General features: G+C 41.7%; 1 protein-coding gene and 4 long non-coding RNA genes across 7 annotated transcripts; 2 read left to right on the plus strand and 3 right to left on the minus strand.

The window, feature by feature from the left end:
• Window positions 1-19700: 19700 nt before the first annotated feature.
• On the plus strand, window positions 19701-22415 carry LOC311012535. Of its 2 annotated transcripts, XR_014597048.1 has the most exons (4): window positions 19701-19890; window positions 21024-21153; window positions 21454-22127; window positions 22374-22415. It is a non-coding gene; the product is annotated as an uncharacterized lncRNA (long non-coding RNA). The 2 variants fall into 2 exon arrangements; XR_014597049.1 differs by having other exon boundaries at window positions 21454-22409.
• A 108-nt stretch (window positions 22416-22523) lies between these two features.
• Window positions 22524-24204, plus strand: LOC311012161 (uncharacterized protein). The gene is made up of 4 exons (XM_084007498.1): window positions 22524-22597; window positions 22689-22799; window positions 23049-23325; window positions 23502-24204. The coding sequence occupies exons 1-4, from the start codon at window positions 22563-22565 to the stop codon at window positions 23700-23702; spliced, it is 624 nt and encodes a 207-aa protein (XP_083863624.1). The 5' UTR covers window positions 22524-22562; the 3' UTR covers window positions 23703-24204.
• Window positions 24205-27978: 3774 nt separating this feature from the next.
• Window positions 27979-28832, minus strand: LOC311012319. The gene is made up of 3 exons (XR_014597029.1): window positions 28636-28832; window positions 28430-28529; window positions 27979-28051 (listed from the first exon to the last, which is right to left on the minus strand). It is a non-coding gene; the product is annotated as an uncharacterized lncRNA (long non-coding RNA).
• A 114-nt stretch (window positions 28833-28946) lies between these two features.
• LOC311012348 lies at window positions 28947-30010 on the minus strand. The gene is made up of 3 exons (XR_014597033.1): window positions 29919-30010; window positions 29752-29831; window positions 28947-29017 (listed from the first exon to the last, which is right to left on the minus strand). It is a non-coding gene; the product is annotated as an uncharacterized lncRNA (long non-coding RNA).
• A 391-nt stretch (window positions 30011-30401) lies between these two features.
• LOC311011902 lies at window positions 30402-32915 on the minus strand. 2 transcript variants are annotated; one of them, XR_014596950.1, is made up of 5 exons: window positions 32500-32915; window positions 31622-31788; window positions 31304-31526; window positions 30729-30801; window positions 30402-30638 (listed from the first exon to the last, which is right to left on the minus strand). It is a non-coding gene; the product is annotated as an uncharacterized lncRNA (long non-coding RNA). The 2 variants fall into 2 exon arrangements; XR_014596951.1 differs by having other exon boundaries at window positions 31304-31788.
• Between the last annotated feature and the right edge of the window lie 39174 nt (window positions 32916-72089).

Raw genomic sequence — 72089 nt, forward strand, 5'->3', positions numbered from 1 at the left:
ATATCAGGAGTTGCCATCATGGTACCAGGAACAGAACCTCTTTCCCAGGAGTATACAACCTTCTATACTCTACTGATAACATGTCTGCTATGAGCACAATAATCACAAATATACCAATAATAAGGAAAAAGAAATGGATAATTATAAAAAAAGAACCCTCCAACCCTGCTTTCTCTTTCTGATACAGACCACCCTTCCCTCAAACATACAGGTCATGTGTAGTGACCTGGTGCTTTGAAACCTTCACCTTACAGGGAAAATGATGCACAAAGTATGATTAGCAGGTGGAGTGAGGATATAACATACATGTATCTGAACGAATTTCTACCTCAGGGCCCCATAACCTACCATCGTAGCTCAGCTGCTTTCTAAAATCTACAGCCCCCTGACAAAGTCGTTTGCCATTCTTCACCGGGTTGAGACGAAGGGCTTCTAAACCACCCTCCCCCTTTGTAGCGGACTGGTTGAGCTGTAGAAGGTAAAGGAACTAAGTTCGGACAGGTAGACAGGCGGTTCCTGAGTGAGACAATTCGCACACAATTACATTTCAAGGTTCACACAAAAAGGGTTTTATTATTAAGCATGAAGTTGTAGTGTGATCCCCTTCTAACATCTATGTGTGAGTTAACATATCAGATTGACTCAATATCTGAATCCAAAAAGGGCGGTACCCACAGATCTTCATCTGGAACAATGGTGATTTTCGGGTACTGTCCTACGGCAGAGCTCACCGCCGAACCCACGAGAGCTCGGCAGCAGGGCAGTATGCAACAAACGACCAGCAACATTACAACCAGAACCATCAACACAGGTGATAGGAATCTGATGGTGGTGGCTTTCCAGTCTTTGGAAAGGCGGAGTCTTTGCTTTTCTCTCTGTGTAACAGTTCGTTCAGGTGGGCAACAACATGGGTCATGTTGTCATCTATTGCAGGCACGAAGGTACAGCATTTTGTCCCTATGACATGGCACACGCCTCCCTGTGAGGCTAGGGTCAAGTCGAGGGCGACTCTAATTTGCAGAGCCACGTTTCTGATGCCCTGGACAACAGGGGACAATGCTGCAAAGCCGGCAGCTGTGAGTTCAGTCAGATTTTCGAGTTCCAGGGATATTTCATCAATCTTATGTGCATTGTTGACAGTCCCCCACCAGGGGAGGATTCCCGAGAGCCCCTTCTCGGGTTGTGAAACACGTGTTGCCGTGGGCCTGGCCCTGTGCGGTCTGTAGTAGTGACTGTAATGAGTGTGAAAATATTCCAGAAGGCAAGAGTCTGGCGAGATAGCAAGACCCACACCAGCCTGGTCTCAAGGACTGATAGACGTGCTGTCCACACACCCACACATGCTGTCTCAATGCACCAAACCCATCGCTAGAGGGCATGGTTACCACGGGGTTGTCCTCCCCCTCTCTGCCTAGACTGTGTGTATGTGTGAGGTTCAATCTGCCAAGGTAAGGGTTCACGCCCCTGCACTCAGGTTTGGTGTATGCAGAGTTCCATGCGCTGCCACACGTGGCCTTGACTGTCTGGTTACAAAAGGACGTGCCCAGGTTGTGGTCAAGCGATGTCCGGCACTCTCTCACAAAGCACACAGCTCCTCGTTGCCGTGTGGGATTTGTTGTCATTATTGAATGGTGCACCTCACTCAGAGCAGTTGTAACATTTCTGATCTCACCGCGGATCCTTCGTAGCTGACGACGCTGATGTTCAAATCCTCCAACCAAGGAGCAAGGTTTGTGATGATTCGTTCTGGTGATTCCACAGGCTTGGTGAAGGCCACCATGACCCCCATGGTCTCAGAGATGTTCAGTGGCCAGGGTGCCACAGGCAGTGCTGTGCCCACGCCATTGGGGAGTTGGGCGCAGACATAACAACTCTCATTCATCACCAATCTGGCGGCCAGAGCGACGGCTCGGTACCAGGCGTTCTGTTCCGGCCGGGTGACCGGGGCGACGTCCACCGTGGGTAGTTCTGGTCGGTCCAGGCCTGCGAGGCCGAAGTAGGGCTCAATCTGCAGCAGGAGAAGCAGGAGGAGATGCGTAGTCAGCAGGTGCAGCTGACGTCGCCCCCCCCCGTTCTGGAGTGGCGGGCTGCTGAAGGTCGATGCCATCTTGCTCTCTCTGATCGGCCTGTGTAGGAGCGTCGGCTGATGGCTCTGGGATCCTTCTGCAGTGGCTGGCGTGGATCCAGGTGGCTCTCTCTGCGATCTTTACTGCAGTTTCTGTGACGAGCAGCACCTGGTAGGGCCCGTTCCACCTTCGTGATCGCCAAGTTTTCCTTCTCAGATCTCGGACCACGACCCAGTCACCTGGCTCCAGGTTATGCAGTTTTTCAATATTTATACCACTACCAGCTTTATTTTTTCACGAAATACAGCAAGAAAGTGTTAGAGCCAGGCAGCCAGATGACGGTTAAAAAAAGAAAAAGAAAAATCTCCGACAGGCAGAGACGCAACGCGAGTCGGCACCACGTCTGAACGAAGTACCAGAACTCTACTAGTTCATAAGTAATTACCAACCTAAGTAATAACAAACCTGAAGCTGAAGAAAGAAACCCTAAACATTAACGGAAAACGACCCGCGAACCTGAGTGACTGAGGGAGAGACAGAGAGCTGTTCTGTGTGTGAGTGATCAGAGCGGACACAACAACACATCTGCGAGTGTGTAGGGGAGGGGCTGTAGCATATCACAGGACGCAGACACAGTCAGCTACCCAATGAGGATTTTTATTTAATCCGAGCACAGATATTGACTCGTATTACTCGTATAATACTCGTACTCGGCAAAAGTGCTTTATCCGTACCGGATACTCGTTTCAGCCGAGTATCCGGCTCAACTCTAATAATTAGACTTGATAGAAACAGATACGGGGGAGGAGTAGCCTTTTATGTACAAGACCACATTCCAATACAACGAAGAGGAGATCTTGACTTGAAAGATGTAGAAGCAATCTGGATCCAGGTTCACCTGCCACATCTAAAGCCATTACTAATCTGCTGCTGCTATAGACCACCTTCCTCTGATGCAGCATATCTTGAAAAAATCTGTGCAATGCTTCAGAATGTTTCTGACACAGACAGAGAAATTAATTTCTTAGGAGACTTAAATATAGACTGGCTCTCAAAAAACTGCCCTATGAAAAGAAAGCTTAATGACACTGCCACCGTATGTAACCTAGCTCAAATGATAAATCTACCAACCAGAATAAATATGAACAATTCAGTTGTATTGTCTTCAACTTGCATAGATCATCTTTTTACTAATTCAGTAGATAAATGCTCAAAGGTCGTTTCAGTGCCAATTGGATTTAGTGATCATAACATGATTGCTATGGCAAGAAAAGTGAAAGTCCCCAAAGTTGGACCTAAAATTATATATAAGAGACTCTACAAACATTTCTGTGATAATGCCTTGATTGAAGACGTACAGAACATACAGTGGGACAGTGTATTTGAGTCAAAGCATACTGAAGCAGCTCTGCATGAATTCATGAAGTCATTTTCCTCTGTCTGTGATAAGCATGCACCCATCAAGAAGCTCACCGTCAGATCTGTCAAAGCCCCTTGGCTTGACTCTGACCTGAGAAGCTCGATGAAAGATAGAGATAAACGGAAAAGAGTTGCTGTAGATTCAGGTTGCTCAGAGGACTGGCTAGCATATCGCTCTTTAAGAAACAAAGTGACCAAATTAAATAAACAGAAAAAAAGGGTGTACTACCAATCTAGAATTGAAGAAATTAAACATGATGGCAAAAAATTCTGGAGTACTCTCAATCAAATCATGGGTAGAGATAAAATGGGCAAAACACCAACATTTATTGAGTCAGGTGAAGGCTTTATCACCAAGCCCAAAGAAATTGCTGATTATTTCAACAATTATTTCATAAGTAAAGTTGATACTATAAGAAATGGCATGTTGCCTGTAAATGGTATTCTATCTGAATCACTTATTAAAAATGATATCATGCAGGACAAAGAATGCAAATTGGAATTTTCAGTCACTAATACTGTATATTGGAAATTGAAAATCTATTGTCTGAATTGAAATCTGACAAACCCTGTGGTCATGATAATCTAGACAGTAGACTCTTAAAGTTGTCAGCTGGAATAATAGCCAGTCCTATATGCTATATTTTTAACTTAAGTTTTAAAGAAGGAATCTATCCTCAAGTATGGAAGGTTGCTAGAGTAACTCCTCTACCAAAAAATAGGAAAGAAGCATTCACTGGATCGAATAGTAGACCAATTAGCATTTTACCGGTATTAGGAAAATTAATGGAAACAATCATATTTAAGCAAATTCAAAATTATTTCTCTATGAATAACATTAATTCAGACTTTCAACATGCATATAAAACTGGCTATTCAACATGCACAGCTCTCACACAATTAACAGATTGACAGTAAATTATTAGTTGGCACAGTGCTATTAGATTTTAGTGCAGCTTTTGATATTATTGACCACAAACTACTACTTGTAAAACTGTCTGCTTATGGTTTTAAACTCTCAGCTATTAACTGGATGAAAAGCTACCTAGTCAACAGACAGCAATGTGTCATGTTCAATGGAACCCTTTCAAGTATTAAAACATTATATTGTGGTATTCCCCAGGGAAGTTGCCTGGGACCTTTTATTATACTCAATATTTGTAAATGATATGCCATGTATTTTAAAGAATGGTTGCTGTGCAGTTTATGCGGATGACACAACAATATATGCTTATGCAGATAATTGCACAGACCTGAGCAGTATACTACAAGACGAGGTCATGCGGATTTCTAAATTGGTTACTGAAAATAAGATGAAACTTAATATTTCCAAAACAAAATGTCTTGTTATTTGCTCAAATCATGCTCAGAGAAAGGAACGCATATTAAGTGTTTCTTTGAATGGAGTTCATATTGAACAAGTTAAAGAGGCCAGATTGCTGGGAGTTACAATAGATGAAAGACTATCTTGGGCCACTCACATTAATAACATAGTAACAAAAATGAGCAGAGGCATTTCAATCATAAGAAGAAGTGCCTATTTTTTAACTAACACAACTACTAAGCAAGTTATACAATCCCTTGTATTGTCACATCTTGACTACTGCCCAGCAATCTGGTCTAATGCATCTAAACAAGAACTAAATAAAATCCAGCTTACCCAAAACAGAGCTGCGAGACTAGCTCTCCATTGCTCATTTAGGACCGGCATTGAGATAATGCATAATGAATTGTCATGGATGAGAGTTGGTGAAAGATTAGCTTGTAGTTTGATTCTATTTTTTAAAAACATCTATACATACCATAAACCTGCTTATCTGTATTCTCAGCTGTTGCATGCTAGTGACAGTCACAACTATGGTACCAGGCTAGCCCTGAGAGGTGCTCTTACCCAACTTAAACCCAAAACTGATGTTTTGAAAAAGACTGTTATGTATAGGGCAATCACTTATTGGAATCGACTTCCACAATATCTGGTATCAATCACCAGTAGAGTGGGTTTAAGAAGTTTTGCGGAAAGAGATTATTCTAGATTGTACCTAATGTCATGACTGGTTCATTTATCTTCTTTTGACTTATTTTTTGCTTAAATTTATTTTTGTTTCTGGTTATCTAACCCGTTTTTATATTGGTATCTATCTTGATTTTGTATGTACTTTGTCATATTTGATTCATTATGGTACTTTTTCGTCACTTAGAATATTGTTTGTCTTTGGTACACTAATGTGTATATTGTAGGCCATTGGTTCTTTGTTTTATTTTTGCAAAAAAAAAAAATATATATATTTATATTGCGCTTTATCTTTGGTATGAACATTATTATGTAAACTCTAAGTTATTGTTTTTTTTGTTTTTTGTTGTTGCTATTTTTGTATTACAAAATTGTATTATTGATCATGCTGTCCTGCATTGTAATCTTTTGTTTTGTGATTGTGTGATGTTTTTTGCCTGGACCCCAGGAAGAATAGTCTCCACTGCGGTGTAGACTAATGGGGATCCTTAATAAACTAAACTAAACTAAACTATATACACACATATTTAGGGCAGGGAGAGGAAAGGACCATTGCTGGCAAAAAAAATGCCCATGGACACTACCCAAATGAATATCCATATTTCAGAGACAAAAGCAGCTAGAAGCTTCAAATAACTTCTAGAACAATCCAAACAAGTGTGTTAAACTTTCTATGTTGAGCTTTTCTTTCCTTACAATGGTTTGCAGTCCTTTTTTTAATAAAATGTGTAAAGATTTAAGGTGCGTTTTTATTTATTTTTAATATATGGGCTAAAATCCCCTATTATAGTGTATATAAGTATTTATTGAGTGATACACACAGTTAGCTGAGGTTGGCTGATTCTTGGGATTTGTATAACTTGATGATACTCTAAAAAATGACAATTTTATAGGCAATACACAAAAGTATGACAAGACGGAAAGTTCTCTATGTGGGTCTCAGAGGGTTAAAGGATTCAGCACATGCCTAAGCCTTACTGCAAATTGCTTAAACAACCTATTAGGCTTAGCCTACAGGACGAAAATGAAATATATTCCAGGCTGCAGAAAGGGTGAGCAATAACACACGTTACGAAATCCAACATAGTTTACTAGTATTTGCAAATTTTTAAAAACTCACCTTCTCTGGCCGAGATACCCCTCTTGAAAAAGCACCGATAGTTCCATCATTTCGTCTGCAACTAAGAACGCAAATGCCGCGAGAGCCGACATAGTCACGTTGACTTTGTTGTTCGACTCGACACCGTTTGGCTACAGTCTCTTTTATAGCCCACCCCCTCTGACACCTGCAGCTCTCGTCAGCGTGATAAGTCAAGTCAAATCTAAGCCAAGACCATCCTGAACAAGGCCACTGCATGGGCAGGGTTGGGTCTGATTATGCCAATTAGACCATTGAGTGCACCTGTAGCATGAGAGTGGCTATATAGGATGTTTCCTCGCTCTCTCAGAGTACCTTGAAGGGTGGAGGATGACTCAGCTGTGCTGGGGCCCGTTCCAGAAAGCAGGTTTTCCTGAAACTCTGAGTTTGTTAACCCTGAGAAGAGGGATACTCTGAGTTTTCCGTTCCAGAAAGAGAGGTAACTCAACCTTTAGGTTAGTTACCATAGTAACTGACCTAGAGGTAGCTCAACCTTTAGGTCAGTTACCATAGTAACTGACTCTGAACCTAACCTGCTCGCTGGCAGGTTTGCTTCAACAAACTCTGAGTTTCTCCTACATGTCTCCGCCTTTTTCCGGAATCTGAACTAAAAGGAAATAAAAGTGATTCCAGCAGCTTTACGTCGGGAGAGGATTTTGATTAATTAGAAGTAAATTACCGTTTCTCCTACCGATCGCATCTAAACAATAATCTCCGGCATTTTCAACATTTCATATCGCGGACATAACCATTTTTAAAGATATGACATACACTCACCAGCCACTTTATTAGGTACACCTGTCCAACTGCTCGTTAACACAAATTTCTTATCAGCCAATCACATGGCAGCAACTCAATGCATTTAGGCATGTAGACATTTTCAAGACCCCGCGACCCTGAATACAGGATAAGCGGTAGACAATGGATGGATGGACATTTTCAAGACGATCTGCTGCAGTTCAAACGGAGCATCAGAATGGGGAAGAAAGGTGATTTAAGTGACTTTGAACGTGGCATGGTTGTTGGTGCCTGATGGGCTGGTCTGAGTATTTCAGAAACTGCTGATCTACTGGGATTTTTACGCACAACCATCTCTAGGGTTTACAGAGAATGGTCTGAAAAAGAGAAAATATCCAGTGAGCGGCAGTTCTGTGGGCGCAAATGCCTTGTTGATGCCAGAGGTCAGAGGAGAATGGCCAGACTGGTTCGAGCTGATAGAAAGGCAACAGTAACTCAAATAACCACTCGTTACAACCGAGGTATTCAGAAGAGCATCTCTGAACGCACAACACGTCAAACCTTGAGGCGGATGGACTACAGCATAGTGCTGGGTGGTATACTGGTTCATACCGAATACCGGTGGGGTTTTTTTTATGATATGAATTTTTCATATACCCCAATACCGGTGAGTGTGTAGCGTAGGGACGTTGGGAACACAGAGTGGCGGAACGTCGCGCCACCGGACATTGTTTGAGAGGGGGCTGTTTAGCAGCTGCACCAAACAAGCAGCATGTGAGAGCACAGTCTATGTTGAGCGTACGGACGTCATTGAGCAGTGAAAAAATGGATAAACACGGCGAAAGTTTCAGAACGAGCAAGCAATGAAACAAAAGAACTTGTGCCGAAAAGAGGAGCGGTGTCTGTTGTTTGGAAATTCTTCGGCTTTAAAAATCCGACGTCGAACAAACAACAATATTCTGCAAATGCTGTCGGGCTAAAGTTGTAGCCGCAGTTGGCACTGCGGGAGAAAAGATGAGTCAAATGTCACTCAAAGACGCATTTGCTAGGGGGACTGCCTACGACAAGAAAAGCAAACGGTGGAACTATTTATTTTTTCTATTTATTTGTTTCAATATTATTTATGGATGTTGCCTTAATTTATGTTCAGTGGATAAAGAAGTCTTCATTTTGCAGTTACAGGAGACGTATTGTTTACATTTTGTAGCCAGTTGGTTTACAAAAGTTGCAAAACTTGCACAATAAAGGGTTCTGTATTTTGACTGCAACAGTCATGCATTCTGATTCCTTCACATCATTAATACTAGTGTGGACATTAATGTTTTTCTCATGACAGTAAAATATGTCATTCCAAGCCAATTTGCTGCAGTAATTATTCTCTAAATTATTAGAAAATGAGGTTAACACCCAGTCGTGCTTGAAAAAAAAAAAATACCGTGAAACCGATGTAATTTTGAAAAATACCGTGATATACATTTTTGGTCATACCGCCCAGCACTACTACAGCAGCAGAAGACCACACCGGGTGCCACTACTGTCAGCTAAGAACAGGAAACTGAGGCTAGAAATTCGCACAGGCTCACCAAAATTGGACAATAGAAGATTGGAAAAACGTTGCCTGGTCTGATGAGTCTCGATTTCTGCTGTGACATTCGGATGGTAGGGTCAGAATTTGGCGTCAACAACATGAAAGCATGGATCCATCCTGCCTTGTATCAACGGTTCAGGCTGGTGGTGGTGGTGTAATGGTGTGGGGACATTTTCTTGGCACACTTTGGGCCCATTAGTACCAATTGAGCATCCTGTCAACGCCACAGCCTCACTTTTGTTTGTAATGTTCAAATTCTGTTGCTTGTTTTGCATTTGATTGTGTTTCGCTCTCAGCTCATCATATATTTTCTGAAGAACTCCTATATCCTCATCAGTGGGTGCAGTCGAATAGTCAAAAAATAAGGTCCTAACTCCTATTCCTAACTCCTATTCCTTGACCTCTGGGGAAAACGTCACGGGGGTAAGGAAAGGCGATAGGAGAACTCAAAAGGACTTAGGAAAAGTCGACCGCGGTGCTCAGAGAATCCGACCGGACTCTCACTAAGCTACGTCATTAAAACGCGGCGGCTGATGATTGACAGCTGATGATCGGCACCGGCGATTGACGTGCATCTGCGCTGGATAAACTACAATAATGGACTACAAAAAGCGCATCGTCCACTTCTCCACATGTTGGTTTTATCAACAGCTGGTTCACTGACCGGCTTCAGGTCCAGGAGCTCCTCCTTCCTGTTTGACCGGTTGCTTTATTTACGTTTCATTTGTGGTTTTAGTTTCGTTTTTGTCAAACATTTGTAACATGATTGAAATAATAATAAAAAATACCATTCAATTATCACTATCCACACACATTTATCATCACTATTCCAATTACTATATGTCTGCTTGAAAGTAATTGTTAAATATGCAAATAGGCATATTGTTTGTTTTCATGAACGGCCGAGGTGTGCGGCACTTTAAATGTTGCTCTCGCAAAGAATTGTGGGTCGGCATGATCTCCTTTCCTATCGCATAGGAAGGTCCGTTGCATCCTATGCTAAAGGAGCTCTGAAAGGAAGCATTGGAGCTCCTTTCCTTTGCATTTAGAGAATTCGAACGGCTCTTATCATGGCGGCCACTTGTTTACTTCCAGGTCACTTCTTCAGTTAGGAACCTTCCTAAGCAAAAAAGACTATTCGACTGCACCCATTGTCTGATGAGAGAGTCTCCTCCCTCTTTCTCTTCTTGCTTGTGAAAAGAGGATTGTTTTTTTTCTGCCAAAATTTCCATGAGGCTTTTTCTTTTCCCCCCCTCCTTTTGCTTCTTTGGTGGATTTCTATAAAAATGAAATGAAATAACAAACAAGCAAGTGAGACTGCAACGTGAAGGGATTATGGTACAAATGGTACATTACAAGATAAAATAATACAAATTACAAATCAATAATACAAACATCAGTGACATAGACGTATCACACTTAATAGGAGGCAAATTCAGAAATATTGCCCTTTTCTTTTGTGTAAAACATACACATGTTAGTTTTGCGCTGTTAGACTATTAAATACACTGTAGTATATGCTTTAATTGCTTATTATCATTTGTCAAAGGACAAATGTTTTTCATCTGAGCTCCCTGGTTCTTTAAAAGATGCTATAAAACCTAAAAAACTTGCAGAGACTTGTAATTGGTTGGGGGGGGGGAACTATTTTTATTTATTTATTTATTTATTTGTTTATTTCGGGCATGTACATTTAGTCATCATCACACATCTTGCTCACACAGTAAACATGAATACACATGGCCGAAAGGGAAAGCGGGAGAAGCCGAGGCTTATCTAGTGCCGCCCCCATTACCCACAGGGGGGAAAAGAAAGAAAAAATAAAAAAAATAAAATAATAATAATAAAATTTAAAAAAAAAAAAATAAAAAAAAAAATAGAAAGTAAAAAGAACAAAGAATAAAAAAATGTAAAAAAAAATCAACATCATAGTCTTTTCTTGTCAATTGCTTTTTAACATTTTCTTACACTTGTGACATTTGACATACTATGTTACAGCAGTAGGTGGTACAGAGAGGTGAAGTCCAGTGCATACAGATTACGTGTGTGTCTGCACACGTGTCCATATTTGTTCATCACGAGTGAACAGCAGTCTCATCATGTAACAAAGTCTGGAGGGGGTCCAATCGACAGAGAACAGAAAAAGAAAAAAAAAGAAAGTCCAGTGTAGCTACTATTTGATGGGATGGTGTGGGAGCCCCTTATATTTTTTTTTCTTTTTTAATTTATTAATCATCACTGTCCTCTGCAGCTTTCGCTTTATATATGTTGTTTGCATTTGATTTGTAGCAAATTTAGATGTAAGAATTTTAGTAAATACACCACGAAACTGTCCAACCTACCCATTTTGAAATGAATTTGGATACTGTATTAAAAAAAAACTGTAAGTTTGACAGTAAAGAATGATCAAAATGTGGTTCCCAGCAGGTCTCATAAGTTTAATGTCAAACAATAACATTAGCGACTAATGGCTGACTAAATTATAAGCTGCAAAATTAGTTTTCAAATGTATTATTCTGAAAGACTAATTTAATATTTTATATTAATTTGTTGTCTGACGCTCTGCAATTTATTAGAGTTACAGTTTTTGCAGTTATTTAAGGTCATTTGTTAAAACATGCAAAACACTGCCATTTCTCTCCTTTCCACTAACATTAGGTCTATATGGTACAGCATCAACGTCATATCCAGGGCTGAAACGATTACTCGAGTTATACGAGTAACTCGATTCTAAAAAATGCATGAAGCAAAAAAACTGCCTCGAAGCTTTGTTAAATTCCTATCTCGGCATTATGCTAAGCAGGAATCATTGTTCCACACGGACCGTTTAAGAGGAAGCCAGGGCTCCAGAGTGCGACAGAGTTGCTTTTACTGTTAGAGCGTCGTCATTCAGAATCGTTAGAAAAGCACCAGAAACACAAACGTACCGGGACGGGTGTGTGGTGGGCCGAGCAACCCCCCTACCAAACAAACAAGTCTGAAATGTGACAACAGAGTCTATTATTTATTAAAAATGTATTAAAACGTTTTGGCACACAGGCAGTAGAATCCTGCCTTCTGCAAGTAGTGCAACTGCAAATACAATCTGATAAATTAAGAAACAAGAAAAATAAATAAAAGTTCACTGAAAATGAAATCCAATCAGTGACGACTGATGAAAAAATATGTACGTAGAAATTACCAGTGGCTGGAACATGCCACAAATACTAGTGCAAGTTTTCACATACCTAACACTTCACTCAGACATATAATGTACAAATGTTATAAGAAAATGCAACAACCATTTCTTCTGTTGCGTTACAAAATAGTGCAAATGACGACATGATAAATTAAAAAACAAACAAAAAAAACAAAATTTCAATGAACATGTCAACACTGAAATACTCTGGTGTGCAAGAATGTGGAGAACGAGGCTGACAGGAATATCTGTATGCATGTACTTCTTTCAAAAAAGAGGACATGGTTAACACCTTGAGATTTTTGGACTAGCATATTAACTGTGGCTGGTTTCAGAAGAGACCGGTGACAGGTTACCACATTCCCTCCAGTACTGAAGACCCTCTCTGAGGCTGTACTTGTTGCAGGGATGCACAGGTACTTCTTCGCTAAACGACCAATCACAGAGAAATTCTTCTCATGTACTTTCCACCATGTAAGTGGATTGCTCTCACTGTCTGCCAGTTGGCCAAGTAAGTAACTGCTTAATTCAGCCTCAATTTTCTCAGTGTAAGAAACACTGATGGTGATGGAGACCTCAGCAGCAGCAGCTGCTTGTTTGAAAAAGCTTCCAAGACTCTTCCTCTGTTTCTTCTTGTGATGTTTGTCCTCCGTTTCTTGATCCTGGCCTTTTTCAGCAGATTGGGGTGATGTTTCAGAGGTAGCAGCAGCAGGGCCACTTGGCATGGCAGACACAGATTCTCCCTCTGTGACTATTCTGGCTTTGATGACCAGGATCTCTTCCTGACTGATGCCATGTTGATCAGTTCCGCAACATCTGGATTGCTGTATTTGGTCATCATATAGTCCAGCAGTACTGATGTTTTTATGGTCTTGGTGAGATCTGAATCTTCATCCTTCTCCTGCAGAAGCTCACTGCTGAAAAGGTGGAAGAATAGGCTTCAGGCATAACATTGTGACATAATTCTCTGAGGAGAGGGCATCTGTGAATTCCAGGAGAGGTCCTAATGTCTTGCTGACAGCCTCAAGGACGTCAATGTCCTGCCACTTCAGCACCAGATGCCTGGTTGACCGTTCAGCAGCCAAGACTTGTGTGATGGCCTTTTCTTGCTCAAGAAGCCCTGAATCATCATCCGTCTCGATCCCCATTGTGTAGGGGATTCAGTCACCAGTTTACGCTGAGGAAGTCCGAGCTCCTCTTGTGCAGCACTGAGAGCCCGTTGCCTTTTCTAGCTGTGCGAAAACAAGCTGACAATCTTCTTGCAGACTCCCACAGCTCTGCCAATCCTGCTGTCCCTCATGCTTCTCTCTGCAACACAAAACAAACAATGAATGAAAATTCAGACACTTGTTTCCAGAATTGTTTTATATCAATTAACCCTCTGAGACCCACATAGAGAGCTTTCTATCTTGTCATGCTTTTGTGTATTGCCCTATAAAATTGTCATTTTTTACAGTATCATCAAGTAATACACATCCCCAGAATCAGCACAACCTTGGCTAACTGTGACCGTCCTTTTCTCTGATTTGAACTCCTCCGTGTCTCCCGTTTGGGCAAACACAATAACTCATGGCCAAGCATAAATCAGGCTTTCCGATTGGCTGTAAAAGCCGCTACGGGAGCCAATACGAGCGTCCGATGCATAAACCTAACTCTATTCGTCACTAGCAAGATGGCGGATGAGAAGTTGATCGATATACATAAACAAAACGGAGAAATGCGCCACGGAGACGAGGAGACATCTATTTTTCCATCTGGCCCATTCACCTTCATCTCAATGAGCTGCCACCAAACATGAGATTCAGACATGTGATGTTGGCTGGGTTGTGGTTTGGATTTTTCTTAAGCCTTTTGTAGATCAGGCAAAAGTGCTTGCAACCAACGATGTATCATGGAGAAAGGATGGGAAAGTTGTCATCAGCAAAGTTGGGGGTGTCTGTTGTGTTGATTCCAAGGCCAGACCAACAATGCAGAACTGTACACAGTTCAACAGGTATTTTGGCTGTGGTTTCTGCCTATACCCAGGCACACTTGTAAATGGACAAGTCAAATACAGTACACTGTCACAGACACAGATTACCCTGACAGAGATGCAGAGGGCATGTTAAATGACATGGAGGAAGCTCTCATCCTACAGAAAAATGTAAGAGGAATTAAAGGGCAATCTCCATTGATTAATATTCCATGCTTTGACATTGTGTGGGGCTTTGTACCTGATTATATGCATGCTGTCTTGTTGGGTGTTTCAAGGCAGCATGCAGCCCTTCTACTTGAGAGCACGGGTGAGCCATATTACATTGGTGACCCAAGTACATTAAGAGTATTAAATGAGAGACTCCAAAGTATTAAACCCCCACACCTTATGACTCGACTTCCCAGATCCATCTCAGATTTCAGATACAGGAAAGCATCAGAGTGGAGGTCCTGACTGTTGTTTTATAGTTTGCCTTTTCTGGAAGACGTGAAATACACAAAGCATCTTTCACTTCTTGTTTCCGCAATCTACCTCCTTTTGCAAGAGGAAGTTAGTTTTGAGGAGGTCAACAAAGCCGATGAGATGCTGTTAGAATTTGTAATTCCATTTCAAGCACTTTTTGGGGAGGCTGCCATAACCTCAAATGTACATCTTCTGACACATCTGGCCAAGTCCGTGAAGTTGTTGGGTCCCCTATGGGCACTATCTGCCTTCGTTTTTGAAAGTGCTAACGGGAGTCTTCTCAAGTTCTTTCATGGCACAAAGGATGTTCCTAAGCAGATTGTGGGCAAATTTTTGCTCCACAGATCCATTCCATATTTCGCATCCAAATACAGAGTGAGTGACCGTGTTTCTGGTTTCTGTAGTCAAATGACTGAGTACTCAAAAGTACTCAGTTACAAAAGATGCCACAATAACACTGTTCTGGATGGTGGACAAGTCAAACATCTCACAAAGAGACGCAATGACTGGTGTGTCAGACTGGCTGATGGACCTAGGGGAGAGTTGCATCAGATTCTCTCTTATGATGTAGATGGAGGAAGTGAACTTGCCTTGCTCTTCATCCCATTTTACACACTTCCAGCTGCCTTCCCGCGAGGAGTGTCTGTGCCACACATTACCTCCGTCAGATGAGGTGACATATCGCAAATGCAGCTGATTACAGTACAGAGATTATACCACAAGTGTCTTGTCATCGAATGTGCTGAGAAAGTGTTTGTGTGTGATTTACCAAACCCATATGGGAGAGATTAAAACATGGGAGTAATTGTTCACATTAGGAATACTATATACTGTATACAGGCATGCTACCGGTTAACAGAAAATTTAACTTAAAGCTGTAATCCATACGAGTTTAGTTACGTGGTTTCTAGTGGCTGCTTTGGTGTTTAGATGTAATTGTAGGCAAGCCTCTGGGACCTCATCTCCCAGAGTTCCTTTGGAAACCGAACTATGGAGTTAGAATTGGGTCATTTATCCAGCGCACAAAACAATGACTCACGAGCGATGTATGTGATTTTACATGTGCACATATAAACGCGTGTAGATTTGAATCCCATGAGCTCAAGAGGATCTGCTCTCTCTCGAAGGAGAGGCAGCTTTGCTCTGCAAGGGTTATTTCTGCGCTTGCGGTGCACATTATACACTTGTACGAGAGGCAGCTTCCACTCACTCGTGGAGTGCTTTCCACACTCCCGAGGAAAGTTCCTGACACTTTGGGGGTGGACTTTGATTGACAGCTCTCAGGGAGGGGTTGCCAGGCAGGAGTTTCATATATAGGATGCTGTTGGCAAGAGGGAGACAATGGCCGCATCGGCTGGAGGAGAGTCAACGAATGGTAATGTTGCATAAAGAACATTTTTAATATTCGCCATACATATTCAGGTAGGCTGTAGCTGTCAACAAATGCTTGATAGCTACATTCATCAATCTTTTTTGCTGACTCAGTTAGCATTCGTTGACTCTCCTCCAGCCGAGGCGGCCATTGTCTGTCCTCTTGCCAACAGCATCCTACAGTGCCTTGAAAAAGTATTCATACCCCTTGAACTTTTTCACATTTTGTCACTCTACAACCACAAACTTAAATGTATTTTATTGAGATTTTATGTGATTGACCAACACAAAGTAACACATAATTGTGAAGTGGAACGAAAATGATACATGGTTTACAAAAATGTAAGCAAATAAAAATCTGAAAAGTGTGGTGTGCATTTGTATTCAGCCCCCCTGTGTCAATACTTTGTAGAGCCACCTTTCGCTGCAATTACAGCTGCAAGTCTTTTGGGGTATGTCTCTACCAGCTTTGCACATCTAGAGACTGACATTTTTGCCCATTCTTCTTTGCAAAATAGCTCAAGCTAAGCTCAGCCAGATTGGATGGAGAGCGTCTGTGAACAGAAAATTTCAAGTCTTGCCACAGATACTCAATGGGATTTAGGTCTGGACTTTGACTGGGCCATTCTAACACATGAATATTCTTTGTTTTAAACCATTCCATTGTAGCTCTGGCTGTATGTTTAGGGTCATTGTCTTGCTGGAAGGTGAATCTCCTTCCCAGTCTCAAGTCTTTTGCAGCCTCCAACAGGTTTTCTTCCAGGATTGCCCTGTATTTAGCTCCATCCATCCTCCCATCAACTCTGACCAGCTACCCTGGCCCTGCTGAAGAAAAGCATCCCCACAGCATGAGGCTGCCACCACCATGTTTCATAGTGGGGATGGTGTGTTCAGGGTGATGAGCAGTGTTACTTTTCCGCCACACATAGCGCTTTGCATTCAGGCCAAAAAGTTCAACTTTGGTCTCATCTGACCAGAGCACCTTCTTCCACATGTTTGCTGTGTCCCCAACATGGCTTGTGGCAAATTGCAAACGGGACTTCTTATGTCTGATTTTCAACAATGGCTTTCTTCTTGCTACTCTTCCATAAAGGCCAGATTTGTGGAGTACACGACTTATAGTTGTCCTGTGGACAGATTCTCCCACCTGAGCTGTGGATTTCTGCAACTCCTCGAGAGTGACCATGGGCCTCCTGGCAGCTTCTCTCACTAGTGCTCTCCTCGCTCGGTCTGTCAGTTTAGGTGGACGGCCATGTCTTGGTAGGTTAGCAGTTGTGGCATACTTCTTCCATTTTTGGATGATGGATTGAACAGAGCTCCTTGAGATGTTCAAAGCTTTGGATATTTTTTTATAACCTAACCCTGCTTTAAACTTCTCCACAACTTTTTCCCTGACCTGTCTGGTGAGTTCCTTGGTCTTCATGATGCTCTTTGTTGACTAGTGTTCTCTAACAAAGCACTGAGGCCTTCACAGAACAGTTGTATTTATACTGATACTAAATTACACACAGGTGGACTCTATTAACTAATTAGGTGACTTCTGAAGGCAACTGATTGCACTGCATTTTATTTAGGGGTATCAGAGTAGAGGGGGCTGAATACAAATGCACACCACACTTTTCAGATTTTTATTTGCTTAAATTTTTGTAAACCATGTATCATTTTCGTTCCACTTCACAATTATGTGTTACTTTTTGTTGGTCTATCACATAAAATCTCAATAAAATACATTTAAGTTTGTGGTTGTAGAGTGACAAAATGTGAAAAAGTTCAAGGGGTATGAATACTTTTTCAAGGCAATGTATATGTGACCAGCCACGGCAAAACGAGGAACAAGTCGACCTCTGGGAATTTTGAGTTATTCACAGATTCTGAAAGTGTAGTTTCTAAGCTTTTCCAATGATGTCTAAAACATAGAAATCGAAGTTGTGGCCATTTGAATGTATGCTTCTCTGAAAACCGTTCACTGAGAAAACTGGCCTGAAAGATTTGCAAATCTCACCTCACCTCACCTCACCTGGCGAGCAAGGAAACACAATGGTGCTCATTTTCATCTCATTCAGATAAGCTCTCCCCCCTCCAGATGTCACTCAGTGATGTCTGCTAGTTAGTCTGTTAGTCTGCAGGCACCGTCTAAGTAGCTAGTGCTAATGATTTAGCAACTAGCCTATTGTCCTCAGGTAGGCTAGTTGCTAAACTATTAGCATCACAGTCAATTCAAGCAATGCCAACAGGCCCCTTGGCACTTTACTGTTAAATCAGATGCCCACATTACGAGCCAAAACCCTCCCATCCATCCATCCATACATTGTCTACCGCTTATCCTGTATTCAGGGTCGCAAGGGTACTGGAGCCGATCCCAGCTGTCATTGGGCGAAGGCAGGGTACACCCTGGACAGGTCGCCAGTCTATCACAGGGCCGACATGTAGAGACAGACAACCATTCACACTCACATTCACACCTACGGGCAATTTAGGGTCATCAATTAACCTATCCCCATCCTGCATGTCTTTGGACTGTGGGAGGAAGCCGGAGATCCCGGAGAGAACCCACGCTTACACGGGGAGAACATGCAAACTCCACACAGAAGGAACCCAGGGCTGACCCAAAACCCTCCCATTACAGCTTAGTTTTGATGTGCATATAATTTTAAAATGATAGTAATGAGCTAGCTTAGCTAGCTAAGCAAAGTAGATAACTTGGATGTTAACGGAAACTCGCCCTATAAGAAACTGAAAAGTATTCCTGCAGTCTTAGTGGGCTCTGATGCAGTCATCTCCGCCGTAACTACTGTATGTCCGTTTGCTCTCTTTCGGCAGCTAAAGAATCCATCCGTATGCTGTACATAAACTCTTGAGAAAGTTTGGCGCTACATGAATGGATTCCAAGGAGAGAGTTCTCCTTTCTTCTTCCGCAGCACTTGCAGTCAAAGTTACAGATTTCCTCCATTTAGCTGTATTTATCTCGTTTAGCTGGCCAGCTGGACAGACCAGCTAACACCAGCCTACCAGCTGGGTTTTGCAGGTCCAGCTTAGCCTGACTGGCTGACCAGCCACAGCTACTGACACACCAGCCTGACCAGCTTGGTAAACCAACTAAACCAGCCTGAGACCAGCTAAAACCATCAACCAGCATAAGATGGTCTAAGCTGTTTTTTTTTCAGCAGGGAAGCTCGTTTTCTACATAAACACTTAATATCTAATAACTCTCTCCCGGTTGATATGGTGGATCGTAGTATCGGCTAGCACGCGTGTAACTCAGGGTTTACATACTCAGAGTTGAACTAATTCAGAAGTTCTGGGGTCCGTTTCACAAAGCAGGTTTAGTGAAAACCTTGAGTTAGTTAACCCTGAGATGAGGGAAACTCTGGTTTTTCGGTTTCACAAAGCCAGTTCAGCATAAATCTGAGTCAGTTACCCGGGTAACATACTCCGTGAACCTAACCTGCTATGGAGACAGAACCCTGACATTAATAGTTGGCATTGAAAATAAAATTTGGCATTGTAATTACGATTTTTGGCAGCGAAAATAAAATTTGGCATTGTAATAACGATTTTTGGCAGTGAAAATAAAATTTGGCATTGTAATAAAAGTTGTATTGACACTGAAAAAAAAGTATTGGCATTGAATAATGTAGTTTTCAATGTCAGTCTTTAGATTTCTTCTTCATGTCCATCTTTTTTCAGTGTGTGTTTTTTTACACTCTATTTCCCCCCCAGTCTCACTGGTTTTCGGTTCCAATGTTCTTTTTTTCAATGCCAAGTTACTGTCAGGGTTTTGGCGTGGAGGGGGGAGTGTCTGAGGGGAGGGGCTAGGGACGCGTGAACGCGCCTCAAGGTTATAAGAGGGGAGTGAGTGGGAGTAGGAGGCCGGGCCTGTGGTGCACCTTCTCCCTACCGACAGCATGGAGCAAACGAGTTCGCCTGCACCGCCCAAACCGCCCGTAAGTATGTTACTCCGTGTTTGTTGCTGGTTTCCACATAGAACCTTGTGGCGTTAAAATGTATATGCTTTATGTTATGCGGATTTGGCAACGGTCTGCCGGAACAAGCGCTAACGTTAGCTTAGCTAAGCTAAAACGGAATAGCGATTTCCGGGTTGATGACGCGCCGTGAAAACCCACTGTAGTCTCGTTCATTAATGGGAAACACCTATCCCCCCGTCTTTCGCCCATTTCAGGCTCACCGATTTGATACCACATATAGGCCTACGCACTGTGTATCTGTTTATCAGTTAGCGCCGTTAGCGCGGCTACGGTCAGTACAGCATCCGATAAATAACCCGCCCGTGTACTGCTTAACATTACCTTTGTCTTTGTTGTTAAAGTTCAGCATTATTACATTTAATGTATTTATTTCAGACCCAAGGGGATCAATCGCTATAAAAGCACAGTAAAATAAAAGACAGAATAAGAGTTTTTTTTTTTTTTAAAAAGAAAGAAAAGAAAAATACAAAATACAGAGCCTTCCCCACTATTCAGTGTTCAGTGTTAACATCACAGAGTTTCAATTTTACAATTGGTAAACATGTACCATGTGTCTGTTTCCGGTCAGTAGTCATGGAAACATGACGCCCTCACCCTGTCAGCTGAGTGGCATACATATATATCTATGGCATACACAACATATTTAATTTTACAATCTTTCATCCGCCAGTCAGTTAGGCCTGCAGGTTATTCATAAGTGGGGTCAAGATAAATATTTTATTTTATATTGTGCATTGTTGGAATGTCATTGATTAATAAATATTTTAATAATTTTGTGATTGATTTATTCTTTGAAGCATGAATATTCATTTATGCAATTACAATGCCTTATTTTAGTGAGGTAAGTAAAAGTACACAGTCATAGCCATAAACACAGCTGTACTAAAAATTGGCATTATAATTTATTTCGGCCTTGGCCAAAAATTTTAATTTCATTGCATTAGAACCGGTATGTCCAGGGTTTCCAGCTGCCTATCATGTTTGATAGAAGGGGTGGGGGCAATACATAATATTCTCAGATGTCTGACAGTACAGCTATCATGATCCAATTACCATTTCTCCAACCCTGTGAGGTGTGTTTTGTTTTCTAGGAATCTGAGGCTCCGTGAATGTGCCAACACAGTATTCACCAGCAATATCGCACTCCTCAGCCAGGGAGCACAAATTTAAGGCCAGAGGACTCTAAAGTAAAACGAGATGGAAGACTCACAATCCCAACAGGTAATGGCAAGTTAATCAACATTCATGTCACCATAATTGGCTTTCATATATTTAGCTTCATAGTACGTGTGCATTTTTAATGGTAGTGCATAGGCTGGGCAAGGGATGCTCCAGAAAATTTAATTTTAAACACCATCTCAATATAAACTTATGAACCCCTTTTCACCTTTTTTTGATTAACAAAAAAACATACAATTAGTTTTGTTCAAATGCTCTTAGGTACATTAATTCATCATAGCATGACATCATCTAATCTGTGCATTATGAGCACTAATTAAGATACCATGTTTTTAATTACAGGCAACTTCAATTGGGAGGCACTTTATGCAGAGAATGCTGCAAAGGCTGCAGGAAGTTCTGCAACGTCAGCCTGTGGATTTGGACCATTAACATTTTGTTTTGGGTCATGACATGGGTCTCTTGCTCTCTTTTGCTAATATAGTAGAACTGCCACAAGATGTTTTGCGTGCCTTATTTGAGGTTTTGAGACTACTCCGTTTGCAAGAAGAGAGACCTCCTCCTGCTTCTACTGTAGAGGTTCTGGGTGGTGGTAGGGGACAGCCCAAATTTGCCATATCTAAAGATTATCTGCAAAGCTTAATTGACATGCACCTGAAAATCCCCTGCATAGCCAAGATCCTTGGTGTCACTGAAAGGACAGTTTTTCGGCGGATGCATGAGTATGGGCTATCAGTTAAGGGATCATACAGCAATCTCACTGATGATGAGCTGGACAATCTTGTGCACTCAGTCAAATTGAGGATGCCACACATCGGCTATAGACTGATGAAAGGTGAGCTGCAGGCTATGGGACACGGTGTGACATGGGAGCAGGTTTCAGCATCCATGCACCGCGTGGATTCTGCCGGGATCTTGGAGAGAATGGCATGTATGGGCTGTGTTGCCAGAAGGGTGTATTCTGTAAAGGGTCCCCTCTCACTGGTTCATGTGGATACAAACCACAAATTAATCAGGTACACTGTCATTGTGGATATTTGAAATGTAGTTTTTGACACCCACAATACATATCCAGTGTAGCTATTTTTTTTTTAAATTAACAGATTAGATTACCACAATTATATTTGACCTAGTAAAATTACATTTGCACATATAATGTCAAAATGTATTCAAAATTACTCCTTGTGGATCTGTAATTTGTTTTTCATTTTTAATATCTGAAGTTGAAATTATACACTTAATAATTTTTTTTTTCTTGTCAGATATGGTATTGTCATCTTCGCCGGAATTGATGGATATTCACGAAAAGGTAAACACTTATTCCAAGACAAACTCATTGTAGTATTACCATATTCCATTGTACAGTCACTAAAGTATTTTGTCACTACGTCTAGATAATGTACCTGAGTGCTGCTAACAATAACAAGGCAACAACTGCACTTGGCTTCTTCATGAGCTCTGTTGAGGAATTTGGCTTTCCATTAAGGTAAGAAAATGGCAAGATCCTCCAATATTCTATTTTGTTAATCAAATTTTATTAACTGTAAATATTTGACTTGGTTTCTGTCATTATTTAGAGTTCGAGGTGACCAAGGAGTTGAGAATGTTGCCATTGCTCACTGCATGTTCACTGTTCGCGGCTGTGGCAGAGGAAGCTACATATCAGGAAAGAGCGTGCACAATCAAAGGTATGTCAAAATAAGCTGTATTGTTGTTTTGGATTTGAAGGTACCTTTTAGGGTTTGGTGCCCCACATCACAACAAATGTTCCTATGGAAGTGATTAATGATGCTCAAAAGTGCAGCAACTGCCCTTGTAAATTTGGATAATTCCAATGGAGGTGGTTATCCCAAAACATCAGCATACAAATGCCTTTTGTAATTGTGACTTGTTTATTTTTGTGTGATTTTTTTGTTTGTTTGTTTTCCCTCTTGCAGGGTTGAGCGCTTGTGGCGTGACGTGTGGATGGCAGTAACAAGTGTATACTATGAGCTGCTTCACAGTCTTGAAGAAGATGAGCTGCTAGATCCCTCCAACAGTCTGCAATTATTTTGTGCCCAGTATGTATTTGTACCACGCCTCCGAATGGACCTCGACACTTTTACAGGTGCATGGGACAACCATCCTCTGCGAACTGAACAAAACCTGACTCCCAATCAACTATGGACCTTGGGGCTTCTCCAGACTCCTGTGGCTGCTCCAGAGAATCTAGAGGTAAAAGCTCAACAATGTTAAATCCAAGCACAATAATACATGACAGATGTGACAAATATAGCTAAAATGATAGGAATGGGCCAAAAAACTTTTCACAGCACTGTATTCATAATTTTGCCAAGCTTGATTGTTCTGTGAAGTACACTAAAGGTTACAACAATATTTCTTATTTATAGGGTATGCAAACTGTCCCGGGCAGGAACCTGGACAGTTTGGGTGAAGAGTCCACAGGTGTAGTTCTCCCACCAGTCCATTGCCCTCTGGGACCACAGGCGATGGCAGGATTGATGGCAGCCATCAATCCTATGGCTCCCTCCCAGGACAATGGAAGAGACATTAACAAGGCTACAGTGGACTATGTAATGTTTCAGTTTTAAGAAACAGGTTTGTGCAGAGTTGGTGACTCCCAGAATAGACTTGCAGACCTGGCTAACTTACAGTGGTAGACCATGGGTGGTCAGGAAACATGGCCTCTACACTCAACTGAAATCTATCTCTGAACTCACTGTATGTCTTTAATATTATACAGCAGGAAGAGTCCTTTGAACATTTATTAAAAGAGAACTTGTAATGTAATGAACTCTCTGTGATATTTTTGTAACATTTACAGAAAAATGTGAATTGTTAACTGAAGACACTTTTAAAGATACATTTCTTTTGAAAATGCATAATACATTTCTTTCTTTTTTGGCTGTACTGTTTTCCTGAAATCATTATGTTCATCTTAAGTACTGTGACAGCAGCTAATACACACACCATAACAGTGTATTTTACCCAAGTCCAAAGTGGATTCAGTAATGGTACCCACTATAATGTGCCATGAAGTTTGTGTGCATCAAAAATAATCAATTTGTTATATACATAAATAAATTACAATGGAAGTATTTGTATGTTTATTTCTCTTTTCTTTCCTGATAGTCTGAACAACTCTGACATTCTGTGGCACCCTTAACATTTCAGGAGTCGGTATTCTTTCCACAAGTGAATTTTATTAATTTGTGTTCATTTGGTCGCCTCATTTTTTTTTAACATAGATATCTAACTACTAATTTACGTTTTACACATTTTAGGTAAGACATTAACTTTGCCGGCATTGGTGAAACCTTTATTCTATTTGTGAAAATGCAATAAAGGCACATTTTACCGTCACTAAACATCTGGACCACATTGGACCAGGCCAGATCATAATCCAATGTACCTAGACTTCTCAAATCTAGATTAAATTGTCCCACAGAGGCTTTTTTTTTATGGGTCACAATCACAGTTGCAGGAAGGCAGATTCAGGTAAAACATAAGGGCTGCAGCTTTACTCCTTACAAAACTAAGTTCATTCTGGCGTGCTATTGATGCATTAAGACTTAGCACATAATTCATTTAATTGTACATTAATAGAACATCTGAATTAAATCCCTTTTTGTAAGGTATGTCAAGGAGACAATGCAAAGCAGGTCTACAGTGTCAACTCTGTGGAGTGGCAGGAGAACACAAGCAGGGTCTGGAATAATGGCAGATGTTAGTAAAAAACCATGGATGTATTAGATCCATGGTAAAAACACATTAATAGCACATGGGCTAAAAGACTTATACGGTTCGAACTTTGACCTCCTCTCAACTGACAAGTAAACAAAAAATGCCTCCTTGTGGTCTAAATGTGTAATATCACATAGCAGTAATAAATGAAATCATGTATAGAAATAACCTTTAACTGTATTTTTTAATACTATCTATCTAATATACTTCAACTATCTGAATGTAAATCATGAAATATAACCTATAAATAAATAATGATTTCTAAATAAATAAAATAGACTTGATGACACACCAAACACTACATGTCATTGTCAGCACACACTGGTTTGTGTTCTTAGCATCAGGGTGACCAGTGAGCCACAGGAAGCTCATCACATCTCTGTGCTCTTCTGCGATTTATATCTGTAGGAAAGCCTTTGTGATGTCTGCCATGAATGCAATGGGGTGCAACCTGAAACTGACAACGACGTTGAGGAGGTCTGGGTTCAGGTCCAGTGAGCAGTCATTAAGAGATGGACAGCCATTCTCATGTGCAGAAGCATCAAAAATGACCCTCAGCTTGGTTGTTGCATTTTCCTTTTTATCACAGCATGGTGAGGTAAGTAGTACTGGATGTTATGATTTTCTGCCCCAAATGTGGACATTATTGGACAAACTGATTAATCCAGGCGTTTCTGACCTCAGAACAATGGTCAGACACACCTGGATCAATCACTTTGTCCAATAATGTAACACAGGACGTAAAGGAGCTGGTTTAAGTTCAAGAAGTAGTGGAGCTGTGCATAAAGCCCATTTGTCAGGTTCATATTACCGTGATGGCGTCCATGTAATACCCACATGTAAACTTATGACATTACAAATGTTCTACTGTGTTGTTTTATCATAGATGGACAAGTGTAAACATATTAGGTTGAACAAGATAAATTAAACTCATAATCTGAAACAATGTTTGAAATTACATATCTTCACAAACCAAAGCGACAGGTCAGATCATTTATTGAAGGGGACCTTGTATTTAACAATGCTGTGATGTTGAACTTTCACAGCAAATTGTTCACTGAATAAACGTTTAAATCATCCATGCAATTCTAAGTGTTAATATTGAAAAGGCATAATACAGAAACCAACTAATTTACAGTGGTACAGGAGTAGTCAACCTAGTACACAATAGGTGGTCAGGAAACATGGCTTCTACACCCGACTGAACTCTCTACCCATTCTGATTGCAACTGTCATTACATCTCTGAATTCAGTGTATGTCTTCATATGTGCAACAGGAAGAGTTATTGTATTTGTACAGGCACTTACAAGAGGGAAACAAATGACATGACCAGGCATTTTTTCTTTGCACTGGTGGTCAAATTTCACTTTTATTTTAAAAGTTGCCTGATCGGATGGAAGAAGGGGTTTGTGCCCTTGTCCAGTTAACCATTGCATCACTATTGGGATGGACAGTCTCAAGTGTCTCTGTTGTTCCAGACTCCTGTTCCTGTCTTCATTCTGACTTTGTACAGCTTCTTGGGATACCTTCTTGGGATGCTCACACACTTCTTGGGATACCTTTTTGGGAGGCTCACACACTTCTTGGGATACCTTCTTGGGAGGCTCACACACTTCTTGGGATACCTTCTTGGGAGGCTCACACACTTCTTGGGATACCTTCTTGGGAGGCTCACACACTTCTTGGGATACAAAAACAAATCTTGAGTATTTCATCATGTGCAATTCAAACGTTGTGAGAAACTGACCCTATTTATCAATTACTTTATAAATAAATGACAAAGATATGAATGTGTGTGTTAACACTTGTAATAGAGACAGAGTCAAACCTGTGACTTCAAGTTCTTGCAGAAAGTCCTGGAGGAAGTTGATGATGGAATTTTCTGTTGCTCGTCTATAACTCCCCTTCTCACTCAGCTCAGGTGCCAGGACGCTCATTATGTAGTCAGCATCCGGCTGAAGATCAAAGAAAAAGGTGGTTACAACACAGACGGGAAGAGATAGACACAAAAAAAACCTCCACATAAACAAAGTCTTTAAGAGATGTATGGTTTAAAATAATCTTATCAAATCTTATTTCAAGGCACTAGAGCTGCAACAATTAATCGAACAATAATCGATTATCAAATTAATTGTCCACTAATTTGATATACGAATAATCGGTTTGAGTAGTTTAAGAAAAAAAAAAGGCAAAATTCTCTGATTTCAACTTCTTCAATGTGAACATTTCTGGTTTCTTGTTTCCTTTATGACAATAACATGAATATGTCTTTGGTTAGTGGGCAAAACAAGAGATTTGAGGATGCATCTTGTGGTTTGAGAAACACTGATTGTCAATAAAATGTTAAATCCTTTGCATAGCAGTGAAGCAAATCTGGTGAAATGTGCAATATCCTTACTTTGTCATCATCCTCTTTGGGGACAAACAGGTTTGAGCAGAGAGTTTGGTGCCTCCCAATCACCTCCAAAAGATTGTAAATCTTCATTCCATTTCTGATTTCCTGAAGCATAGCAGTCAAACGCACTATAGCGTGTACAACAATGGCTCTATTGAGAAAAGGGAGTGAGGTTTGTGTTGATTTTCCATGGGCCAAAAAATATTATTAAACTAATGAATAAAGAGGACAGCTGGTATTATGCATTCACATTTCAAGTACAGATATGACATTTCCAGGAAACATACACAAATGCTTTAAATTTAAGTAAAAAGTTAAATATACTTATTTTTGCTGTACCGTTTGCCTGTTTTCTTTCATGTCTAAAGTACTGTAATAGCAGTTAATACACACACCACGTAACAGGGTATTTTGCCAAGTCCAAGGTGGATTCTGTAATGGTGCCCACTATAATGTGCCATGAAGGAAATTGTACACACCTTATAATACTTTCCTTTCTGTCCAGCTTGACCACTCCTGTGTAGCCACAACTCAGAATACTGTCTGTTAGCTCCGTCAGATCAGTTGCAGCTTCCACCTAAAATTACAACACAACCTCAGGAAAAGGATAGCAATGAAATTCTGTTCACTGAGAAAAGCATTTTACTCATTACAGCTAATAAGAAATGTACTCTGTCTATGAGTGAAGTATATTCACAGTCATCTATGTCATCTCTGGTCAACTGTAACACCACTCTCTCAAGAAGCATGGTGCAGGGCCACCCTGGGCCAGGCTGACTGAAAACACTTCTCCTGCAGTTCTGCATGTCATCAACAAACATTGCATTAGAGCTGCAACAATTAATCGATAGCAGATTATTAAATTAATCATCAACTGATAATCGAGTAATCGTAAGTCATTAAGTAGCCAAAATAATTATCTGATTTCAGCTTAAAAGTGACCTTTATGACAATAAACTGAATATGTCTTTGGTTTGTGGACAAAACAAGACATGTGAGGATGTCATCTGGTGGAATGGGAAACACTGACATTTTTCAACCTTTTTTAACATGTTATTGACCAAACAACTTAATTGATTTAAATAATCGACAGATTAATTGATAATGAAAATAATCGTTAGTTGCAATGTGTAATGCATAAACTACATAATGTAGTACAAGTATGAAACCATGCACACCTGTAGAAGCCATTTTGTAAGTCAGTAATGGAGTAAACTGGACTCTTTCCTTTTTTGCCGCTTCCCTCAAACAGCCGCACTTCAATGGCATGCATCATTTCTAAATAAAGTATACGATGACAAGACACACAATTCAGCAAACGAATCAAACTGACTCAGTGTTAAATAATGAATCTCCAATTTTTCTAAAAGTTTCATTACATTACCCGTCAAAAATTCTTTGCTTAATGCACCAGTATCAACGCCTGCTTCCCCGATGAAGGATACTTTGAGTTTATTGACTGGGGAGCCCTTCTTTTGTCTCTGCCACTGAATGAAGCCTCTTTGGACCATATCCTCTCGGTTAACACAGATCTTAAAATCTTTGCTTGCATCAACTTGACTTGCAAGCCAGTTAAGGACATCTTCACTATTGAAAAAACATTTCAGTTAGATTTACATCTTAGGAAAATAGAAGTATAAGTGAATGGAAAAAAGGCAAATGCAAAAAAATAAACAAAATATCTAGACAAGGCAGCCACAGGCATACCTTCCTCAGTGTCAGATCTGGAGAAGCAGTCGGTACTGCTGTTAATACTGTCCTGTGGACTAAAAAGATCAACATTAACATACTTATTTATTGTTGATTTTACTGATGAGGTTAGGCAAGGTGATTTTATTTGTATAGCCCATTTTTGCAAATAGTTTGTCTCAAAAGGCTTAACACAGCATCATCACAACATCCTCTGCCCTTAGACTCTCACAGAAAAGGTAGGAAGGAAAAAGGTTAATCTAATTTGCAACCACAGTCGGCCATTAAGAGACTGGAGACCTTAAAGCAGTCCATTCTAGCAAGCAGAGAATAAGCCTGAAACCATGGTGGATAGGTTGTCAGCCCATTGAACTAAACACACCAACACTCATATTACTTCAGGGTATCTAGAATGTACAACTCAGGTTACTGTAAACTTCAGAAATGCCATATTTATATCAATGCATTTATTAAATTAATGAGGACCTATTATGCCCATTTCAGGGGCTTTTAAATGTTACATTGGACATCAGCTGTGATTGGCCAACATATCAAGCGGCGCGACCCCTCTCACTTTACCATTGGGCACTGAGGCCAGAACCAGCCGTGCCTGCCTCATGATATGGCACTTCCACGTCCTCTAAATCAAGTACCACGTCCTCTAAAGCAAGTATCCAACATTTTAAACATATTTCTAAGTCTGAAAAGCTGGAAAAGCATACTGTAATAAAGCACAGGTTTAACACAAGAAATTGCATATGAGAAGGGCTGAAATTGTTAAACTAAAATGGATAACATTACACAACATTACCTTTCACCACACTGGCTCGCATGCAGAGCAATGTCGTCTGCTGGAAAGCATCTTGAGCATATAGGGCATTCCTTTTCAACCTGTAAATGACAGACGGTCAAATCAACTGTAGAGTTAGTTTGAAAATGATGCATAAATGTAGACAGATCTAGGTCCGACATTATAACCTTTTCCTCTTCTCTGGACTCAATGTTGTGCTGCGCAACTGTTGAATTTGTGACGGAAAGAATTTCAACATCACCTTCATCTAGCCAGTCCTATAAAGAACAAATAATCAAATTTTAGAAAATGTGGTCATACAGCAAGTAAGTGTGTAAGTATGTTTTCTCTACTAATTCAACAATTTATGGTTGTAATATTGCAAATGATATGGCAATTTTAATGTCAAAACAATCATGATTCGATTTTTTTTAATCATGCTGCCCTAAATACAAGGTTAAATCTGGTCTAGCAAAAACGATTTGGCCTTTTAGGTGTAGCTATAGTTTAGTCTTTGTTAGATATTGGGACCTGTGTTATAATATTGTGTATTACCATAGGATTAGGCAACTGTACACGTTGTGTACAAACAAGTAAAGAAAAATGTATCTTAGATATATGCATTCACCTCATCATCATCATAATCATCATCTTGAGGCTCATACATGACTGGATGTGCAACGCCAGAATATGCAGTGGCATGCGTTCTTTGCATTTTTGGCATGCAGCCTTGGGTGTTTTTTGAAATTCAGCTGCATCTGAGGGCAATGGTGTCATATCCAGTTCCTGTTGCAGTGGAGCAATGTATAAGATGGTCTTCCCGGCAGCCGAAGCACTGTGAATCAGTCTCCCGGTGTAACCATCAACATCAGGAGTTATGGCAACCAATTTTCTTCTTCCATGGCCACCTGCACACACAGTAAGACAAGAGATTTCAATATTGATGATGTCCTTCCACTACTCAAAGGAAAGATGTTTTAAAATATTATGTAATGCACCTGAGGCCTTGTAGAAAAGCAACCCTTCCACCCCCTCCATTTTGGGATACTCCTCAACGAGAATTTTATGTATCTGGAAACAATTAGTTTAGATGTTTTTACAAAATAATAATAAGTATAGCTGTATATAATAGTATTTAATCAAAATAACAGTAAAACATGACTAGAGAACTATTAATCAAACAATAATCAATTACTAAGTTAATCGTCAAATATTTTGATAATCAAAATTTTTTTTAAAGTCAAAATTCTCAGATTTCAGCTTCTAAAATAAAAAAAATTTCTGGTTTCTTTGTTCATTTATGACAATAACCTGAGTCTCTCTTTGGTTTGTGGACAAAACAAGACATTTGAGGACGTTGTCTTGTGGTTTGGGAAACACTGATTGATATTTTCCCACATTTTTTAACATTTTAGCTATTGACCAACAACGAATCGATTAATCGTTTACATAATTGACAGATTAATCAATAATGAAAACAATCGTTAGTTGCAGTCCTGAACATGACCACAATGTACATCTAGCCCTTCTGTAATGTCAAAATTATTATTCATTAAAATAGTAGTTACAATACCATGGCATGGTCCATGTCATCCGTCAGGTCAAGAGACCTCTTTCCCAATCCAGCTTGGCTCAGCTCCAATTCCTCAGCTGCAGAAGGAGTGCTAGTGCAGCCACTATTTAGCAAATATACATAAACGGTGAATGCCTTAATGTTAACTTTTTTCTTCTGAGTGTTTTGAAGGGGAGAAAATCTATGTTTTCCTTTTCTCTTTGCGAAGAACCCAGGAAATGACCTGTAAATATCAACATATGACAAAATTGTATGAATTAACATTATGAAACACAATTTCTCATCAAATAAGTCCAGTATCAAGATGATTATCAAGACCTGGCCATCTCCTGTTGTACTGTTTGGCTCGAGGTTTGTGCTTGCTGACCCTGGTGCCCCGACTGCACTGAACTTCTCTGTGCTGGGTTCTGATGTGGCTGCTGAATGTTTTGTGTTAGGACATTTATGAGGCCTTGTGCAGCAGCAATAACACTGGCCTCAAGTGCCTAGGAAACAAAACACACCTCACAGGGCTGGAGAAATGGTAGCCTACATCTTGATAGCTGTACTGTCAGACATCTGAGAACATTATTGCCCACTCCCCTTCTATCAAACATGAGAGGCGGCTGAAAACCCTGGACATGCCGGGTGTGATTCGGTCGTAGGCACGAGGCCGCATCACACCCGTGCTGATATACAGTACAACAGCACTCCCTCTCGTGTGATATTGCTTAATTATCAGTGTTTTGTTTTGATAACGAATGTACGTTAATTACCCCCCACCACCCCACCCACTTTCTTTTTTAAAGGTGAAAAATATTGACCAACCCCCCCCCCCAAATTGTTTTTACAACTCGACTACTGGGCGCGAATTTGCTATTCCATTTTAGCTATCTTAGCTTAGCTAACGTTGCAGTACGACGGTAATTCCATTTTTATTATCTTAGCTTAATTTATTTAAACTTAATTTTGCTTTGCTTAGCTTAGCTTAATTTTGCTTAGCTTAATTTAGCTTATCTTATTTTAGCTTAGCTTAATTTTGCTTAGCTTATGTTAGCTGAGCTTGTTTTAGCCAGAACGTCTTTAGCTTAGCTAAGCTAACGTTAGCGCTTGTTCCGGCAGACCGTTGCCAAATCCGCATAACATAAAGCATATACATTTTAACGCCACAAGGTTCTATGTGGAAACCAGCAACAAACACGGAGTAACATACTTACGGGCGGTTTGGGCGGTGCAGGCGAACTCGTTTGCTCCATGCTGTCGGTAGGGAGAAGGTGCACCACAGGCCCGGCCTCCTACTCCCACTCACTCCCCTCTTATAACCTTGAGGCGCGTTCACGCGTCCCTAGCCCCTCCCCTCAGACACTCCCCCCTCCACGCCAAAACCCTGACAGTAACTTGGCATTGAAAAAAAGAACATTGAAACCGAAAACCAGTGAGACTGGGGGGGAAATAGAGTGTAAAAAAACACACACTGAAAAAAGATGGACATGAAGAAGAAATCTAAAGACTGACATTGAAAACTACATTATTCAATGCCAATACTTTTTTTTTCAGTGTCAATACAACTTTTATTACAATGCCAAATTTTATTTTCACTGCCAAAAATCGTTATTACAATGCCAAATTTTATTTTCGCTGCCAAAAATCGTGATTACAATGCCAAATTTTATTTTCAATGCCAACTATTAATGTCAGGGTTCTGTCTCCATAACCTGCTCGCTAGCAGGTTTGCTTCAACAAACCGTGAGTTTCTCCCTACATGTCTCCGCCTTTTTCCGGAATCTGAACCAACTCTGAAAAAAATGTGCCGTCCTTTCCAACCTAATCGATATGGAAATAAAAGTGATTCTAGCAGCTTTGCGTTGGGAGACAATTTTGATTACCTTTCCTTCCAATCACATAGATATTATCTAAACAATATTCTCCGACATTTTCAACATTTCATATCGCGGACATAATCCGCAACCAGATTCTTTGCGGAGGTAGTGTTTTTTGCGAACGGGAGATTTATGAAATGTTTAAGTACATTTCTGTGTTGAAATATCTGCTTATATTTACTGTATAATATATGAAATATGATTAAAATCATATGCCTTAGTCGACGTATTTGTGCAATATTCTTATGCTTAATTTTCAACTGACGCCACTTTCTTTCTGGGCATGGGTGGATTACACCCAATGAAAATGATAATTCATTCAGTGCGCTACTTTGTGAACTATGGGAGTTGAACCCCTGTCGCCTGCACCGCGGGCGGCGTTGCTAATCGGGCAGTAATTGTCTGCCACACCAACTATCGCTACTTTGCTTCAGTTACGTTGCTCCGCTTTTTCCAAGAATATGCTCGTTTTCTACATAAACACTCAGTAATTTCTAATGACGCTCTCCCCGTTGCCATGGTGAATCGTAGTATCGGAGCTCCATTGATGATGGCTTTATAGAGTCGGCAGGCACGCGCGTAACTCAGAGTTTACATACTCAGAGTTGACTGAACTAATTCAAAACCGCTGTTCTGGAACCGAAAACTCAGATTTGCCCATCACAGAGTTGGTTGACTCAGAGTTCAGAGTTAGGTTCAGAGTTGGTTCAGCCTGCTTTGTGGAACAGGCCCCTGGTGTCTGATGGTTCATCAGCTGTATAGATGTGTGTGAATGGGTTAAAAAATACCCTTAGTAGCTAGAAAAGATATCAAAAAATAGAATAATCACAAAAACTCTGTAACTTACCATGAGCATTACTTAGTCTATGCAGTCGTTCAAGTTGGGAGCTGGACCTTGAACTTTCCATTTTAACAAGTTAACACATTGTTTTGAAAATGTGTCTTAAGTGTTTACAGGACATTAACACATATCATCATGTTCAGTTCACCAATTTGCCCCCATTAAATTGGGAAAAGTCACTGAATGTCAAGAAAAAACTAAGGTAAACTCCCTTTTTAGAGACGTTTAACATTGAATGGTGGCACATTTTAGTTTAAGTTTAGTAACTTTTTGGAAAAGGAAATAATAAAAAAATCCCATTCTTCTTCCAGGGTTTTATTGTTGCAGCCTTAGTTGGTCTGGTGTGACCAGTAGCGAGTGATGTCCAAATGAAGCTTCGTGAAGCATTTCGTTTATTTTCTGAGCCCAATAGATGGCGCTCTCTGTTCAACAAAGGGTTGAAAGCAATGAAAATATATCAGCCTTCAACCCTTTGTTGAACAGAGAGCGCCATCTATTGGGCTCAGAAAATAAAGAAAATGCTTCACGAAGCTTCATTTGGACATCACTAGCAGTAGCTCATTGTGGTGACTGCTGTACCCTAATGTGAGAAGACTTTAGATTAGTAGCTTACATTACTGAGTTAGTTAGTACATTTTAGGTATTCACTCGAACAATGCCCACAAGCATATTGAAGACATTTAAAATAAATATTAATATTTCACACTCACCTTTCACCTTCTTGTTTTATATTAAATGTCTGCAAATATGCGTGACAATCTTTTGTATTTTTTACAGATTTATAAATGTGTACACACATGGATCATGTTGGATTTGTGCGGGATGCACAGCACAATAATCTTTCTGTTGTGTCTAAATGTTAACAAAAAATGGTTCATGTGTTGGTGAAGATACATATTTATATACTGTACAATTCTGCTCTCTAGTGGCTAACTTATAAAATAGCTATTCAACTGTACAGAGCTTGTGTTTAATGCTGTTAAACTGAGGTGTCAGTTATTCCAAATAATCTCACATAAATCAAAAATATGTACCGTGACACCAAAGTGGAATAACAGGAGCAACTTACAATTGCATTGAGAGCCTTCTGGGTGAAAAAAAAACAAGCTTGAAGTAGGATAATATATTGGCAATATAATAACCATAGATAATAAAAAAAGACTGTATTTGTGGGATGATAGGATGTTGTTGGGACGCAAAGTCAGGATGCTTTGTAAAAAGAGACACCGATGTGGCGTTGTGCTGCAAAGCTTTCTAAAAGTTATTTATAAATGCCACGATCGTGGCATATTTTTGACTCCTTTTCGGGGAGGTTCTGCAATTGCAAGTGCTACGCCTAGTGGGAAACATTGGTATTACCGGTTTGGTCCGGTCTTTGGCTAAGTATCAGACCAGTTTGAAAATGTTTAAACCGGCCCTAGTCTATCGGCTACCCTGGGTCAATCCATGACATCAGGGTGCTGAGAAATAGTCCGATATTTGTCAGGGGCTGTTTCCCCACCACCTGGGTTCTTCGTGGGGGGATACCTATGTTTGTCGGTGTCAATCACCATCAGAACACCATGCAGATGAACTGTGAGGGGCAAAGTGGAGGCACAATTTAATAGACATCATGCAAGAGCCCAGACCATCATAGAGAGGGCCTTTGGCATGATGAAGGGACGGTGGCGAGGGATCTTCTTTAAAGCCCTGGAGGTCGACCATACCTCTGGTGCAGTGCTCCAAAACAACTGCATGACTGCAGAGGACATTCTGGAGTTTGAATTATGGCCTATAATGCCCCTTATAGTCTGTTTACAAGGTTCTAATAATAATGTTGATATTGATATTAATATTGACAATAATAATACCAATGGAATCCCATTAATTAATAGCATTGTAAGCTGCAGCAGAAAGACAGCTCTGTCTTCATACTATTTTCAGGCTGCATTATCTAAGTGCACAACCAGAGGGCAGCCGAGATCTTTATGTCTGGATTAGCTCCTCTTCTGCTGAGCAGGACACGGTCACATACACCATCATCACTCACTGGTCTACTCGCTGCTGTTATGATGCTTTAAAAATATGCTGGATGTACAACTACAGCTGTCTCAGAATAATACAGAACAGGATGTATTAATCCCAAAATGGGAAATTACTTGGTTACAGGATTCATTTATCCAAAACACCAGTAAATATACATTGCATTTACATATCACACAAAAAGTACACCTGGAAAACTCAATAGATTGAATGCATTAGAATATATTATAAATAGACCAGAATTCAACAACTACAGTATAAAATACGTATACCATGATATAAAAATAGGGTAAACTTACAGTAGGCCGTGTGCACATTTGCTGCTGTTTTATTTTGAATTAAATAAAAAATTAAGTATTATGACAATAATATAATAATAATAATAATAATTATGTACAAATTCATCATCTACAGGTTGATTTTTTAGCAGCAAGTGAAGGAAGGGACCATATCCTTCATGAGAAAATTTTACTGTACATCTTGTCAATGTTTTACCATCCTTACATGTATTTAGCCTACAGGAGCTTTGAGAGCTGCTTCCTTGGGCAAAGGGTCCGAGTCATCATTCCAGCCTGTGGTATCCGCAGGGAGTTTCCAGGCGACCAGGAAACTACATGGGGTAGACTTCCACTCGATTGAACTGCAAAACACATAACTGTTTATGACCTCCTCCTGGTCCAAAAGAAATTCAAAGAGCTGTCATAGAGGATAACGATGTGTTTGGCAATATTGAATCTGTGTCAATTGCAACAATTGACAGAGTGCTCAAGCGAAATGAAATGCGCATGAAACAATTGTACAAAGTGCCATTTGAATGGAACAGTGAAAGAGTGAAGGAGATCCGTCACCAGTATGTACAGCTAAAACATGTCTTCTACTCTAATGTTCAGCACTGTAAACTGGTTTACTTTGTGTAGTTTCATGCAGTACACTAGCAATTCTGTATATGTATTCACAGAACATACTGTACAATATGTTTTCCAAAATGCATTATGTTACACAGGAAAAGTTGTTACATTTCTCTTTCTCTCTCGCTCTCTCTCTCAAGCGTGTACTGGAGCTGGAAGCCAGGGAACCACTGCACTCTTTCATATACGTTGATGAGGCGGGTTTCAATCTGGCCAAAGGTAGAAGGCATGGAAGAAATCGCATTGGACAGAGAGCAACCACTGATGTCCCAGGCCAACGCGGAGGGAATGTTACAATGTGTGCAGCCATCTCAGACAATGGCGTCCTCACCCATGTCCCCCTTCTTGGTCCATATAATACACAACATCTGCTGACCTTTTTAGACACTCTTTACAGGGACATAGTCCCTGAGAATGAGAGGGGTGGAGGCCAACTCAACAGGTATGTTGTTGTGTGGGATAATGTCCGTTTTCAACACTCACATCTGGTCAGACAGTGGTTTGCAGCACATGACAGGATGCTGGTCCAATATCTCCCTGCCTACTCCCCATTCCTTAATCCGATAGAGGAGTTTTTCTCTGCCTGGAGGTGGAAGGTTTATAACCGGCGTCCACATGTGCAAATGGCCCTGCTAGCAGCCATGGATGCAGCATGTGACGGCATCACAGCAGAGTCATGCAGAGGGTGGATTCGCCACTCCAGGAGATAGTTTCCTCGCTGCATTGCAAGGGATGATATCCGTTGTGATGTAGATGAAAATATGTGGCCAGACAGACAGGAACGTCTGGATGTGCCAGCATGATTTACAATCAATATAACATAACAGTACATATTGTAACTGAACATACGTAAATCATGCTGGCACATCCAGACGTTCTTGGAACTGAAGTTCACCTGAGAGCAATTGTTCAATTTAGGAGACATTTCCAGGAAAAAGAAATGATAAAGAAAGGTATAGGTATAGGTTTGCTTGAAAGAATTTGATAGCTATCCATTCATCCATCCATTGTCTACCGCTTATCCTGTATTCAGGGTCGCAGGGAATTTGATAACTAGTTCAACAATTTTGTTGGTGCAATTTTGGTGCAGAATAAAATTACAGTAATGTACAAGTAAATATGAGATATTATGAGATGTTGGATAACTGTCCAATATTATACATACCTGTTCTCCCTTCGAAATCTTTGAATGATTGAATTCACAGTGGTTCTTCCAACATTTGGTTGCACCCTCCGACCAGCCTCAGCCATTGTGAGGCCGTGATTGACAACATGGTCCACAACTGTAGCCCTAATTTCATTAGGAATCTGTCTATGTATTTGGCCTCTTCTCCCTCTTCCTCCGTTTTGTCCCCTTCCTCCCCGAATCATCAACTCTCTTCCACGATGCTGACCTTCCATTTCTGTGTCACAGAATTGTAGAAATGGTCCACACTATGTCCTGCTGGGTTCATATATGCTTGCCAAGTGAGGGTTCATGGGATTCATCCCTGAGTGACTGTGAACAAGTGGCTTGTCATGGATACAACTAATACTTCACACACCTCCTCGTGAGTGAAAGCTGAAGTTCACCTGAGAGCAATTATTCATTTTAGGAGACATTTACAGGAAAAAATGAAAAATAAAGGTATAAAATGTGCTTGACAGAATTTGATAACTAGTTCAACAATTTTGTATGTAATGACTCAAGCAATGAAATGAAGACTATTAGTTTTATTTGGAACAACTATTCAGCATCCATAAGTACAGTTTATTTTGACTGACATGACATCTGTGATTTAGTTGTGTTTTTTTTTTAATTGACAATACGACAGTATTTGAGTGTCCTAAGTTTGAAAGTAACCGAACCGTGACCCACAAACCGAGGTTCCTACTGAACCATGGATGTTGTGTACAGTTACACCTAGTGATGTCCAAACGAAGCTTCGTGAAGCATTTTCTTTATTTTCTGAGCCCAATAGATGGCGCTCTCTGTTCAACAAAGGGTTGAAAGCAATGGAAATATATCGGCTTTCAACCCTTTGTTGAACAGAGAGCGCCATCTAGTCCTTTAAAAGAAGAGTATTTTCCCTTAACGTAGTGCGCCTGTGGGGAATCTCAGTTAGGATCTCCCAGAGTCCTGTTCCTTATAAAATCATTCACCGGTGGTGGAGCAAGACCACGGAGACTCTTGTATATAAAACGGGCAAATCTAAAAGTTTTAAAAATTATGGGAAAGTTTTGAAGGGTCTTTCAGATATGGAAGGAGAAGGGTTTTTTTATCCAGTCTTTAGGGCTTTTTTGAGTGCAGTCGTACATGCCTCGTTAAGCAGTAGTCTATATGTGAGAAGATCATACAGTGTAAAAACATCAAAGCTGCACTGCTGGTTATTGAATTCCTGATCCGTCTGAAAATTGCCAGGTTGTATTTGACAAAGTTAGACACTTTTTTGAATGCGTTTCCTCACCAAAGTGAGCTCCTCCCCTCCCAAAAAGACACCAGTATGATCAATATTTGGCGGCCTTTTAGCACAAATCATACACACACTTTTTTAACATTTAAAGAAAGACATGAATCAGTCAGCCAGTCTTGAACATGAGCAGCCTGTGTCATGTTTTTCGCGGGGGTGAAAATAACCGCGCCATCCGCCTACAACTGTACTACTACATCAAAGAAATCGTTAATGTAAAAAGAGAAGAAAATAGGTCCAAGTATGGATCCCTGAGGCACCCCTACTGGACAGTCCAGGTAAGGGGATTTGACACCGCCGACCACCACACACTGCTCTCTATCTGCAAGATATGATCTGAACCAATTGAGGGCCTGTGTCGAGAAATTAAGTTTAGACAGCTTAGTTAACAGTACTCGGTGGTCAACGGTGTCAGAGGCCCTTTTAAGATCCAAGAAAACAGCTCCCAAACAGCAAACACAAACATCCTTATGGTGTGTCCGGAAGCAAAACTGCATCGGATGTAATGCTATATAACCGTTATTGAGATGTTCTACTAACTGTTTAGCCACCCATATTTCTATTTGGTTTCTATTGGTCTAGTTGTTGATTTCAGATTTACTTTCAGATTTGAAGATAGGATTCACTGTGCTCACCTTCCAGTTAGTCGGGACAACAGAATGCCTGATTGACAGATTTACCACCTGCATAATGGCGCAAACCAGGTGCTCTATGTGAAGTTTTAACAAATGAATGTCAAATCCATAGTCATCCTTGACATTAGTCTTGTTAAGAGCGCAAATCGTCATGTTAAGTCAAAAGCCAAGGTCAAAGTCTGTCAAGTTGTGGGCTTGGAAGCAGGAGGTGAGGACCCAAGTGCAGTCAAAAAGGTTTTATTTTAATAATAAACGAAATACAAACCAAAAACTAAGACTAAAACAAAGTATCAAACAAAGGAAACCACGAGGGCAAAAACGACTATCAAAGAAACACTTACTAAACAGGAACCAAAACACGAAGGGACACGGGAGGCAGAAACAAACAAATCCAGGGACGAGACGTGGGGCAGCAGACAGAGTGACATACAACGACAACGACAAACGACAGCGACAATGATCCGACAAGAGACAGGGGAAACACACAGACTATATACACAGGGAGGCAGGGAGCTGACGAGGGACAGGTGAAACACATCAGGGCAGGCATGGTAATCAACACGAGAGGGTGGGGGAGTCAAGACAGTGGAAACAACAAGGACCAGGAAGTACGAGACAGGGAACCACACTGAGGACAAAATAAAACAGGAAATCAAAACCAAGGAAACAGAGATCAAAACAAACACAGATCATGACAAAGTCAGCTTTATTGTCAATTCTGCAATATGTGCCAGAGATACAGAGGAATTGACATTTTGTTTCTCTCCGACCCACGGTGCAATATAACAAAACAAAATATATGTACAATAAATAAAATAAATTCCAAGTGGTGCAAGAGAAATTCAAAATCACAAAAAAACTGAATAGTACAAGTAAGTATAAAAACAGGAGATGAAAATGTGCAATGTAATGCAATATATGAACTATATAAATATGGATGCAGTTTAAACAATTAAGGGCACTGATGATCTGTAAAGTGACTGGTGCTTTTCCTGATGGGGGGATGGGGGGGTCAGGGTCCAGAGTTCTTGGGGGCAGAAGGGAGTGGAGGGAGAGAGGGGAGGGTGTTGAGCTTCCTTACAGCCTGGTGGATGAAGCTGTTAAAAACTGGCTGTTCGCAATTGACAGGATGATAAACGCAGTCAGGTGCAGTGAACAGACTTGATATTTCTATTTATAAAAAAATAATTAAATTCTGCAGCCAAGGTGACAGGATTTTTCACCAATTGATTCTAGTGCTTTACTGCTTTGTTTGGTTTGTCTGCCGGAAAAGTTATTGATCTCTTTCCACACATTTTTGAATCTCCTTTTGCACTCTCAATTTTGTTTAAAAAGAAGTTTGCTTTAGCTTGTCGTAATGATAATGTTACTTTATTTTGGGCTGATGTCAATTTTTGACGGTCAATGATTGGACCAATTTTCAGTGAGGTTTTGAGCAGCTGATCTCTGACTTTTAACGGTGCAAGACACTCATTATTAAACCAAGGAAGGGAGCTGGATTGTCTGGTCCTAGAGCTCCCTGTCCTAGAGAAAGACAACAGAACCTCTTTAATTTTTTGAGAGAAGGAGTCAGCACTCTGCTTTATGTCATCGCAGGAAATTAGATTATCCCATTCTAATTCCTTGAGAGCTTTGTCAACATTTTGCTGTTGGTTCTTAGGGATGAAGTTAGGATTTGGTGAAGATATGTGTTTGAATTTAGGAGACGAGGCAAGTAACAAATAGTGAAGATTTGGTTTAAATGGTATGTATATATGTATACATCCATCTATCTGTCTGTCTTTACATTTTTTTTTTAAATGGAAATGAAAATATATTCTGGTAAAGCACTCTCTTAATCATGTTCTATGAAAGGAGCTATAATTAATTCATGTCTTCCATCCATCCATGTCCGTCTCAAGGCATGGATTAAAATCATCTTTTCCTACATTATAGAACATCCACTTCCACACATTGTTGAGCACAAATCGGTAGTCAGAGGTGTTTTCACAATGACTTCTCTTTGGGCGTTAAGCTGAAAACACCTCGTCTGCTTTCAAGTCCTTGGAGAGCCGTGCTAAGGGCACTTTATGACAGAGACTCTCTGCCACCATGTTGCTCCCGTTTGCATCACTCTGCTGCTTTCTCACACTCGGCCCTGATAGACTGAATTATGTGAAAACAGATATTATTTGTTTCTGATGGATATTGCCTCATATCAAAGGAGAGTGGGAGGAAGCACAGAGATATTTTGGCTGGACATTAAAGACGGGGACCGCAGATTCTGTTCTGCTGAACTGTTATGTCAACTGTAGCTCTTCAACAACGATGCAATCAGTATTCAACCCTGTTAAAGATGCAAAGTACAAGATGTGGACATAATTTTAGTTAAATACATTTACAATGTAAACCTTATCAGCTGCCCATGAAGAGTACTGTGCTACTGACATGAGCATGCAAACCAGTGTTGGAACTCAAGGTTTGCATCTATGAAATAATTCATAGATGATTGAACTGGGTTCCAACATCAAGATCAAGGGATTCTGTTGTGTGAAAACACATTCCTTCACAGGGGGTCTGGCACTGACCACCCCCTCCCACGGTTTCCATGTTTGGAGTGAAGGTGAAACTCATATCTGACACCAATCTGAACTCAAGACTCCAATCTGATTGGTCCGTGATTTGAACCCAGAAGTTGCGATTGGCTGAGTCGAGTCTCTGTCCCTCTCAGCAAAAGCAGACTGAAACTGTATACCCTTCTCCACAAAGCCATGCTTGGTTTGCAAAAGGAGACACCGTTGTGGCGATATGCCGCAAAGTTCTTTATGAATGATCCAATCGCAGCATATTTTTGACTCTCCTTCCCGTCATTACAGCAGAATCTTCTGTGTAAAAACGCTTTGTGAGTCTCTCTCATTTCCTCCGCCAACCTAGACCTGGGAAGGGTCTTTTTCTCCTGACCTCCCTCCATGTAGCGAAGCCCAGCCTGCTGCTGGAGCCTGCCTCGGCCTGTGAAGTCTGGTCTCCTTGAAGACTTATTCCCCCAAGACAAGACCACTTCGAGCCAAGACAGTGCACTCCATGCAACAGAAGCTGTTGGACAACAACCTTGCTTCATAAAGATCCACAAAGGATCAAACTTTCTGGGTATAATTTAGGATTGAAATGCATGACCATGAACACAGAACATAATGTGTTAACATTAATGTTTCAATGTGATTTTCTGCTTGATGTGTTGTTTTGTTAAGATTTTGTACCCTTAGTCAGCTGTGATCTATGACAGAAACACAGCTTTGGATGCTCACTAATCAAAGCCAGACGGATTATCTCACGATCTCAAAGCCTGGACCTCGACTGCTCCCTTTCTTCCAAACGACATGGCCACACACCACGGTGATTTGAGCTGGTCAATGCTATGAACCGCTCCTCTGCAAAGAATTTCAAATTCCTTTAGGTGAACAAAAATGCTAAAGTGAACTTTATTAACAAATATTAATTCATTATTTACACTGAAAAAAAGGGACTGGCTCACTCTTGGATTTATGTAAGCATCTTGTGTGTATTTAACAAAACTGCCTCATGTTTCAAAGTTAAACATAACTATATCATGTAGAAACTACATACTACGCATAGAGGGTACATGAATTTTTTTCAGATCATGTTGGGATGAAGTGAGTCAATAAAGTATCGATGTTAATTATCGTGATACCTCATGCGATCTCGTCTTACGCGCGTTGCATTGTTGGTAGAAGACGGCAACCGTCACATCCACGGACTCGTCGCGGTACGGTATGCCTACGCCATGCAATTGTTTTGGTCGGTAAGTCTGGATTTTCTTATTAAATATTCTCGAAATCTCAGCCAAATGTAGTTGAATGTCTTGAGAGTGACCATGTAGGCCTAACGTTAACGTTAAATAAGTGCCGTGAGTTTATTTTCTCGTGCTATTTTATCACCATGTTTCACTTGAATTTGTTTTTTTGAGCGGGCGCCATTAATGTTATATTCAACTTAACTTTGCGGCGCTCCTTTGGTCTTCTGTTTGAATTGGTTTGCTAACTGACTGTTCAGTTACATTGTGTGTTAACTGCACCGTGACCGTAGCACTACGCCGGGTGTACACCGGCCTTGGAAGCGCCTTGGCGCAGCGTGCCAAGGAAAATAGGGGCGCGGTCCGCTGCCCACCAGACGCGTATTTCTCCGCGACGGTCCACAAGCGCTTCTGCTCAGCTGTTGTTCAAAACTATTTTTTTTCATTATGGAGTAAAAACCCCATAAAATTAATACGCCATGTTTCTGTAACCAAGAAGTTTGAACACTTCTTGTATTTATCCGTTCTGAGAGAGAGAGAGAGAGAGAGAGAGAGAGTGTATGGTAGTGCAGATATACCGTTGAAATCTACTCTTCACATTTATTAAATGTATTGTCTCTTCCTGTTTCCCAGTGCAAGTTGAGATACACAAATATGATCGCATTTGTCAATCGCGGTATTTTATTTTGAAAATTGCTTTTATTTTGAAAATTGACCGGATTGTCTCGTGTTTCTTTGTGTGATTTCCTGCCAGAATTAACGCGTTTGCTCGCGGAACGCGCAAAAAATAGAGCAGACGCCGAAACGATCGCTTCACGGCGGGACGGCCACGCCTATTCGCGGCGCTCCGCGTCTGGTGTGAACTACATGCTTAACAGGGGCGCCGAAAGGAAGCGGGCTGCGCGGCCGGTGTGAAGTGAACCAGGCGTGAACCAGGCGTTAGTGACATTAACTGGTCAGTCCAGTGTTTGAACTTAGGTTAGTCTATGCTCGGCCTGAGAATGGGCTTTCTGTTCTTATCAAAGAAGGCATTAATCATATTAATTATTTGATATTTTACAATGGTTTAAACAAGTTTATGCAGTGTACCTAAATAAAGCTGCTGGTGAGTGTACATTTAATGTATGTTTATTGAAATACAGTTTTGTAATGCCTAGTTTTTTCCCCCCTGTTTTGCTGCAGAGACACAAACTCAAGTCGGCACATCACCTGGAGTCAGCTGGTGGATCGTGGGCTCAAGTTTTTGTGGTGAGACCGGAATGCTGTAATTGCTCTTATAGTTACCGTAAATATAATGCATTACAGATTTAAATAAATTGCTCAGCACATGCATACACACACTGGCAATCTAATACTACAACTTTTGTCATAGGTTCAACTTTTACCTGTAAATATTGTCAGACAGGTGATTAATGTAATTAGTTTAGCTGGTGTGGTCTACTTGAGTGGACTATTTTACGTTTCTGAGCATTTCAGATATTTTTTCCATGTATCAGAATTTTTATTTTTCCTTTGGCAAAATAGTCAAAGGAAAATTCCACCATCTTCCTACACTGCACTGACCCTCATCTGACAAGGGCGGACATTGGGACTGGGATAGAGCCCTGGAGTAAGTCCAGGTTGATGATAAAATTCATCCGGGAACATGAAAACAACTTCCAGAATAAATGAGGATGAGAATTCAATCTTTACATTAGTTTGTAAAGCTTGAAGCCTCCTCTTCATTTGATCTGGAAGTTTTCAGGTCTGTTTATTTGTTTGTTTGTTTCTCTCAGAAATTGACCATGATTGGCAGCCTGGCAGGGCATTCTTTGGCTGTAGTAATCTGCTATGCTGCTTACATGGGTTTAAATAAACTATAGCATTAGAATTGCTGCATCTGATCTTTTTTTTGTTTATTTTCAGGACATGACTGAAGCCACTGCACTGAGTGCCATCGAGAAAACGACAGTGGGAATCTACATCACCAGAGAGACGCCAGGCAATGACTTTCCGAATGTTGGCATCATCATCGAGGGTGTGGTGGTTCTGCAAGATCTGGATAATGTGGCCCTTGCCACAGCCTTGCTGTTTGGACTTTTTTACTCTTTGAATATGAGGTATCCGTCACAGCTCCGCTTCAATTTCGAAGTGATTCAAATGGTGATAATGGAGTTGGATGCGACTCAGCTTTTGAGGAAAGCCCAAAACTTAAAGACAAAACTGCTCGGGGCCAGTTTTTTTCCCTCTTCCTCTCCTCTATAAGTTCACTGGCAGCATTCTTCAATTATGTTTCTATTTTTCTATATAGGTGAAGAGATCAGCGACATCAGGGCCGTGTGAAACATGTTCAGTTTAATTCAGTTGGAAAAATGTTTTTTTTTTCTTTGTGTACAGGCCCTACCTGTGAAACCAAAGATGTGTTTCGGTTAGATGTTTTTAGGCTAGTGTGTAATTTATGAAACTTTAACCTTGTGTAGATTATTTCAAGTTCAACTGCTGTTCTAATTCCTACAACAGTATTGCATTAGATATTGACACAGTTCCATAATCTTATGTACAGGGTGAATTCATGGCCTGACTGAAGGCAGTGTAACAGTTTTGAAATATTTACCTTTTGCTTGTATAAGTGACACTTAAAACTTAAACCTTGAATCTTAGTTGATGACCTGATTCCGTTTTTTTTCCACATGGCATCTTTCAGATTATTGGAGACAAAACACGGGTATTTATGTTATTGAACTTTTTGTATTTGGATGAGTTCAGTGTTGGAATTTTTGACACTCGCTGTATTGCTGTTCGGCTCTTGAATAAAAGTTTTGACAGGCAACTGTTCATTTTTATTTTTAATTGGGGTAAAAATTGGTAATGTTAATTTTTAGGAAAGTTAATAGAAAGGTATTAATTAGACATTAAAATAAATTATTGCTGGAATGGCAATGGTAACTAACGTTTTTGCATTTCAAATCAGTTCTATCAAATTGTTTATAGTTAGAATTGTTATTTGAATTAATTTTGACAATAGAGGCCTTGAACATAATGTTTGTATTTTCTTTGAAGATGGTTGCCTGTTAACTTTTTCAAAAGAAAAGGTCTAATTTCCATTCTGTGACTAAGTCGATAAAAACACTGAAAAACTGACATTACTTGTTCACTGTTTTGTATTACAGTAGAACAGTAATGTCAGTTCAATTTTTTACCTACTGTCACTGCAGTGAAATTAGACATTTTATTTGGAAAGGTTACCAGTGGTTACAGGCAACCATCTTCAGAGAACAATACAAAAAAATAGTGTAATTGAAGCTAGAATATAATACTAACATGTAATATGAAATAACGTGTAGTATTTAAGTGACCAAATAGTATTGGACTAAAAGTTACTGAATAGTGTTGAAATAAAATGCTAAAATTGTGAAGAATTAAAATGTTCAAATTACTATATTAGAACACATTTCAATCACATTGTATCAATACAAAATACACAGGTTTATTGAACATGAATAACTTGTGTTAATTTAACTCAATTGTTTAAATTGCTGCCAAAGTAAAACATCTGTGTGCAGCCAATGTCCACTATTGAATTAAGTTAATCCAACATGTTCTTTTTTTCAGTGAACACTAACGTCGGTCACCCGATTGTTGTTGTCATGTGATTCTCATTGTGTGTCATTGAAGGTAGGTGTGTTGCCCTGCTCCCATCCCTGGTTCTTTCTACACGCACGTGCAGGGTTGCCAACTCTCACGCTCCTGGCGTGACACTCACATTTTGTTCGTGTGCGTGACAGCGTGAGATTGATGGTGAAAGCGTGAGTGTCACGCCAGGAGTGTGAGAGTTGGCAACCCTGCACGTGTTCGGGTGATTTTCCCCCCAATGTTAATGATAAGAGGGTAAAACATTTTTGGGTAGAATTTACAATGCAGGGACTGGTAAAAGGCAAATTAGTTGATTGATTTATCGTCGTGTTCAAGGTCAGGTTATTATAATTGTGCACATTTTCTGTTTTGATGACTTCCTGTTTGTTTTATCAAACCTCGTCTCATCTTGTTCTACTTCCCCATGTCCTGTCAAATTTCCTGCCTGTCTGCTCAGCTCTCACTATTACGATTAGTAGGGGGTGAACGTGGTTGGACCCAAATGCAGGCAGTCAATTAAAAAAAAAGGTATGAACGGAGAGGACGGCGCATGCGTGGAATATTGCATTAACACAGAAACTTCAACATCCATCCATCCATTTTCTACCGTTTATCCTGTATTTAGGGTCATGGGGGGGCTGGAGCCGATCCCAGCTGTCACTGGGCGAAGGCAGGGTACACCCTGGACAGGTCACCAGTCTATCACAGGGCTAACATGTGGAGACAAACAACCATTCACGCTCACATTCACACCTACGGGCAATTTAGAGTCATCAACTAACCTATCCCCATCCTTCATGTCTTTGGACTGTGGGAGGAAGCCGGAGAACCTGGAGAGAACCCACGCTTACACGGGGAGAACATGTAAACTCCACACAGAAGGAACCTGGGCTGACCCGGGAATCGAACCCAGCACCCTCTTGCTGTGAGGCGAGAGTGCTACCCACTACAAACTTCAACATTAAAGATTTAATATGGAATATAAAACACTTGAAATCAATCATAGGAATGTCGTCATAGGCTACAAACCTGCTTCATCATTATTATTATATTACACACCTGGTTTAATCCACAACCAGTTATTTTACTTGACTTATTGAAGCCATTTTAACTAAAACAAGTAAATCAATGATTTGACAGGTACGTCTGGCCTGCGATAAGAGTCTGGAAGACATTCAGATCAGGCTGTAAAACCTTTTTACAGCCTGATCTGATTGTACAACACTTTTAGATTGTATATTTTGTGTCATCAGAGTAAAGTGACATGCTGAGTGCTGTCCCATTTGTCCCAGCCTCTCACACTCACCCATCTGCCAGGTGACGTAAGTTAAGTCCTGAGAGTTCAGGGGTAAGACCTTAGGGGGGACATTGGGACATTGGGCTATATACACAAGGAGGAAAGACATAAGTGCAGGTAGGTAATCAACACAAGAGGCTTAGGGAGTCAAGACACTAGAAACAACAAGGACTAGGAAGTATAAGACAGGAAACAATAAAACCATTAAAGCTGTGTGTCTCCCCTCCTTCTGGTCTTTGCCTTGTGTAAGCATTTCCTCCTTGTTGCCTTGGCCTAGACTGTGTTTTTGACTGTTGCCTTCTCTGACTGACTACTAGTGTACCTACACTGATCTGCGTCTGTGTGTGCTCGATAAGTCCAGTCAGTCCATTTAATAGCTTCAGACATAATTGTTTTGCTTCAAATGATGTCTTCAGTGAGAGTATTCTTTACTGAAGATCATCTTTTTTTACATTCAATACACACACAGTTGCAGAGCTAATCGAGACGAATACAAACACTTGTCTGAACAGCCACGTCTTTATCGTCAGGACCTGAAATCCAATCCAGGCATCTATGATGACCAATCACTACCCTGTCCTTGTAATGGTGTTGACCAACATGCAACTTCCTTGTGCTGTTGTAGACAGCCAAAGACTGTGTCCTGCAGTATCCCCTTGCCTACATCTTTCACCTTTTAACCTTTCCCCGTGAACCATGGAGCCAAATCACTGGATTCCACCCACAGCAGTAGGTCCCAGATGAAGCACAAACTCTTTTGACCGAGGTCTTAGACATGGTGCAGGGACATGATGTCCTCAAGTACCAGGTGGAAGTGTGGAGGCAGCCACAACACTGAAAGTTACACAAACCAGTCGGGGAGCAAGATGAGGTGTTGCATATTTCACCCAGAGGAGCTGCTCAGATTACAGTTTTTCACAATTGTTGTGCAATTTGGAACAATTTGGCACAATTTGCACAACCTTCACTTCATGTACCAATCGCTCAACCCAATTTGGCACTACGTCACACTTCCTTATCTGCATTGGACTGACTTTCCTTCTTTACACTCAATTAAGTCATAAAATGTCAATTACACCTCACCTTGTTGTCAAAACACTACACACAATGTTCAGTTTTGGACACACTTCTCAAGTAAAACCTCAAAGCATCAACCTACAACACACAAATATTCAAATCTCTAGGCTGAGCATTTTGTGTGTGAGGTTTTCAGTTTTGTGTGTAAAGTATCCATATTGCCTAATATCAAGGGCCAGAATGTATGCATATGAATATACTCGAGGCGTGAGAATTCACCACAAAAGTGTCATTAAAAGATTGGATTTTTCAATGTGGGATAATCTATTTTTTCAGAGATTTTCCCCTAAAATAATCCTCTATTTTGGCGTGTTTGGATGTGTAGATTTCATGCATCTAACAATAAGGTTGTTATGATGCCTGTTATATTACCCATCAAGTTATAGGGAATGCCACATATCCCTTTAAATCCCAGCAATAGGCCAGAATGTTGTTAAAACACTGCTGGGATACTTTTTTTCTTTTCAGAATAAGCATAATGTTTAGGTGGCAACTATATGTTTATTGATTTATTTATTTTACTGTAGTGTCGTAGTCAGAAATTAGTCACATTTAGAGATGATACATGGTAGAAAAACTACATTATTACTGCTATTGTTGCCTGGGAATACACGTATACTTTAACTTGCCCAGATCCAGGGCACTTACACTGTCAACTGATTATCCCCTCAGAAAGCAGGTTGTTTACTGGTACCCAAAGCCAAACATCAGAGAACTTCCTGTCCCTGGACCTGATGACAAATCTCTCACAAAGGTTTGTCACTGTGTGTGTTTGCATACTCTGCTTACTCGAATGCAGGAGAAATGAGAATTTCTCTTTCAAGGAAACATTTATATTTCGTGGCATCTAGAGTGATACGAGGAGTTATTTTAGTTGAATGTTAGGTGAATTGCATTTTCAGTCCTTGAACCTGAGTCATAAGCTTCTCAATACAAACTGACTGAAAAACTGAAAAAGCACTTCATCCAACAAAGCCGTTCATCACACATTTGGTTCTTTTGTATATTCATCAACTGCTTAAACGGAATGCTTTCAATTTCACACAATCCAATCCACATGAACCTTGTTTTGCCTTTTTTTGACAAAGTATATATGTCAACTGATGATCTCCTTTCATTTGTTTTACTGTCGACAGTGACAGGCGGGCATGTTTGCTGCAGTCTTCAGCCTGTACAGGAAGTCACACCCGACATTCATCCGATCTGGACTGAATGAAAAGTTATTTATTAGACACATGGTTTTGGCTTCTTTTCAATTTGATTCTGATTCAAAATTGATTCATTTGGAGATATTGCAGTATACCAATGGTGTTTGCTTATGAAAGATTTTCGCAGAATTAATGCTGCAAATTGTATAAAGATTGAACGCTCTAACATGGTGCATTATAAAAACAGTAATGATTACATTTGGCTCCAAAGCAGTTACATTAACTACTAGCAGTAAAATACTTTTTATTTACAGTTTTTCTCAATTGTTTACACACAAATACTGGTAACAGGTGAGCTCTTCTGTTTTGGAGCAATGGATGCCAAAATTGGCAACAGAGGCAGAGCCAGAGGAGTGAGAGTACGAGGAGGAGCCTAGCATGGATTTGCCATGCTAGGCGATATTTCCCCCGCTGCTTGGCCATCGCTTGCATTGCCTGTGATGTGGCCAGACCGAAACAGAAGAGAGGATGCGGGATAGTTGTTGTTTTTTTGTTTTTTTTTGTAAGTGTATACAGTAAATGCTTATTGTATGTAGACCACTGTATATGCAACTTTGTGTTGGTTGGGATGAAAACTGTATACATTACAGTATTCTTGTGGGAAAAATAAAATATATAAAAACAATATTCTAAAAGATTTGACAACACATGTATGTATGTAGTGTCTGTAGTGAGTGTAACACTGAACAAAAAAAGGCCGAAGTCATTATGGTAAATGGAGAAGAAGTGTTCATCGTGTTTTACATTGAGCACATCAGTGTTCAACTGGTTCTTATAAATGTCTATTCATATGATGGTTTGTGTGTCATTTGAAAACAAAATTTTGAGAAGAAATAACATTGTTTTGAATATAAAGTTTCATTTTGCAGGAGAATTGAGGGGTTTTGCCCATTGTGTGTGTGTGTTTTTTTTTTATCTGTGTTTAGAGTTCTGAGAGTATGAGGCATGCGTTCAGAAATTGTGCTTAAACAATCGAGAAAAACTGTAACATGACCCACACACTAGAGTATTCAACAGTTCAACGCTAATGAACTGTTGACTTTTTTCTATCCCTGAAATGTATTTTGAACATATAAAACAAAAGAGAAATTATCTTACAACTAAAAAATCATATTTACAGACAATGAAAAGCATAAGCCCAAGAAATGGTCAAATGTAAAGGAGTGAGAAGAAGTACAGACTTATCTAATTCTACACTCTATAAGTCGTGCATTGATAATGAACAAGCCTCATTAATTTACTTCTGTGGTGCTAATTCAAGTACTGCAATATGAACATTTCAGCGGGGTCGTTAATACTGTGATAGTCATGTGACATACCTAAAGTCCCCACCGCTCAGTTAGACATAAAGAAGCCTCTTTGATTAGAGGAAAAACAACTTAAAAAACATTAAACAAGTCCAGCTGTCTATGATAGTTTCAAAGGTGACCCACTTCCTCTGGCTCCACAGCCCCGTTTCTAAGGGTGTGATGTTCCTCTCTGCATCCTTGGAAGCCGCAACAACATAAAACAGTTGTGTTGAATTTAATGCACCACAAATAGAAAATGGTATGCAAAAAAGAACTATAAAAAAATAAATTATATATGTGAGATTTTGGCTGAAGGTAGTGTCCACAAACAGCGTTATTTCCACGCTTCCCATTCATTGTCTATATATATATATATAAATTAATTATTCATACAGCTTATATAAATTGAAAGATATGAGCCCATAAAAAGCTTGAAAGCATTTCTCTCATGCTCTGATACAGAAGTTGAGTACAGAAATGAATGCAGATGTGTCAGTAAAGTTTCAGTCATGTTCTCTGTGTTGTTGTGAGAGAGCACCCTTAGTCACGTTGCCTGTTTGTCCCTTTGTGATGAACAAATGTATCCACTCTATTTGGTCTGTTTATATTGTGGTTTCTCATGTCTGAGCTGTTCATAAGCCCAGAGAGCTTTTAACCAATTAATTTTAGGCTAAGTTGCTCCCTAACTAGCTGTTACAGGTCATTCCGGATGGTACTGGTTTATTTTGCTCTGTGCAGTGGGACTTGGCTTGGAAAGCAGAGCATAGCCGGTGTAATAACAGCTAATAACAGAATGAAAAAAGTAAGAAGGATTAATAATGTACTTCTTCTAGATCTGCGGTATATCAAAGACATTAACACATGAGTCATGTCGTTGACACAATTATGTGAAGGAATTGCCAATTATAGCAAATGATAATAAAAGTGCTGTTGGCATGAGTGTGTAAGCAGAGTAACTGCACCTACACAGATGTGACTGGATGGTTGTAGTCAGCCGGTCGCCCATATGCTGAAGAATGAGTATTGTGAAGCTACACTATGCTACATGAACTATTAGTTTGACAGTTCAGGTATTGTCACCTCAGCTGACCTAAAACTAAAACCTCCTTAAACATCTTTTGATTCAATTTCAATGTAGCAACCCAACTAATAAAATGCAACACTTGTTTGGCATGACCCAGGTGGACCAGATCCCGTCTCAGAGGTATCAGCCCAGAGTCCCCGAATGACTAATGATCAGGAGTATTTTCATGTGTGTGCATCACACCAGGGCGAGGATTAGGATGAAAGAGTATCTGCACAGTGATTGAAGTGTGTCAGCGATGCTAAATCAAACACAGCTCCAGTCCCAGAATAGCTCAGGCCTCAAGGAGGCGTGGGACCTTTTCATTGGCTGCCAGTGACACTGCGTGATGTCGTTTTTGCACAGAAGATAAACACTTTTAGCTTTGACTCAAAATATGCGATTCAAGTACAGAGACGTGGAAGGGACACGTCAATTTGTTCTGCTCTGAATGTAGTATCTCATGAATCTGTCAGGCCTAGGCTCGAGAGAGGACTCAGATGCAGAGTGGACGGAGATCAAAACTGGTTTTTATTGTGATGATCGCTTTTCAGTTCTTAAGGCTGAGTAATACAATAAATGGCTATGAAACGCTGACTAAGGAATAACTCAAGAAAAAAAACTCACAAAAGGTGCGAACAGAAAATCACTCCACAAGGAGGAAACAGAAAATCACTCCGAACGGAGGAAAAACTAGCAGGGCAGGGCTCTATCTACTCTAGCGAGGTTTACTACTATAACACTCGGAAAAAACTAAAGGCGCTCCCGAAGGAGGAAAAAACAAGAGTGCCAACTCTCTAAATTCTCAGCTACGGGTCCTAACAAAACTATAAACAGAGGGGTCTAATCTAGCGGGGTCTACAACTAAGAAACTGGCAAACCAAAAGCGCTCCCGATGGAGGAAAAAACATGGGCTGTAAATCTTTAAACACACGGCTATGGATCTAACAAAAACTATAACATATGGTCACTCAAAATGAGGAAAATGAAAAGCTATAAACCAAACTACTCTATCACTACGACTGAAAACGTACAAACAAAAATTACTCTCTTAAGAGGTGAAAAGGAAAATCAAAATACCACTTTGATAACATGCAATCCTGGCACGACAATTTTAACGGAGATCAAGGCTTGAGCATGGGGCTGGAGATGCACGTGAAGTAACGAAACATTCTGGCACAAGACAAAGGGAGACGCAGACTATAAGACACATGGGGGTAATGGGGAACAGGTGGAAACAATCAGGGATCAGGGATGACGTCAGACTGATGACACAGGAGGAAGGGTAAGTGATCTGAAACGAGAGGAGAGTTACTTTTTCAAAATAAAACATGAAAATTCACAAGACAACAAACCAAGACAAGACATCCCTCACCGCGGTGTGACAGTACCCCCCCCTCTAGGGCCGACTCCGGACGGCCCAGACTGCTCAGGATGGTCCCTATGAAAGTCCTCAATGAGTGCAGAGTCTATGATGTGACGGGACGGCACCCACTGTCTCTCCTCCGGTCCGTAACCCTCCCAGTCGACTAGGTACTGTCTGCCTCGGCCCCGGCTGCGAACTGCCAACAACTGCTTGACCTTATAGACAGGACCTCCATCAATCACCTCGGGTGGTGGGGGGGACGTGGTGGCTGGAACCAGCGGGCTATCCTTGACCGGCTTCACTTGGCTGACGTGGAAGGTCGGGTGTATGCGAAGGGACCGAGGCAGCCGGAGTCGTACCGCTGACGGCCCGACGATCCTGGTGATGGGGTATGGACCCACGAATCGTGGTGCTAGCTTCTTGGAGGGGACCTTGAGTCGAATGTCCTTGGCAGAGAGCCACACTTTTTGCCCTGGCACATAAGCGGGGGCGGGGCGCCTCCTGCGGTCCGCTGCCTTCTTTACCCGATCTCCCTGTCGAACCAGCACCTGGCGAGCCGCCGCCCAGATGCGTCGGCAACGTCGGACCATGGCATGTGCCGAGGGGACCACTACCTCGGGCTCATTGTCTGGAAAGACTGGAGGTTGAAAACCGTAAGCACACTTAAAAGGGGAGAGCCCTGTGGCAGATGTAGGTAACGAATTGTGTGCATACTCGACCCAGACCAGGTGTTTGCTCCATGTAGAGGGATTTTGGGACACCAGGCACCGGAGGCCGGTTTCCAGTTGTTGGTTGAGGCGTTCGGTCTGGCCGTTGGCCTCCGGGTGATAACCTGAGGTCAGGCTGGCCTTAGCTCCGATGAGCCTGCAGAACTCCCTCCAGAACCGTGACACAAACTGGGGCCCCCGGTCAGAGACGATGTCCCTTGGAAAACCGTGAATCTTGAAAACATTGTTCATCACTATTTCTGCCGTCTCCTTGGTGGAGGGCAGCTTTGGCATGGCAATGAATCTCACCATCTTGGTGAAACGATCCACCACCGTGAGGACGGTGGTGTTACCTTGAGAGACCGGGAGCCCCGTGACGAAGTCCATGGAGATGTCTGACCACGGTCTGGAGGGGATGGGTAGAGGCTGCAATAGACCCATACGGGACCCGGAGGACGTCTTGTTTCGAGCGCAGACCGAACATGCCTCCACGTACTCCCGTACCTCCGGCTCCATGGATGGCCACCAAAATCGCCGGGAGATGACGAACATGGTTCGCCGAACTCCCGGATGGCATGAAAGCAGGGAGGTGTGAGCCCAATGGATTACCTGTGGGCGCAAATTAGTCGGGACAAACAAGCGATTATCAGGGCACCCACTAGGAGAAGGGGCTCCACCATTAGCCTGCTTCACCTCGTCCTCTATCTGCCAAGTGACCAATCCAACCACACGGTCCAGTGGAAGGATAGTTCCTGGTTCCTCGGCAACAGGCTCGGGGTCGAACAGTCGAGACAGGATGTCTGGCTTGACGTTTCGGGACCCCGGCCTGTAAGAGAGAGAGAAAGAAAAACGGTTAAAGAAGAGCGCCCACCTGGCCTGGCGAGAATTAAGTCTTTTAGCTTTCCTGATGTACTCAAGGTTCTTATGGTCAGTCCAGACAATGAACGGGAGGCTGGCCCCCTCTAGCCAGTGCCTCCACTCCTCTAGGGCTAGTTTGACCGCCAACAACTCACGGTTACCGACGTCGTAATTCCTCTCAGCCTTGGACAGCCGTTTCGACAGGAAGGCGCAGGGATGCATCTTACCATCCTTCTCCGAGCGTTGTGAGAGGATGGCTCCGATTCCCTCGTTCGACGCATCCACTTCCACCACGAATTGACGCTGTGGATCAGGCATGATGAGAATAGGGGCCGAAGTGAAGCGATGCTTGAGGTCCTGGAATGCCCTTTCAGCCTCTGGAGACCACCGGAACTGCACCTGCGTGGAAGTGAGAGCATGGAGCGGGGCAGCTATTGCGCTAAAGCCTCTGATAAACCGCCTATAAAAGTTGGCAAATCCCAGGAATTGCTGAACCCTTTTGCGGCTATCAGGGGTAGGCCAGTCGGCTACAGCGCTAATTTTAGCCGGGTCCATCTGAACTCTTCCAGGGGCTACGATAAAGCCCAGGAAGGAGATGGTGTCGGCATGAAACTCACTCTTTTCTGCTTTGACAAAGAGCTGATTGTCCAGTAGCCTTCTAAGGACCCTGGTCACGTGGTCCTTGTGAGACTCGATGTCTGGTGAATAAATTAAAATGTCATCCAAGTACACGTACACAAACAGGTCTAGGAAGTCTCTTAGCACGTCGTTTATCATGGCTTGGAAAACCGCGGGAGCATTGGTGAGTCCGAATGGCATGACTAGATACTCATAGTGTCCACAAGGTGTGTTGAACCCCGTCTTCCACTCATCCCCCTCCCTTATGCGAACCAAATGATAGGCATTACGAAGGTCGAGTTTAGTAAATACCTTGGCTTGCTGGAGTTGGTCAAACACCGAGGTCATGAGAGGGAGGGGGTACCGATTCTTGATGGTGATGTCGTTTAGTGGGCTGTAGTCAATGCAGGGCCTCAGGGATCCATCCTTTTTGCCCACGAAGAAAAATCCGGCGCCCGCCGGAGATGAGGAGGGGCGAATCAGCCCTGCTTCTAACGAGGCTGCCAGGTAGTCTTTCATGGCCGTCTTCTCCGGTCCGGAAACCGAATACAGGCGCCCCTTGGGTATGGTGGATCCTGGAACCAGTTCAATGGCGCAGTCGTACGGACGGTGAGGAGGAAGAGACATGGCCTTAGTTTTACTAAAAACTTCTCGTAGGTGGTGGTAGCACGGAGGCACCGAGTTCAGGTCCGGGTACTCGGCTTCTGTGGTGGATTTAGCAGAAAACAGGTTAAGATGCACTTCTTTGCTCTGGATAGCAGCATTTAGGCAGTTCCCAACACAGTCCTTCCCCCATGCTTTAATTTCACCTGTCCTCCAGTCTATCTGGGGGTTGTGGTGAAACAGCCACGGTTGTCCCAAAATCAAGGTGTGAGAGGAGGCATTAAACAGATACAGACGGATCTTCTCTTCATGGTGATTTATACACAGATGGATGGGTTCTGTGGTGTGGGTAATGAGAAACAGCGCCTTCCCATCGAGGGCTCTGGCTCTGATGGGTCGGGCTAGTGGCTCCGACTTGATGCCCAGTCCAGCTGCTAAACCCCAGTCCATTAGACTCTCATCCGCCCCCGAGTCGATAAGTACCCCAATGTCTGTGTCAGAGTGATGTTTTACCTGCACCTTGGTGAGAGTGCGCATAATGGGGTTAGAAGCGGAGAGTTGACTCACCCCCATGGATCGTTTAGCCGGGCAGGTGGCGACGAGGTGACCCGATTCTCCGCAGTAAAAACATCTTCCTTCTCGCTGCCGTTTCTGTCGTTCCTCCTGCGTCAGCCGCGCTCTTCCCAGCTGCATGGGGTCCTCTCCTCCCTCCGCGGGACGATGACTTAGCTCGGGGGATGTGTGATAGGACACCGGTCCGCTCTGCGTCTGGAAGTGCGCGGCGTCAGTTGTAGCTCTTCCGCCCCGATGTCGTCTGAGTTGAGTGAGCCTGTTGTCGGTCCGAACAGCAAGCGCGATAAGCTGGTCCAATTCCTCCGGTAAATCCAATGGGACGAGGAGATCCTGGATAGGTGCGGCCAGTCCCTTCAGAAACACATCGTAAAGGGCTGTGGAGTTCCACCCGCTCTCCGCTGATAATGTACGGAACCGGATGGCGTAGTCACACACCGAGTCTCGTCCTTGTCTCAGCCTGCTCAGCTCCTGCGCCTTCTCCCGGTCGTCTGTGACTGGATCGAAAGTCATTCTTAGAGCCGCCTGGAAATCCGCGAGCGAGTCGCAGATAGCTGAGCGACGGCCCCATTCGGCAGAAGCCCAGGCCTTGGCTCTCCCAGTCAGATGGGAGATCATGAAGGCTATCTTGGCTCGATCAGAAGGGAAGGCGTGAGGGCTGAGTTCAAAGTGGATCGAACAGTCTATGATAAAAGTCTTACAATGTCCTGGTTCACCTGAATACTGAGCTGGTGGGGCCAATTTGCTTCCGGCTCCAGCGTGTGACGTAGGCGGGGCGGGTACGGGAGTCGGAGCGGTGGCTTGAGGAAGTCGCACGACCATCTCCTGTAGCTGGGAGGTCAGACGGCCCATATACTCGGCCATTGACGTCTGAAACTCCTCCTGGCGGGAGAGGCGGGCCTCCTGATCTCGCAGGATCGCTGACCACTGTCCTGCCTCTGCTGGGTCCATACTGGCCAGAATGTACTGTCAGGCCTAGGCTCGAGAGAGGACTCAGATGCAGAGTGGACGGAGATCAAAACTGGTTTTTATTGTGATGATCGCTTTTCAGTTCTTAAGGCTGAGTAATACAATAAATGGCTATGAAACGCTGACTAAGGAATAACTCAAGAAAAAAAACTCACAAAAGGTGCGAACAGAAAATCACTCCACAAGGAGGAAACAGAAAATCACTCCGAACGGAGGAAAAACTAGCAGGGCAGGGCTCTATCTACTCTAGCGAGGTTTACTACTATAACACTCGGAAAAAACTAAAGGCGCTCCCGAAGGAGGAAAAAACAAGAGTGCCAACTCTCTAAATTCTCAGCTACGGGTCCTAACAAAACTATAAACAGAGGGGTCTAATCTAGCGGGGTCTACAACTAAGAAACTGGCAAACCAAAAGCGCTCCCGATGGAGGAAAAAACATGGGCTGTAAATCTTTAAACACACGGCTATGGATCTAACAAAAACTATAACATATGGTCACTCAAAATGAGGAAAATGAAAAGCTATAAACCAAACTACTCTATCACTACGACTGAAAACGTACAAACAAAAATTACTCTCTTAAGAGGTGAAAAGGAAAATCAAAATACCACTTTGATAACATGGAATCCTGGCACGACAATTTTAACGGAGATCAAGGCTTGAGCATGGGGCTGGAGATGCACGTGAAGTAACGAAACATTCTGGCACAAGACAAAGGGAGACGCAGACTATAAGACACATGGGGGTAATGGGGAACAGGTGGAAACAATCAGGGATCAGGGATGACGTCAGACTGATGACACAGGAGGAAGGGTAAGTGATCTGAAACGAGAGGAGAGTTACTTTTTCAAAATAAAACATGAAAATTCACAAGACAACAAACCAAGACAAGACATCCCTCACCGCGGTGTGACAGAATCTAAGACACCAGTTCATCAGATTTGGAACAAATGTAATAATTCTCCACATTTCCGTTGTAGATTTTAAGGGAAATTGGTGCTGTATTCCAGGTTAAAATATGTTTTTTTTTACGTTTCAAAGGAACTGTAGTCTACCTGAGAATAAAGTTCAGCTCTTTGTTCATTAAAATGTTTCTGGTGAAAGGACAAGGTCTTTCTTTCCTAGAGGGAACAGCAAGAGTCTCCAGATCTATATGACACTGCAGCTCATTAAAAACGCTGACAGTCCCACTGCCGTTTTATCACTGGCCATATTCTGTCTCCAAAGCACTGGCCTGACATGTTACAGTAATAACGACGTGTGTAAATGTGAGTGTGTGTGAGAGTTGCAGTGGAAGAGAGATACAGAAATAGTCTGACAGAAGCTTTGTGAACTCCCATTCACTCAACCTAAGCTTCATTTGTTTGCCGTTTTGCTACCACGCAGAACCCGACTGCCCTTCAGACAGTCAACTAAGCCACACTCTCATGGGATTCTTTTGAACAAGAAAGGTAAACTATTCCTTCAATTGCATTATGTAATGTTCAAGTTTGCATGAAAAGATAAAAAAGAACAATTTCTTTTCAGTCATGCATTGTGTCAGTGGTTCTGTCATCGTCACTGGACTATCGACACGGAGCTGCGTCAGCCAGACAGAATTATTCGGCTGGTATTAACATAGAGAGGTGAAGTCCCGCCCCTTCCTGTGTCCACCATGGGACATTATTTCAGAATAAACAGTCAACGAAGAGAGACAAATAATCTTTCTTATTTGAATTATAATGTGTCTCATGTTGTGTTCTAACTGCTGTTGGGGAACTAGCAGGAGCAGATTTGGTTATTAATATATAATTATTAATATCATTATAATTATTGATATTAATAGTATTATTAATATAATTATTAAAAAAACGGCCACCACCACCCTGAAATGGGGAAAGGGAAAGGGAAGGGAAAAGATAAACGAACCTGTTCTCAGTCTCAATATAAAGAGGTTTGTTCTCGAATGCCAATAATTAATAACTATAAGCATATGAGTACAAACAGTTGCAGGATTTGTGAATTCTTTGCAGAGAAGAGGTTGATATCATTCATTCTTATACAACATTAATAAACAGTTCAAAAGGGGGTTTATTAACAATAAACAAATAAACATACACCAAGTCTAAGTGGCCTATCTAACTACATACTACGTGTGTGTGTGTGTGTGTGTTACAAGATGGCAGCTGTGGGTTTCGACCAGTCAGCCATATGGAGTGGGGGTGTTCTTTGTGGGAGGCCGTGTGGCCCTGCCTGGAGAACAGGTTTCTATATATGTGTATAATTAGTGTAATATGTGACCCGCCACGGCAAAACCAGCATCAAGTCGGGTGGGACGAATTCGCGGAAACTACGAAATAAGCTTTTTTTTTCATTTGTGATTTTCGTTTTTGGCAGAATTTGCAAGTTGAGATCATGAAGAAACCGCTCCATGTTTCAGATAACAGTATTAGTTGCCTTAAAAGTATACATTTTCTAGTTGTATTTTCGGAAAAAAACTGCTGTTGTCTGTGTTTTTGCTGGGGCTTGCATGGCGATGCAGTTAATTTCCATACTGATCACCGTTGGCCATTCACGCGCTGTTGTTATTTTTTCGGCCAATCACGTTAGAAGCGAAACACATGGCTACTTATTCAGGGCCCGTGCCCGCAGAAGATCAGCTGTTGCAGAATATATCAGACGCTATATCTATGGTTACATTTCAACGGGATAAAGACAGCGAAATGGAGGAAATCTGTAACTTTGACTGCAAATGCTACGGAAGAAGAAAGGAGAACTTACTCCTTGGAAGACATTCATGTAGTGTGTAAATGTCTTTAAACAAATATATGGTTGGAAGGTGGTTGTTTCCGGTGGGCTTTGTTTATTTTTGGGCCAAACCGGAAGTTGAGCTGGCTACAAAGATGCCTGCTCTGCTACCAACACGGGTTACTTCACAAAGGTGAACTGGCGCCAAACGCAGTTCGTGAAATAACAGTAGACAATAAGGATCTAGGGTACGGATAATAAGCACCTAGCTGGAGCGGGAACAAGGTATTTTTGTTTGTTGTTTATGTATGATGAGGATGTACATTTCGGCTTTAGTTATTTTTTTGAATGAAATGTTTGATAGCCTCACCTGTCAATTATCCAATGTTAATTAACTGCATATGGTTAGTGTTTAAATGTTTGTGTGTATTTTGTGAGTTTTAACAGTATATTTATATTAAGGGCTTACTGTTGTTTATTTCTGTTACAACAGCGTTTACGGTGTTTAAATGAAGAAGGGTGGATTTGGGAAAGGATGAAGGCCGAACATAAATAAAAGGCTTTGTAAAAACATCAGTACACTTCAATCGTCTTCAGCTGGGGCCCGCTACATAGTGACAAACTTTCTCAAGAGTTTATGTACAGCACACGGATGGATTCTTTAGCTGCCGAAAGAGAGCAAACGGACATACAATAGTTACGTCGGAGATGACCAGTGTTGGGCAAGTTACTTCAAAAGCGTAATGCATTATTTATTACTTGTTACTGTCATTTCAAAGTAATTAGTTACATTTCAATATTACTGTCTTTGAATTGTAAGGCATTACACTACTTTTACATTACTTTTGCATTACTTTTCGCCAAAATAAAAGGAAATATGGATGTTTTGTTCTCAATAGATCTTCTTGTGTTCAATGCAGCTCATTACACAGCAGGATGTGATGTTATTCGCTTCAAAATAGTGTTGTCACGATACCAACATTTTGGTACCGGTACCGGTACCAACATGTGTTTCGGTACTTTTCGATACTTTTTCAAATAAAAAGAAAACGCAAAAAATGTCATTACTGACTTTATTTTAATAGAAAATCTTAGAACAATAACATATTAATCAGCAAATAAAATACCACAAAGATAAGCTTTTCTAATGCACACAATTTTAAAAATGTGAAAATATAAATACAATAATATAAAATATAATAATATAAATAAACCAGCTCTATTTGTTTTCTTCCAGAGCTACTTTTGTTAAGAGTGAAGGGCGGTGGCGCTTGCTTTTAGCACTGAATGTGGCTTTTCTTCATGAGTAAATGACCTGTCGTTCCCTGAGCTCAGTGTACAGGTCCGTTTACACAGTGGTGCATCGGCGTTAACTGCCTCGCCTTGCGCATTTGTTTTAAGCTAAAGTACGGCCATATCGCACTTCGCGGCGCTGGTTTGTCCGCAAGTTGCGGCGTGATGACGGTTGCAGCAGCCAGTCTCCTCTCCGTGCTTCGCTCGCTCGCGCTCTCTCTCTCGCTCTCTCTCTCGCTCTCTCTCTCTCCAAGCTTTCCTCCTGCTCCGTTTGTTGCTACCGTCCACGCTGCTCGCTAACTTGCCAACTGTTTCCTCCGGCTTGCTTGCTTTTTCTTTTTATCTCCCCAAGCTGCGGCTCGCTCCTCGTCCTCTCAGCTGTTACAACGCAGTGACGTCACGCGGCGAGTTCGCCGCGCTGTTGCGGGCGCTGCCGGCGGCGCTGCAAGTACCGGTCCCGTCCAAATGCAATACAGTACCGTTTTAAATTCCTCAGTACCCGGTACCAAATTAGTACCGGTATACCGTGCAACCCTACTTCAAAATAAAATAACAAAAAACGGAAAATGACTCGTATCCCGTTATTCGTAAAAACGGAAAACGACTCCTTAACTGATATTAGATATTGTGTTTATGAATGGGATTCGGGGATGAAATAACAGGGCCATTTTTCATTCCAGATTTGCCGTACGTCTTTTTTAATGACCCAAGGCGCTGTGTTATGACGTGAAATTACCTGACGAAATTTTGATTTCAAAGGTGGGTGGGACACAAGTATTTTTAATAAAACTCTTTCAGTTGACTCTGTTTTCTAGTAGTTCTTCTAGTTTTCTATTGCTACTTTTAAGTCTACTATTCCCTTTTTTGGTTTGACTGGTTGTAAATCATGTAGCAAAACATTATCACCCAATTCTAATCCGATAGTAATAATAATAATACATTTTATTGATCAGATTATTGAGAGCTTTGTAAATGATGAGGAGGATCTTGAAGTGGATATGCTGCTTTATTTGGAGCCAGTGAAGGTGTTGCAGGACGGGTGTAACGCATTTCTTTGAGTAACTTACACTTCGACTTCTAAAGAAGTCTCTTATGTCCACTTTTCTTTTTTTAGACATCCTGGCTGCGTCTAATTACCAAACACACACACGCACGCATGCGCGCACGCACGCACATATGCACATGGACACCGATTCAAACGTAAATGTAAATGAAACCTCTGATATTAACTTCCTTCTAGCAGACGTCAACCAGCCAGAACAAACTCCCAACGCATAGTAGCGGACTCCTGTAGGACTCCTGACCGCAGACTAGCAGACCGTCGGTGTGCAAGATGGAGTGACAGCGGGGACGGCCAATCACACAAGAAACGGCAGAGCAAATCGAGGAGCTTGTGGGCGGTCTAAACTAAGGGAAACAGGCTTCAGCTTGAGCGGACGTTTTCCGCTTGGTCCTAGTGCTTGACACGCCTCTGTTTAATATAGCGTAACATTGTTTTTGGACGGTAAAAAGTGCAGGGGACTAAAACGGCCTTTTGAAAAAGTGCAGGGGACATGTCCCCTGTGTCCCCCCCCTAAATTACGTCCGTGCCTGAAAGCCTACCTGAGACATTTAGGGGGAGCTCTAAAACACTGTTCTTAAACGCTCTGACAGCGTCTGACGCTCGCGTTTTGAAGTAAACCTACTGTTTTAAACACGCACCTAAAGCGTTATGACGCGGACATAAAAGCGGTTCAAAACCGACGGGGAGAATCGGAGCCTCCGCCTCTTCGCGGCCCCTCAGCTGTTGATCCACGGTGTGCCGGGTCGGCTGCGCTCTGACCGACCGGGAGCCGCTCCGTGAGTCGGTGTCCAGCTCATGGAGCCTGCTAACAACAGCGATTAATTAACATAGTGTAGAGTTACACGGACCGGCTTTCACACTTTTCCAAAAGTGGAGCGTATGCCCATCTCGCAATCGCGAATGTAGAGTCAATTGATTTCGGGTTTAAAATGCATTGTAACGCGCGTTACTGAGATTTTTTTAGACATCCTGGCTGCGTCTAATTACCAAACACACATATGCACGCATGCGCGCACGCATGCACATATGCACATGGACACCGATTCAAACGTAAATGTAAATGAAACCTCTGATATTAACATCCTTCTAGCAGACGTCAACCAGCCAGAACAAACTCCCAACGCATAGTAGCGGACTCCTGTAGGACTCCTGACCGCAGACTAGCAGACCGTCGGTGTGCAAGATGGAGTGACAGCGGGGACGGCCAATCACACAAGAAACGGCAGAGCCAATCGAGGAGCTTGTGGGCGGTCTAAACTAAGGGAAACAGGCTTCAGCTTGAGCGGACGTTTTCCGCTTGGTCCTAGTGCTTGACACGCCTCTGTTTAACCCTCGGGGCACTTTGGGGGACTTACAATAAGTACATTTGTCAAAAGAAAGAAACAAAGAAACCACAACGTATCATTGCCGATAAAGTAAGAGCTAAAAAATAGTCACCACTGAGGACCATAACAGAGAAGAGTCTGGACTTTGTTGAGCAACATTTGTTTGATTTCAGCGATGGTGGTACCAGCCGGCCAGCTGAAGTAGAGGAGCGAAGTGCTCACCTCAGGGCGTGAGGTTTGACCAGTGTAAATGGCCTCATTTATATAGCGCTTTTCTCCAAAGCGTGTTTGGAGGTAGATGGGTGCCGTTCAATTGATGGCCTTGAAGGCCAGTGCCATCGTCTTGAATTAGATGCGTGCTGCAACAGGGAGCCAGTGGAGGTCACGGAGGAGGGGGGTCACATGGGAGAATTTGGGTAGATTGAAGATAAGGCGTGCTGCAGCATTCTGGATACGCTGCAATGGTTTAGTTGTAGAGGCCGGGAGTCCGGCCAGGAGAGAGTTGCAGTAGTCAAGGCGGGAGATGACCAGTGCTTGGACCAGGAGTTGTGTTGCATCCTTTGTGAGGAAGGTCAGAATCCTGCGGATATTGTAGAGGGCAAATCTGCAGGATCGGGCCACAGCAGTGATGTTGGGGGTGCAGGATAGTTGGTCATCTAGGATTACACCCAGGTTCCTCGCAGTTGAGGAAGGTAATACTGTGATGCCCTCGACAGTGACCGACAGGTCCATGCGAGGGCAGTCTTTCCCTGGGATGAAGAGGAGTTCGGTTTTATTCAGGTTAAGCTTGAGGTGATGTGCAGTTATCCAGACAGAGATGTCAGCCAGACAGTCCGAGATGCAAGTTGCAATGTGAGTGTCAGAGGACGGGGGAAAAGAGAGGAACAGCTGGGTGTCATCTGCGTAGCAATGGTAGGAGAATCCATGTGATGTGATAACAGAACCTAGTGATCTGGTGTATAGTGAGAACAGAAGCGGTCCTAATACTGAGCCTTGAGGGTAAGGGTTAGGGTCCAGAGAACAGGGTTTGGACATCGAGCTATTCCATGTGACCTGAAAGGTGCGATTTGATGATGTGAACCAGGCATTTTTGTATGAAAAAAGGGCCTAAAACATAAAATAATAATACTAAGCTTTATATCTATTGTTAGGTCTGAAATTGTTGAAAAGGTTGATGCAGTGAAAGTGAATTTTTTTTTTTATTTATTCATTTTTTATGACACTTTTATGAGAGGGACCTCATTTTGGCCCAAAAGTAACAGGTGTAAGTTTTTTGGAAAAACCTCTAATGTCTCCAAAAATAATAATGCATCAAAAACAATGATGTTATCAATTTTTGACCTAGTCAAGGCTGTAATAACTTCATCCCCAATAATCCTCTTTGCACCTCATTTTTGGAAAATATTGCATATTTTGTGTTTTTTGCATTGAAATTACACATTTTTTGTATGAAAAAAGGGCCTAAAACATAAAATAATAATAATTATTATAATGAGCTTTATATCTATTGTTAGGTCTGAAGTTGATGAAAAGCTTAATGCAGTGAAAGTGAAAAAAATTCATTCATTCATTTTTTATGACACTTTTATGAGGGGGACCCCATTTGGGCCCGAAAGTAACAGGTGTAAGTTTTTTGAAAAAACTCTAATGTCTCCAAAAATAATAATGCATCAAAAACAATGATGTTATCAATTTTTGACCTAGTCAAGGCTGTAATAACTTCATCCCCAATAATCCTCTTTGCACCTCATTTTTGGAAAATATTGCATATTTTGTGCTTTTTGCATTGAAATTAGACATTTTTTGTATGTAAAAAGGGCCTAAAACATAAAATAATAATAATTATTATAATAAGCTTTATATCTATTGTTAGGTCTGAAGTTGTTGAAAAGGTTGATGCAGTGAAAGTGAAAAAAAAAATTCATTCATTCATTTTTTATGACACTTTTATGAGAGGGACCCAATTTGGGCCCGAAAGTAACAGGTGTAAGTTTTTTGAAAAAACTCTAATGTCTCCAAAAATAATAATGCATCAAAAACAATGATGTTATCAATTTTTGACCTAGTCAAGGCTGTAATAACTTCATCTCAAATAATCCTCTTTGCACCTCATTTTTGGAAAATATTGCATATTTTCTGTTTTTCGCATAAAAAGTACACAATGTTCATGTGAGAAAAAGGCTTAAAAACAGAAAAAAAAGTGAAAAACTAATAACAAACTTTATATCTAAGGTTAGGTCTGAAGTTGTTGAAAAGGTTTATGCAGTGAAAGTGAAAAAAAAAATTCATTCATTCATTTTTTATGACACTTTTATGAGAGGGACCCCATTGCTAACAACAGCGATTAATTAACATAGTGTAGAGTTACACGGACCGGCTTTCACACTTTTCCAAAAGTGGAGCGTATGCCCATCTCGCGATCGCGAATGTAGAGTCAATTGATTTCGGGTTTAAAATGCATTGTAACGCGCGTTTCTGAGATTTGTACCGAGTAAAATATTACCAGTTGTTTTTTTGTAATGCCTTACATTACCGCGTTACAGCAAAACGTAATGCATTACAGTAATGCATTACTTTTGTAACGCGTTACTCCCAACACTGGAGATGACTGCATCCACCAAAAAGCCGCAGACGAAAAGAAAGTGCGCCCGGACCTCTTATTTCAGCCAACGAAGTCTGCAGGAATACTTTTCAGTTTCTTATGGGGTGAGTTTCCGTTAACATCCAAGTTATCTACTTTGCTTAGCTAGCTAAGCTAGCTCAGTACTGTATATGTACTGAATGTACTAAAGTATATGCACATCAAAACTAAGCTGTAATGGGAGGTTTTTGGCTCGTAATGTGGGCATCTGATTTAACAGTAATGTGCCAAGGGGCCTGTTGGGGGGGCTCAGGAGGTAGAGCGTTTGGCTGGCAACCGCAAGATTGCCGGTTCGATCCCCGGCTCCTCCTAGCTGAGTGCCTGGTGTCCCTGAGCAAGACACCTCACCCCAAGTGCTCCTGACGAGCTGGCTGTTTCCCTGCGTGGTTGACTCCGCTGTCGGTGTGTGAATGTGTGCGTGGATGGGTGAATGTCAGTCATTGCTGAAAAATATATATGTATGTATGTAATATATAAATGAGGCCATTTACCATTTACTGTTGGCATTGCTTGAATTGACTGTGATGCTAATATCATTAGGACTAGCTACTTAGATGGTGCCTGCAGGCTAACAGATACCAGATATCACTGAGTGACATCTGTAGGGGGGAGGGCTTATCTGAATGAGATGCAAATGAGCACCATTGTGTTTGCTTTCTGGCCAGGTGAGGTGAGGTGAGGTGAGGTTTGCAAATCTTCCAGGCCAGTTTTCTCAGTGAACGGTTTTCAGAGAAGCATAAATTCAAATGGCCACAACTTTGTCAAATATTATCGGCTTTCCATGTGTTAGACATCATTGGAAAGCTTAAAAAACTACTCTTTCAGAATCTGTCAATAACTCAAAATGCCCCGAGGCCGACTTGTTCCTGGTTTTGCCGTGGCTGGTCACATCTGTATATGTAGAGCCGTTACGAAAGTTGGATTAGTGAGCATGCAAACTGTCTGTTTTAGATCACTAACAACTGAACTTAGGTTACACACTTAACTCAACAATACATCAAATAGAAAATCACTTGGAAACATTAATGTCATCACATTCTGTCCGAAGCTATGTCCAGATTGTTACCAGTCCTTGAAGAACGGTTGGTTGTTCCTCTGAAGAAAGGTTGCTCTCTTCAGGTTCCTGTGAAGGAAAGTTGCTGTCCTTGGAGTTGTGGATGGAGGAATTTCTAGTGAGATGCGTCTCGACTAGGAATTCTTGTCTTTGATGCAGAAGCAGGCTCCAACAGCCAGCTTGTTGGCTGTTTTGAGGGCGCTGCTTGGGGACTTGAGATCTGTGGTCCAAATCCCAGGAGAAAGAGGGAGATGGGGAGACTGCATGTCCGGGCGGAATCCCAGGAGGAAGAGGAGACCTGTGGTCAGGTCGACATCTCGGTAGAAAGAGAGAGATTCCAACTTCTCTGTCAACTTGGTCTGCATGGTAGGAAGCCAACTTCCACTGCAGTTGATCAATCAGAATGGAATCTGGAGTTCACAGGTACTTGTCACTTTCAGTGACACAGGCATGCAGGCAGATGGGGGAGGGGGAAAGACCCCTGTGGAGGTGCATGGCTGTTTCCACACAGAGGATGCTCCAATCTGAATGTTCAGCATCCATGAATTGTTTCATAGACACAAACCCTGAAGTCCCAACACTGCTGAAGTATCAGACTATAAATTCGTACTAATAAAGACTAACAAAACTAACAAAGGGTTGAAAGCAATGGAAATATATCAGCCTTCAACCATTTGTTGAACAGAGAGCGCCATCTATTGGGCTCAGAAAATAAAGAAAATGCTTCACGAAGCTTCATTTGGACATCACTAGTTTCCACCAACAGGGAGCTAAGTGTTGTCTCTCTCTGTGTGTTGGGTACCAGGATGTAATGTTACTATAATAACAGGTCTCTCTGTGTGTTCGGTAGCAGGATGTAACGTTTCTCACACTAACAACAGGTCTCTCTCCTTCTTCCTCTTCCTGCTGATAAAAACTAAGCTAGCTAAGTTAGCTAGCTAGCTAGCAAGACAAGCTAACGGATGTGTGGGTGACATACGTTGTCTGAGACCAGAGACAACCAGAGTTCACAGAGCGGTTTCACACGATACTAAATGATACAATGACAAACCTACTACACACAGACTTTATGGACTTGAAACATGATCTGTTAAACTGAAATCAAACGAAATTTGGAATTCATGGTACAATTCAAACAGGATGGATTTTTTAAGTTAACTTTTACTTTCAACCTAACCACATTGTAGGTGTTTTTACGAACGGTATTGGTCTTAGCCTTGACTTACATACCTGCTATGTAGCGATCGTTAACCAAACTGAACTTGCCTGGAACCGTCCCTACCCACAAGGCCTTACATAGACACCCGAGACTTCAACCTGTGTGCCATCACAGCCATTGAGTTCCTCCACCTCCTGGACTGCCTCCCTCGTACCGGCATGTACAAGAAACCTAACCATAATCATGACATACCCTTGGTCTTGCCATCACTGGTGATGTCTCAGTTACCAGCACCCATGCTCGTTGAGGTGTTGATTACACCACCTGCCTCCAGCAGCAAACTGGATCAAGGGTATTGACCATGCCTTACTATCATCTCCTCTGTCCTCTGCCCTGTCAGAGCCCCATGCCACATTCTCACTTGAAGAGAAAGTTCACTATAGAGAGACTACGCGATGACTGAGAGGTTTGCCCCTGGAAAAACAAGTTGGAAGTTACACTGACCAGTTCAGAGCCATAAAAGAAGATTCAGGTGAACTAGCTTAACTGTCCTCCAGAGAACACCAGAAAGCATACTACTCTGCATTGAGAGTAACCAGGGTATTAACCTATCGCCGTAGACCAGAATGCAGTCAATGATGAGCAGCATTATGGCGAGGCAGGTGGAGCCACAATATGGTGCTTCCATCTTCAGGCTACTACCTCAAAGTAAGACAGGAATATGTTGTGCTTCAGCACCAGCACCAGCTGGGTTACCTCTGGCTTTCCCTGGGGATTGGTCTTAGGGCCTGTAATGAAGGTAGTCTTCATTACTTACTTTTGGGGTCTTAATGTCACAATGAGTTAACATTTAAGAATGAGGCACAAAGTAGCGAATGTTTTATTGAATGTGTATGTTGTGTTAACATTTGTGTGTGCAGGTCCTGTATTGCCCTCAACAGTGAATGAATGGAGACCAGGCCTGCAAAAGAAACATTTAGTTAGTTGGTAGCCTGAACAATGCTCTTGGTGATCAAATGAGCTCCTCTCCTCACCTTTAATGCGTTAGGGGAGGTTCAGTGCAAGTTCCGTCACTTGACAACCCGATGACAGAAGCAGCGCTGCCGCTCCCACCACGCGCATCACGCGCTGTGCGTGCGTATCATAATAATAACAATGCCGATATTATAAAAAACAGGAGAGAGAGAGAGGGAGATGTTTTGGTCCGAGAGGCTGAGTTTCCGTTATGCGTGCCATCCGCCTTTGATCTGACGTCAGATGTGACGGGACAATCTATATAGATATAAATTCACGTGTTGATTCAATCAGTTGCATTAAATAGTGTTTGTTGTGATTGTTTATTGCATTTAAATGTGCCTGGAACTGTGGAAACCTGCCTGTGAGGTCTCAGTGATGTGTGCGCACTGCGCGCCGGTCAGCCAAACTTCTACTCCGCCAGCAGTGATTCGCCTTGAATGAATGGACTTTATTTGCGCCTTGCGCCTTACGCCAACAGTAGACTAGGTTGGAGCTGGCGGGTTTTCAGCGCAGTCTTGCGAGGCTTTTTGCCACGAAACTTACGCTACGCCAAGCTGAATCTGTGACGCCTCCCCCTGCTGCGCCGCCACACCCATCTTGGCGCAGGCGATCCACCAAACTGCCAAACTGACCGTGCGCAAGGCTGCGCGGGTCGAAACTTGCATTAAGCCGGCTCCGCCACCCTGCACAGCCCTGCGCTGCGCCACGAAACTAGGGCCCAAGATGTTTGCTATATGTGCCGATCCAACATCAAATCATTTGAGA

The sequence above is a fragment of the Eutrigla gurnardus genome (genome assembly GCF_963514095.1).
Source record: "Eutrigla gurnardus genome assembly, chromosome: 4".
NCBI lineage: Eukaryota > Metazoa > Chordata > Actinopteri > Perciformes > Triglidae > Eutrigla > Eutrigla gurnardus.

What these genes read in the sequence shown, in the direction of transcription:
- LOC311012161 (XM_084007498.1), top strand. Translation starts at nt 22,563, where the DNA reads ATGAGCTCTGTTGAGGAATTTGGCTTTCCATTAAG. An exon ending in GAATTTGGCTTTCCATTAAG is followed by an intron (nt 22,598 to 22,688) that starts GTAAGAAAATGG and finishes GTCATTATTTAG; the next exon opens with AGTTCGAGGTGACCAAGGAG. An exon ending in AAGAGCGTGCACAATCAAAG is followed by an intron (nt 22,800 to 23,048) that starts GTATGTCAAAAT and finishes TCCCTCTTGCAG; the next exon opens with GGTTGAGCGCTTGTGGCGTG.